We start from the raw sequence: 72,089 nt of genomic DNA, 5'->3' as shown, positions 1-72,089 counted from the left end.
TTGTGAGAATGACAAGTATATTTCTGGGCAATTTCTATTGGGAATAGAACCTGTATTCAAAGACTGCACACCTAACTAGGCTTAGTGGCTGCATTTTCTTAATTCAGAAGAATGCTAATGCAAATGTCTATTTGTACAATAAGGATACAAGTAGTTCCTTATCTGCTTCATCAAGAACCTCAGTAGATTCTTGGCTCAGGATTTCATTGGCTCTAGGTTTCTGTTTATGATCTGCATGTTTGTCCTGTCAGCCACTTTTGTTTGTGAATTCCACTTTCTCTCTACTCTCTCTATCTCTCTTTGTCTCTGTCTGTCTCTCTCACTCTGTCTTTCTATGTTTTGTTTTGGCTTTGGACTAAGACTAATATATATTTCAGTGTACTTGTTCACTATGATAGTAACTTGTTTGATTTACTAGTCACGTGGTTTTATTCTACCTTAAGCTTAAAATCTTTTGTTTGAGCTAACAGTGCAATAAGAAAAATATTTTCAATCCCCTAAGAATGCTTCTGGACAAGAAGAAACAAAACAAGGTCCAAAGCAAGGTCACCAATGATGTCTCAAGAGATACTTCAAAAGCATGTATATGTCTATCTATTTTTATGCTTGTGCTCAACAAATATTAAATATGTATTTGGAACTAAATATTAGAGTCCAGTTTGGATAAAGCTTTCCTTGTATAAACTGCCATAGAGTTCCTTTCTTTTTTTTTCTTCTAGCCATTTTTAAGGTCAAAGCACAGTTACAAAAGCAAGCCCAACAATTATTGGATACCACATGAATATTTTTCAACACACTATAGTGTATTGACAGGCCTAGATTCAAACACTTCAATTGTAGCCTAATAATATAATGACAATGTACATTCTCTGTTTTGTTTCCTGAATCCTGAAAGCTGAAATCCTTATACCTGTTAACTCCTAGAACAAGATTATATTCCTAACTCCCTTTAACACAAAAATCATTAAGGGTACATGTTGTATGGTTCAAAAGCAGTTTCCCTGTGTTACATCAAAGATAATGCATGATCATTTGATACACTGTAAGAGAAAAGATACCATGACTGGTAAAATGTAAGATTGTTTTTTTTTTTCCTGCAATGTGTTTTATGCTAATAAGGGGAAATATAGTTATGTGAATAACCTTCTGTTTTCCTCAAATCAATCATATTGTTCAACAATGTATTGTCCTCCCCAATTCATTTCTGCAACACAGTATTGATAATTCAAGTCATTTGTAATTGAATCTCCAAGTATTTGTTGTTTTGCAGTAATAAAATACACATCATGTGCTTTTTTTTTATTTATTTATTTTGGTCAGGGTCTCTCTCTTGTCACCCAGGCTGGAGTGCAGTGGCATGCTACTACAGCCTCGACCTGCTGGGCTCTGGCAATCCTTCCACCTCAGCCTTCTGAGTAGCTAGAACTACAGGTGCGCACAACCATGCCTGGCTAATTTTGTTGATTTATTGTAGAGATGAGGTCTCATCAAGTTGCCCGGGCTGGTCTCAAATCCTTGGCCCAGACAATCCTCTCACCTCTGCTTCCCAAAGTGCTGGGATTACAGGCATGAGCCACCATGCTCAGCCCCTTATTTGCCCATCCTTGACTGTAAGGTTTGGTATAGTGAAGGCAGAGCAGATTCTTTGATGCCTAATCTGCATGATTTAAACCCTATTTTTTTCTTTGACTTTTCATTGTTTGGAATTTCCATGTATAATAAGAGTTAGAATAAGCCAGGGTCTGTAACCTGTAATAGAAGTAAAAGAATCTCAGGCCAGAAAGCCTTCTTAGTTACATCCCTGATAATGCTGCCTAGGGTAAGAAGACAGGAAGTTACATCTGTGTCATTTGTAGCAATAAATCTAGCTCTTTCCATTCAGTCATTCAGAAGTAGCATTGTGCATGGGTTAGGGGGCACAGGCTCCGCATTCAGATGTCTGTGTTGACATCCTAGGTTAGCAATGCCTTAGATGTGTAACCCTGGGCAAGTTAAATGGGAGCAAGTAGATTACCTATCTCTACGGAGCTTAAGATAGTGTTGACGGGCCCTAACATGCAGCCATGCTGTGGCAACTCCTGGAACATAGGGGATCCATAGTGCTTTCCAAGACTGCAGACAGATTATGAAGCATTCTGCATTTCCTTTCTGTGATTTGTAGTCTGAATTTGAGGTCGTTAGATATATTTCTTAGTTTTGACTCTTTAGCACCCATGACTACCAAACAAACAAAATACTTTGCAACAGCACCACTAATATTAATGAAAGAATGAGATGTCAAAAATCTAATTTTTTAAATTAGATATTTAGAAATATTGTATTAGGTAAGGCAGTAGTTTTATTTCCAATGACAGTACATTTTATACAAATGAATTAAAATAATTACAATTTTTTAAACTTTCCAGAGTGAAGCTCTGAAACTGGCAATATTCAGGCACTAATTTTGATAATGGGCAATTTAAACAACATATGGGAGCATTTACAAAAATGCATGAGTAAATGATCAAAATTAATTCATTAGACTTTTATATTTCTGTCATGTATTTGCATAGGTGTTACCTTATTCTGTAGGGTCAGTAGTTCTTTTGGTGACATATCTTATAGCAGATGGAAATTATTAACTATTATTTTCTATACTTGTCAAAAATGTTTTGTAATCATTACCTTAATTTATATATATATATATATATATATATAAAATGCACATACATATTGTATTAAATTGCAGTAAAGAAAACATTCAAAATAAAGTGAACTATTGGTGTAAAATGAGCTAGACTTTCAAACAAAAATAAATATGAGTTGGCTCTTGAGCTGAGTAGCAATTTTCAATTAAAAGCCACAGAAATAAATGACGTATTTGATTTTGCTTTCTTGAATCTAAACATAGCAATTTCATATATTTTGAGCATCTAAAAATCATAAGCTAGATCTTATGCTTCACGAGTCATTTCTGAGGGCTGGTAACATTTTATCATCAACACAAACTTATTAACTAACCAATAAGAATATTCTTAAGTGTACAGTCTGATTATATCATTGGAGCTAAGTCAGCTGTAAGACTTCCATTTTTAATAGTTGTGTTTAAGATGAAAATAACCTTTGTCACAGTTTCAGGACTTTCAAACTATACGGCTCTTAAAATTTATCCCTGACTGGGTGTGGTGGCTCACCCCTGTAATCTCAGCAGTTTGGGAGGCCGAGGTAGGAGGATCACTTGAGCCCAGGAGTTTGAGACCAGCCTGGGCCACATACTGAGACCTCATTTCTGCAAAAAAAAAAAAAAAAAAAAAGAAGAAGAAGCCGGGCTCAGTGGCTCAGCCTGTAATCCCGCGCTTTGGGAGGCCAAGGTGAGTGGATTGCCTGAGCCCGCGGGTTCGAGACCTGCCTGGGCAACTTGGTGAGACCTCATCTCTACAATAAATAAAAAAATTAGCCGGGCGTGGTAGCGCGCGCCTGTAGTTCCAGCTACTTGGAAGACTGTGGCGGAAGGATCGCCGGAGCCCAGCAGGTAGAGGCTGTGGTGGCCAGGAGCGACCACTGCACTCCAGTCTGGGCGACAGAGTGAGACTACAACAGAAAGAAAGAAAAAGAGAGAGAGAGAGAGAGAGACAGAGAGAGAGAAAGAGAGAAAAGAAAAGAAAAAATTAGCTGCCCATGGTGACACATGCCTGTAGTTCCAGCTACTCAGCTTCTTAGGGGGCTGAGGCAGAAGGATCGCTTGAGCCATGACTGTACCACTGCACTTCAGCCTGGTCAACAGAGTAAGACTACTATATATACATATGTGTATACACTATATATATATATATATATATATATATATTGTGTGTGTGTGTGTGTGTGTGTGTGTGTGTAGGTATTCCCAGCAGAAAGCAGGCCTCCTCCTAAAACTTATGTGGCCATTTTTCTTGGTTCCTCTAGTTTGCAAAGTTGAGGGCAGAACTCAACCAGGAGCAGAAAGCCTGAGACAAAAAGGGATTGTGCTTACCTGTGTCATAGTGGGAAACAGTTCTTCTTGAGTTACTGAGTTTGGTTTTCTCCAGTGGAAGGAAGATGAGCAAAAAGAGAGAGATGGGGCCTGGAAAAGAGAGGATGCAGAGAAGTTTTGATATAAATAGCTGGTGGCATGGATGAGTCAAGGTGCAAAACAGGCAGATGAGGACACTTTGGTGGTGGTGGTGGAGTTTGTTGGCAAACTAGAGCCTATAGGCAAAATCCAGCCCGCCTTCTCATTTGTGTATGACCCAGGAGCACAGACCTGCTTTTAACTTTAAAATGGTTGAGAAATAATTTTTAAGATTAATATTTCATGACTTATGAAAATTACATGAAATTAAAATGTCAGTGGCCATAAATAAAGTTTTACTAGAACATGCCAGACCCATTCATTTACGTATTGTCTCTGGCTGCTGTCCCCCTTGCAGAGTTGAGTGGTTTTACAGAGACCATATGGCTTCCAAAGCCTAGATTATTTACTGTGTGACTCTTTACCCTGCCTCGTGGTATAACTCATGGATTTTGAGAAGAGTAAAACTGAAATTTAACATTTGCCATGTGCTCACTCTTGCCCAGCAGGGTTCGAAGCTCTTCACATGTATTTAATATAATTCTGTGAACAACCCTATAAGGTAGGTACTATTATTATCCTCATTTCACACATAAGAAAGTTGAGACTCCTAGGTAATTTTCTCAGACTGTTAGTCAGTATAAAAGCTGGGACCCAAATATAGGCTGTCTAATTCCAGAGCAATAATATGCAGCATCTAGTTTTATTTTCTTACCTGTTATATGATGTTCTTCCTGCCAGTTATTTCTCAAAATGTCAGTATTGTTGTATAAACCATGACTTCTTGATCTCAGTCTTATTCTGTGGAGAAGGTATTGGCCCATGCCTACACTTGGGGCAAATGTTCAATGGGAAAGAACAGTAGCCTGGAGGAATGGTACTAATTTAATCCTGGTTTTATATTTGATGACATCATAGAATGGAGGAAAACATTGTGTGTGAATGTGTGGTATATATATAGATAATATACATAGATAATGCCAAACTGCAAATAGTATTTGCCCTTAAGGATGGAAATGGATAATGTAAGATTAGAAGATGTCTACATTTTAATCCTCTGTTGTTTGGACTTTTAAGTGAGGTTGTGGTCTCTGTATTGGTATTTTTTAAAACACAAATAATATGGCAAAAATAACTCTCTGGTTTAGTTTTTCCTTTTGTGAGATAAATTAGCTTAACTCTCTTTTGATTGTCTTAGGTATTGAGAAGAGATAGATTGTTTATTAAACCATTTCCCCAGAATGGAATCTAGAGGGAAAGAAAAATGCTACAAAATATTCCCTGCTCCTCTACTTGGGATAACGCCAACTTCATAGAGTATGGAAGACATCCTTTCTTCTTTTCTGAGTTACCCAAAGGCTCTGGGTTTCCTCTTAGCGTGAAGATGTTCACACCCTTGAGGGGATGAAACACTTTACAAACAGCTTATCAGTTCTACTTTCTGCTCTTGGAGATGTTTCTTTCTTTGCTCAAAAGGGTAAGGAAACCGATGTTTCCCCTTTGAAGTGGCGAGAGACATGCCATCTTTGAATCCCATACTCTCAGAAATATTATATTCATTTTCTTTTGCTTTCCTCTCTCAAGACTGAGAACAATTCCAAGGGTTTGGCTACTCAAAGCTGGAAAGGGGTGGCAGGGCCCTCCCACACTCAACCATCTCTTATACCATAGGGCAATCCCAACCCTGAGCTATGGAGGGGGAGTTGGGGCAGGTTTCCTGGGCTCTGCAAGGCATCTGTTTGGTATCTTGGAGGATTGTCTCAAGTTGAGTAAGATAACAGTGACTGTTGCTTCCATTAAGTACCTGAACAAGCTTGACATCTGAGTTCTACTTCTCTTGCAAGTTGAATATGAGACCCCTAATTTAATCAGCATAAAGTTGTCACTTTTTCTTTCTTGGGAAGTACTTTTTTTTTACCTGAGATCATGTTCTTTCTCTTTTGGGGAGAAGAATGTCCTCCCTCTTCTGGAATTAAGAAGCCCTACAATTTGTAAGGAACTGTTCTAGGTCCTAAGGAGTGACAAAGAATGCTATTTCAGGTGGACAGTCAGAGAATGCGTGTTTGACTAGGTCACATGAGGAGATTCCTGAGTGAAGAGAGTGAGCCAAAACCATATCTAAGGTAGAATATCCAGGTAGGTGGACCACACAGGCAAGTCCTGGTGTTAGTGGATGCTTGGCTTACCCTGGGAGCAGGAGGCATGTACATTTGGGGGCACAGAGTGAATGAGGGAAAAAGCGAAATAGCAGTGTGCTGGAGAGAGAGAAAAGAGTCAGATCGTTTAGAGCCTTGAAAGACATGGAAGGAACTTGGGTTAATTATAACGTGATAAGAAGCCATAGAAGGATTCTGAGGAGGGGAGTGAAATAATTGAATCTATATTTTGAAGGATTACTCTGGCAGATGTATGGATTATAGACTGAATATCCGGTGCAGGAGCAGAAGTAGGTGGCCAGTTAGGAACCTACTGCTATAACTTGGCCTGGGAAGAATGCTGGTTTAGACTATGGTGTTAGCAGATCAAGGTGTTGGGAAGGGCTTGGACTAGAGATCATTGGAGAAGGTGGAGCCAAAGGAATTTGTGGTTAAATTGGATATTGGATGTGGGAGAAATAAAGAAAGCAGTTAGGAAAGACTTCCAAGGCTTTGGCTTGAACACACATGTTTTGTGTAAATGCTGGTGCCATTTTCAAAGTTGAATGACATCAGAGAAACAGGTTTGTGTTGGCAGGAGGGAAACACAACTTAGTTTGAGGGCATTTTGATATTTGAGGTGAAATGATGTTGGGCTAGTAAAAAGTAGGTTTTTGTTGTTGTTTTTGAAATAGCCTCAATTGACAAACTGTAATGTGGGTCTCATAACTTTAAATGTTTTAGCATTTCATGTTAAAATTAAATATTTTAAGGCAGTGATTTTGTGCTGCAGAGCATGATTAGGAAATATATTCATGTTTATAAATATATCCTAAAAAAATGTCTAAAATAAATTGGAGCATTTCCAGTTTTAATAAATTAATCTTTCTCCAACCAGTCTGTTGAAGTCAAGTGTTCCTGGTTTTATTATTTCCCTGAAGTATCTACAGTATGGCAGAATCAAAACATTAGTTGAATATTAGATTAATATAATAGTGGTTGGGATCAAATCCTTTCAGTTTCATGCCATTGTCTGTGTGTAAAATTAATATACCTATGATATTATGAGACATCTGTGTCCAGTGCAACACCTCATGAGATGAAAATCAAGAATGTATATAACCAGAACAAAACCCTTTTTCCCTAGCACCATGGGTGATACCAGAATATAATATGTTATACGTACTCAGAGATACTGTTAATATTTAGTAAAGTCATATTGAATGTTGAGTTTTTCATATTATTTGGCTAGTGGGACATTAAAACATTTCTCTGTGAAGCCAGCAGCGACATGGTGAATTTGAGTGTTCCCTGTGGCTCAGAATGCCTGCACGGGCTTCAGAGTTCAGGGTGTGTGTTGCAACAGCTTTTAAAAGGGAGTGAGTCAAAGTCTTCTTCTGTGTTTCTCTGGCAATAGAAGCAAAAAACTAGTTACATTTTTAATAGAAAAAAGAATATATTTTATTTTTTAAAAGAAAAAAGCTAAAAGAAAGAGCTAAAATTAAAATTTCTAGGATTCTGGATATCTTTGAGCGAAACTCACTTCCTAATACTCAATTATTTTGTTTACCAGGTATGTAAGTCTCTATCTTGAAAATGTATGTGACAAAATTGATGTAAAAGCAATAAAACTACACCTTGGGAACAGAAACCACCCTTCATTTATTGCTAATGTATTTGAAACTAAATTGTTCTAGGCGCCATATGGACACCAGTGAGATGAAAAGTATATTCAGGTTGTGCCTGTTTCGGTCACCATTTCAAGTGTCTCTTCCTAAATATACAATTTAATATAAAATAATTTCAAGTGTCTCTTCCTAAATATAAAACTGCGTTAATAGCTATGCATTAGTGAAGTCCCTATGACGTCTTCTAGGTCCTTAATGTTTCTTTCAACTGATTTCTCTTTGTGGATCTATGACATATATTCTCCAAACAGAGCTCAGTGTACTTGTTGAAGAACTTTAGGAAAAAATACAAAGCTTGCTCCATAGAGGCCTCCCAAGAGTGCTTACTTCTGTCCTATTAAATCATATCCAAGTGATGGGAACTGGAAAGGACATTGGGAGCTACCATCCCCAGAGATTCCTGTTCTCCCTCTGCCTCAGCTATCAGTCCTGTTTCTTTTCACAGTCACTAAAGGAGCTTAATAACACAGTGTTACTGACTCAAGCTGACAATGAATCCTGCTGGCATGAGTAAAAATTGGTCTTAGTAGAGTTACATGACTCACACATGGACATACAACACACACAGACATCTGACAATAATGGCTAACATATGTTTAGCATTTACTTTGCTCTGTATATATAACATTTAATCCTAAAAACAGTTCTATGCTGTAAGCGTTACTACTGGCCCCATTTTACAGATGAGGAGATGGTCTTTAGAGATTAAAGTCACTTGTCCGAATTTATCCAGCCATTAAGTAAAGCCGCTAAAAACACTGTCACAGTTCTCCTAGAGGCTTGAGAGTTAGAGATATTTAAAGTTAAGAAAGACCCAGTCAACTGACACCATCCACCACCTGGTAAAATCTGGTCAATGAGCAAAATGAAAGAACAGTAATTGTCTAATAAAACTACCCTTCTTTTTACTAAAAGTTAATTCGAAAAAGGATTGAACTTTTAGTATATAAATAACCTATATTTGAAAGGGATCTCTAGAAGCAAACAGATCAATTCTGGTTTCTTTTTGTTTCAAATAAATTCTTGAACAGGAGTCTTTGTTTTAACATTTTACATATTGTGAAGTTTCATAATAGCAAAATATGGCTGACTTTCAGGTCTTAAGTTTCTCCAGTAGGAAAAGTCTTGTCTTGAAAGCATTTCTAGCTAAAAAACTTCAGCAATCTCTGGCAACAGCTTGGAATTATGAACAACCTTGTTCTTTCTCAAACTGTTCCACTTGAAAGTCATTTCTACTTACTCCTTGCCAAATGTTTGGGCTCCTCTAAACCCTGCTGCCTCCCAGAATCCATCTCCAGTCAAATTTGCCTTGTCACCTCTCCCGATTAATCTCGGTTCTCTACACCTGAGCAGAGGACAGATCCAGAGGTTGGTAATACACTTAGGCAGTATTTTCCCTTTGCACTGCCAGCCTGAGGCAGGCCCAGGTGGGTGGTGATTCAAGCTGAAACTCACTTTGGTTGTGTCCAAGATTTTGGTTTTGATCTGTAGGAAAACTTCTTTGTAATGTGTGCCAGGGAAATGCAATTTCAAAAAAAATAATGATAATATGTGGGGAATTGTTATATGAGTAAGATTGCTTTGTGGTCCCGTAGCTGGGATGTTTCAAATGCTATATTACAAGGGGGGAAATGTAAAGTGGGGGAACATTACAACCACACTTTTGGTATAAACATACCCTTATTAAGAAGATTGAAGTTTTTGTTTTTGTCTTTTTAATTTTAAAGACGTGAGGTGCAATTCAGAGTTAGGTATACAAATGTTCATTATGCAGGTACCCTTGTTGATGAGGTGTGCTCTCCGCCCCCTGCAGTTTCCTACTACTGCCAATCCCTCCTCCCACCTCCCCCACCCCTCAGGCAGTTTCCCACTACTGAATTTAAGCACCACTTTTAAAGGACTTTGAGGCCTTCCTTGGACTTCTTGAGAAGCAAATCAACTTTCCTGCTGCTGTTGCTGCTGCTGCTGCTGCTGTAATTGTTTTTTCTCCAAAGTCATGAGAGTATTGGAAAGCAGTGAATTATAAAATCAAGAAGAGTATCCTCATTGTTGTCTTCATCAAGTGGCTTGAGACTATAAGACTACATCATATTCTTAAAAATTATCTACAAAAATATCTCCTCAATTCCAAGATTGATTTATATTTTAGGTAAACTTTTACTTGGGACAATATAGGCTCAAATTGACTTCAAGATCATTTTATTTGTCTTTTCAACACATATGACCAATTTTTATCTATGGAATGAGGGGATAGTTGTAAAAACCTATTAAACTAGCTATCACTATTTTTTTTAAAGCATGAGTTATTCCTCCAGGTAGATTCCCAGAAGGGGGATTGCTAGGTCATATGGGAGATCAACTTTTAGATCTTTTAGGAATCGCCACACTGTTTTCCACAGAGGTTGTACTGTTTTACACTCCCACCAACAGTGTAGAAGTGTTCCCTTTTCCCCTCATCTTCTCCAGTATCTGTTGTTTTGGGGGTTAGGTAACTGGAATTATGTGGTTTTAATTTGCATTTCTTTGATGATTAGTGAGGCTAAGTGTTTTTTTACTTCAGGACTGCTTCTGTGCCTTTTTTTGAGAAGTGTCTATTCATATCTTTTGCCCACTTTTTAATAGGGTTGCTTTTTTTTTCTTTTTGGTACATTTGAGTTCCTTGTAAATCCTGATGTTAGGCCTTTGTCAGATATACAGTTGGCAAATATTTATTCCCAGTTTGTGGGCTGTCTCCCTGCTTTCTTGATGGGTTTTTTTTTTTTGTTTTTTTGACTTTGCAGAACCTTTTCAGTTTGATAAGGCCCCACTTGCCTATCTTATCTTTTATGGTATTCTACAAAAAAGGTACCTGCACACACATGTTTATTGCAGCACTATTCACAACAGCAAAAATATAGAACCAATAATGTTATCCATTGAAAGTAAACTGGATTAAAACAATGTGGTACATATACATGATGGAATATTATGCAGCTATAAAGAAGGACAAAATTATGAACTTGGCAGCAACTTGGATGGATTTAGAGTCTGTAATATTCAGTGATCTATCACAGAAACAAAGAACTAAGTACCACATATTCTCACTCATAAGCAGACCCTGAACAATTATATTACTCTGAGAAAGGGATTGGCACTAGTGGGAAACTGCCAGGGGAGAGAGTAGGGGGGCATACTTCATCAATAAGTGCACCTGATCTCAAACTAGGTGACATGGGGACTAAAGTGACCCCAACTTTACCTGCATAATGACCATTTGTATACGTAACCCTGAATTGTACCCCACATCTTTAAAATTTTTTTAAAAATGAGTTATTAAAATAACTGTTTCAGGCCAGGTGCAATGACTCACATCTATGATCCCAGCACTTTGGAAGGCTGAGGTGGGAGAACTGCTTGAACCCAGGAGTTTGAGATTAGTCTGGGAAACATGGCAAAACACCATCTCCATAAATAAAATAATTAAGTAATTAAGTTACTGTTCTCTATGTATTACTATAATGCAAACATATCACTTATAGCTCAATCATATATACTCCACTTTTTATTTCTCTGGTTAACTATTTTTTATTAATTTTTTTTTGAGTTGGAGGTTCTCACTCTGTTGCCCAGGCTGGAGTGCAGTGGTATGCTCACAGCTTACTGCATGCAGCCTTGACCTCTGCGCTTGGGTGGTCCTTCTGTCTCAGTCTGCAAATTAGTTGGGACTACAGGTATGTGCCACCACACTCAGCTAATTTTTTTTTGTAGAGACAAGGTCTCATTATGTTGCCCAGTCTGATCTCAAACTCCTGGCCTCAAGCAATCCTCCTGCCTTGGCCTCCCAAAGTTCTAGGATTGCTGGCGTGAGCCACCACACCTGGCCTTATTTTTTATTATTAATATTTTAAGGCATATCTAATACTCATAAATTCTGAGAATATGCATAGTAACAGCTTGAATTTAAAAAGAATATATTGTAATGAATGTGTAAAAATTAAAATTTATTGTTAATGAGTAGAAATAACACATTAGGTAGAATCTAGTTGGTGGGTATAGGGATGTTCCCTGTAAAATTCTTTCTACCTTTCTATCTATACAAACATTTAAATAATAAAAAAAGTTGGAGGAAAAAAACAGACTAGATTTACCTGATAAAGCCTCTCTAACTTTCCCATTAAATTACGCAAGTCCATCATAATTCCCACGATGTCCACTATCCTATCAGTGGGGGTAAGCAAAGGTACATGTTCTGGGATTGTATGTGCTCTGAATTCCAAACTAGAGGAGCAAGAATAACAGCAATAAAAAACAAGGCTTTGACTCACCTCACCTCTGCCCAGAACAAGGAGCAATATTGGCCTAAAACACTGAACAAGGATTCAGCTATCTCCCTTCTGTATCTGACTCTGTTATAAACTGGTCAGTATTTTACTCCTCTCCACTTACCCATCCTGGCTCCATATCTGCTCTTTTGATGTCTATTTAGACTTTAAAACTCCTGCCTCACTGTGGCAGGTAGTGATATGTTTCAATATAAAATGATTTGTATGAAAGAACTGTAGTTCAGGGGAAGAGTCCTGAGAGCAGTTCTATAGGGGTTAGGTATTTACACATCAAAAGAAGGCTCCTGAAGCTTCCTTTCCCACCCCCTTCAAAGGTACTGATTCAGTGTTTTCTGGCCTTCAATGTTTCTAGTGAAATTCGGTCATCATTCTTATCCTTGTTTCCCTGAGCATAGTATGTTCTCCCACCTCTGGATACTTTTGAGATCTGCTCTTTATCTTTGGTTTTTAGCAGTTTGACTCTGACGTGTCTAGAAGGAGTTTTCTTTGTATATTGCTGGAGTCCACTGAGATTCTTGAATCTGTGGATTGATACTATTAACCAGTTTAAGAAATTACTCAGCCATTATTTCTCCAATTTTCCCCATGCTCCACTCTCTCTCTTTTCCTTGTGGAACTCTAATTACATATGCAATGTTAGGCTATTATTGTTACTGTCCCACAAAACTTAAATTCTCTCTCTCTCTTTTTAAATGCCCCTTGCCTCACTCCTGCTTTGTTTAATTTGCATCATGTCAATTGACTTGTCTACAAGCTCACTGACTTTCATTCCCTCTACTATGTCCAGTCTGGTAAGTCCACTGAATGATTCTCACATCTGTTATTGTATTTATAATTTCTAAAAATTTCTTGTGTTTCTTTTTCATCATTTCCAGCTCTCTGTAGATATTGCTCATCTGTTCTATTATGATATTCATTTTTACCCACAGCTCCTTTAACATATTTTTTATCATTAGTTTAAAGTCCCTGTCTGATAAAACCAGTATCTGGGCTATCTCTGGTTTGCTTTTATAGACTGTTTCTTTTTTCAACCATTGGTCACATTTTATTACTTCTTACTTTAAAAGGTAAGAGTTTTATTTAAAAATACCATTCACCGAAGCAGGAATTTGCCAGAAACAATAAAGTTTTTACATCTCAAAAAAATGGAGTGAAGATGAGAAACTAAGTATCCAGTTGCCAGAAGAGAAGTCATTATAGAATAGTTCAAAGACAAAGATTGACATCTAGTGATATCTTTGCCATTCTTTATCTGTGCTAAATTTTTGGATGTTCATAGTGGTTTTAAAATACTGTCTCCCTGTTTTCTTCTAGAGATAGAAGATATCAGAATAGATTATTTCATTTTTTTCCCAGCTGAAGCCTCTCTCATTACAGAGAAGTGAATGAATCACATCCACTCACCCAGAGTTATGAATTTTCAAAGTACAATAGCAAAAAGAAATAACAGTATCACTTTGGGTTATGTTTGTAGAGTTTAGAAAGTATATCTTCTTAATTCAGGGCCTATATGCTGCTGCAAGAATACTACATTCTTGGTTTTGTCCTTCATAGTTATAAAGATGAGCTACAAATTTGTGGCTACATGTCTAAAAAATTTAAGTTTTAATAATTCTAAGAGTAATTTGTGAGACTTAACTCCTCCAAAAAAAAGTAAAGTAAAACTAAAATTATATTCCTACATACATGCACAAAAAGCCCTTGTCAAAACTACTTCCTATAACTGGAACAAGAGTGGTTTTACATTCTCAGAAGGAAAAAAGATCTTGATGTTCTGTATGAACAAAATGACAACAAGTATTCAAATAAGAGGAAGTTAAGGGAACTAAAGCTCTTTTCAAGAACGAATGAATAGCTAAGAGAGTTGGTGAAGAGAGTAAGCATATGTATTCAGGTCATGACATTGCTAATTTGGAACAAGATGTCTCCACATGTTTAAAATAATCATCCTGAAGAAAAGCACATTAAATCACAGTAATATGGTTTAAATTAGAGTAATAGGTGAAATTAGGCAAGAACAAATAAAGACTAATTTTGAAAAATCTGTCCAGGGTGATTAATTATGTTATGAAAATGACTTTTTAGGTAGGAAATGAGTGATTTCCCCAAGGCATTTTTGCAGGGCAGGTAGTTTTTAATTTGAAGAATACCAGCTAAGATATATTTGTTCTGGAAGGATGTCTGCACCTTTTCTGTAGTCTACAAGCTCAGTCACACCAGGTCAGGATCTCCAGTTTTCTTTTGCACTCCTGCCACAGAAAAAGTGAATCAAATCCAGAGTCCTGGAAGGAAAGGAACATAAAATGAGCTTCATATTTTTGTGTACTATAGTGTAAAGAACTCTGAAGAACTAGAAGGCTTGGATCCTAGATGCTTAGAGTTGCAGGCTTTAGAGCAAGACACTTAACCTTTACAAAGTCTTTTTTTAAAATCTGTAAACTAGAAATAAAAATATTTATCTTGTCTACGTCATTGGGTTATTGGAAAGATCAAATAAGTAACGTGTTATGAAAATACAAAGTGAATTATAGAATAATTACTGCTGCATTCTAGAACAACCCTCTGCTTCCTGTTGTACCCTGCTTTCCCAGAGTCTTTGCCCTTGACCCAGCTCTGACCTTGTTGTTGGACTTCTGGGTCTATCACAGAGCCAGTGATAGGATGGCAGCAGTAGTGGCCTGGACGGTGGGAAATAAAGAACCCGAACAAAATGGAACCATGACTCCATTGCCACAGGCTACTAACTATATGCTCTGTTAGATTCATAGCTGGGAAGAACATTTCTCAAAATTACTCTTCAATAAATAGAAATGTTTCTGAGCAATCTTTACACTAGCTCTGAGTTCGCTCCTTCTTGTCTCTGAAATTAAGAGTTAGGGTTGACATGAAAGCAGGCTCTTACTTTGAAACAACCATCTTCTCTATCAGGAAGAGCTCCATCCACACTGTTGAATCATGAAATGAGTTGAGTACAGTGGAATTTGGCTTACTGAGTATTGCTTGAGATAGGCAGGACTGTACAGGTCTTTAAAATTATAACACCGTACAAAATACAATGCATCTTTTAATGGGGTGTGGAAAAGAATGTCTAATAAGAGGTACTCTAGACTTTTCTGGGATAGAACACAAATTTTGCATTGATATGACAGACTCATCGTTAATATGCCTGAACACATAAGCACAGGGTCATCTTGCAAGTGAATTTTCTTTTTTTTTTTTTTCTTATTTATGGTTTCACAGGCTAAGGAGAGAATACTTTTAAGGTTAAGGGATGTTAATAGGCATGTAGGCACTCAACAAAATCGAAACCAAGACTAACCAGCCTAACTTGCCTTACCACTAAAAGTGGGTTTCTCAATAGCAGAGCTATTGACATTTTGAGCTGGATAATTCTTTGTTGTGGTTGTCTGTCCTGTGCGTTGTAGGAGATTCAGCAGTATCCCTGAAATTTAGTCTTTCCTCATTAGATGTCAGTAGCATTTCCCAAGCTACAACAACCAAAAATATCTCCAGACATTGTCAAATAACCCTTGAGAGGAAAAATTTCTCAAGGTTGAAAATCACTGCACTAAAACCATTAATTTGCTTTACAGTACAAAAATACTCTCTGCTTCTTGAAATTTGTTGTTAAGAAGAAATATGCCTTGCAAACAATCAGCCAACAAATTTTAGTTATCACTAATTTTTCTAACAATTATTTTATGGCACTTTAAAATTTATAAAATACTTCTGCACTGGTACAGTGGTTCATGCCTGTAATTCCAGCACTTTGGGAGGGCAAGGCAGAATTGCTTGAGCACAGGAGTTTGAGACCAACCTGGACAACATGGGATGACTTCATCTCTACCAAAAAAAAAAGTTGGATGAGGTAGTGCATGCCTGCAGTCCTAGCTACATGGCAGGCTGAGATGGAAGGATCACTTGAATCCAGAAATTTGAGGCTTTGGTGAGCCGTGGTTGTGTCATTGCACTCCTGCCTGGGCAAGAGTAAGACCCCCCCATCTCAAAAAACAAAACAAAACAAAACAATAACAAAAACTTCCATGTATAATATTGTGGAAGAGAAAGAAGAAAATGACTTAAAATTTACTGAGCATTTGCCAACTGCTAAAGGACTTACCTCAAATACATAATCTTTTATTTAGATGTTGGAGAATCTCTACATAGGAGTTATTTTTTTTCATTTTCTAGAAGAGGCAGAAACCTTAGAGATAAGTAGCTCTCCCAAGGAATACAGGTAATCTTCTGACTTAAAGTTTTATTACTCTTTATGCCACATCACAGTTGCCAGTGAGACACTGATTTTTCACACTTGAAGGTGAAAGTAGTAATTATAGCCTATGTCAGAATTAGCTCTGTTGTAAAGATCAGGTCATTTTTCATAGTGGTTGTCACACTTTTCCATTTTACAGTTTATGGATCTGGCCCCAAATCCAAGTTTCAGGCATGCGTGTATCATCACTAAGTGGAAATTCAAGTCAATGCTCTTCAACAGGCAAGAGCAAATAACCAAATCAACAGAGTCTCTCTGGTCTCTGGCTCAGTAAGATACAGTATCCTTCCATCTGTCTGGTTTGTAGTTAGTAATATTATACAGCAGATAGCTAAGGTAGAGATGTTACTGGGGTTTGGAGCAAAGTAGAAGGTTTTCATTGCAGCTATATAAACAAGTTTGAAATTAAATATTAGATACTCCTTGTCTTAGAAACCCTTTAGCCACTGTATCTTCAGAATGTATTCCCAGTCCACGGGGACATCTTTTTTCCAGGCTCCAGTTTGTCATCACCAGCTTAATTAGTCCTCTCCCTCAAGTGACCCTCTTATTCCCAGATTCCCCAGGTTCCTTTGCCTTTGACTGCCTTCTAAATTAGAATCCATTTATTTACAGGAGCGAGTAATAGGCTCTCCACTCCCTCCTCATGTTGAACTCTGTCTACCTCTGCATATTTGAAGACGTAAATCACTTTGCTAAAGAAAAGGCCACCTGTTCACCCTATGCAGCACTGAAGAACTGACAGAAACTTTGCAATTTCTGTCTTTCTTCTGTAACCACCTCCTCACCCCCATTTAACTTCTCTCAAGCTCTGTAAGTGGAAGAATTCAAAATGACATTGATTTTCTCATCAGTGAGAATTTTCTAATCACCCCCTAGATACTTTGAAAGGAAGCAGTGGTTAGTCTGTTTTTAATTTTTTTTTCATTCGTTGTACTGAAGTATAAAATACATACTGAAAAGTACACAATTCCTAAGTGTACATCTCTATTAGTTTTTATAAACTGAACATACCTGTGTAACCAGCACCTGGAACAAGAATCAGAACATTAGAAGCATTCCAGAAGCCTTTGTTCTCTTTATCAGTCAGAATAATGTTTTCTAATGACAGGGAGTGTGTATATGCCATAATATGCTCTCCAACCAAGAGCTGTGCGATGAGTGCATTAACTTGGTCACATCCAATCAGAAGTTCATACATGAGGAGCAATTGTTTATATTAGTTTGTATACAAGTCATTAAAAATGTAATGACCATGTTAATATTGTGGTTTAAGGGGTCGAGAGGGAGAGTGAAACCACATCAGTCCTTGTCCTGGGATTTCTCAGAGTCTGTCAGTCTTTCTTAGGTGGGGTCCTCTCCTAGTCACCTGAGAACTTCCAATTTTCCTTGGGTTCCATGTATATGCTCTATTATAATAGAAATTACAGCTTTGCCAGCAGAGCTCATACTAACTGCATGTGAAACTTGCTGTTCCCAGAAACACCAACACCACCATTTTACACTATCTCTGAACATACACGACTAAAGTTGTGGCGTTCTCCTCCTCAGTTGTATCTCATCCCTGGCAGCACATTAGAATTACTGAAGAACTGGAAAAAGCAACAAAAAAATCATGCCCTACCCTAACCCAATGACATCAGAGTTTCTTCGAGGGATAGCATCCAGCACTATTCGTTTTAAAGTTCCAGATGTTTCTAAAGTGCAACTAAGGTTGAAAAGCATTGCAACTTCTCAACCTCTCCTTGGAGAATCCTTTCATAAAGTTGTGTTTAAATGTGTAAAGTTGGTGTTTACATATTTTGTCAACTCTGAGAGATAGTTCTTGATTCCATACTTGATTCTCACTGGATAGGCCATTCTTTTATTCCAAACTAAGGAACTATCCTTAAGTTGTTAGAAACACAAAACACTTCCACTTTATCCTAATTTACTTTCAGGAATGATCAGAAGACCTTATATCCCTGTGATGAAGATTTGATCAATATAATCCACTCCCAAGGGAAGCCAAGTCTTCTCTAGTTCTACTGTGCCCTCCTCTGGTCACCTTTGCTAGAAGAAAAGATACATTTTCTGGTAAACCTCCTACCTTTAAGTACTATCTTTGAAACTGATTTCTCATCACCCCTCGAGTGCAACCCCTGGGTAGTAATTGTCACTGATGGCCATCATGACTCATGGCTGTCATAACTGATGAGACCACTAAATTAATGATAGTAACAACAGTCATCATTATTAAGGATTTGTAATTTGCCAGACACTATGTGCGCGCACGCGCGCGCACACACACACACACACACACACACACACACACACACACATTTAATATTATATAATACAATCAACTCCTAAAGGAAGGTATAATTCATTTCATTTTACAAATGAAAAAAACAAGGATTAAAAACTCAAATGGCAGCCGGGCTTGGTGGCTCAGCCTGTAATCCCGCGCCTTTGGGAGGCTGAGGTGAGTGGATTGCCTGAGCCTGCGGGTTCAAGACCCGCCTGGGCAGCAAGACCCATCTCTACAATAAATCAAAAATTAGCCGGGCGTGGTAGCGCGCGCCTGTAGCTCCAGCTACTTGGAAGGCTGAGGCGGAAGGATCACTGGAGCCCAGCAGGTCGAGGCTGCGGTGGCCGGGAGTGGCCATGGCACTCCAGTCTGGGCGACAGAGTGAGACTCCAACTCAAAAAAAAACCCAAAAAAACTCAAATGGCTTGCCTCAGATCTCACAATGACCAAATAGTCTGTCTGATTAGTCCCGGCTGTCTTTAATAAACGAAGTTGGTGTTTTATGTCTCCCTTCTAAGGCAAAGGTGTTGACCTTCCCAGGTACCTGGTACTCTTATGTGAAGCCCAGATCACCAGTCTCCCCCAGTTACAACTGTGCTCAGGCCTGTTCTCCTTCTTCAAAGTTTCTCATGAAGAGGGTTATTTAATGCTTTCCACCTAGGGTCCAGTCTTCTTTTAGGAGACAACTACCCAAAGTAATAGCAGTTCTGTACTCTGGGCAAAATATGATGAATTTACCTTTGGTTCTTCTTGGATAATACCTTCACTTTATGACAGCTTTCCAAAAGCAAGTTCTTCACCATGATTGACTCAGATGCCAGGGATTTGAGGCTCCTTGAAGGGAGAGATATGGGGAGCTTTTAAAGATTTTCTAAATGTGCCAATCAGGTCTCTTGGGTTGGCAAGTAAAGGGAGTCTTACATAAGGAAAAGAGGGTATACTAGCAAAACACTAGAAGTGTAGGGGAGGGAAACCACCTTCTCTACTTTCCTAGGTTCCTAGGTGGGACCTGTGAACTAAACTGATAAAAGACAGATTAACAAGAGGAAAACAGAGTTTATTAACATGTGCCATGTATAAATACATAAGAGAAACTCATGAGGAGTAACTCAAAAGAGTGGCTAGAACCTGGGCTTAAACAGCATTGAACAAAGAACAATACATTTGTAGAGAAGACAAAGGAAAAGATTTTAGGTTTCAAGAGCTGAACTACGGGAATGTAAATATACAGGGGAAACCAATGGAACAGGATTTGTTTGTGAAGGTCCATTTTGGCACCAACTTTCCTCTTTCTTTTCTTACTTTTTGTTTTGTTTTGTTTTGAATAACAAGAGACTTTATTGATGGTACATAGCAAGATGGGTCTCCCTAGCCCACCCTCCATTCTTCAGGGGAGTCTGGTGTGGAAACTGTAAGGAGGGAAGATTGTCAGGGTGGTGGGGACTCAGTGTGGTAGCGACTCACCAGCAGCAAAGGGCTTCTCTCTTCCTCTCATACTCTCACTGAGGTTGGTGTTCCAGGGGGCTTTTACTCCCTGTAGGCCATGTGGACCATTAGGTGCCCCACCCTGTAGATTTAGCCAGTCATTGCCATAAGAGGAAATGAGCTTAACAAAGTGGCCATTGAGAGCAATGCCAGCCCCAGCATCCAAGATGAAAGAGTGAGTGTCACTGTTGAAGTTGGAGGAGACAACCTGGTGCTCAGTATAGCCCAGGATGCCCTGGAGGGGGCCTTTGGATGCTTACTTCACCACTTCCTTGATGTCATCATATTTGGCAGGTTTGGTTTCTCTAGACACCAGGTCAGGTCCATAATTGACATGTTAGCAGTGGGCACTTGGAAGGCTATGCCTGTGAGCTCCCTCATCAGCTCAGGGATGACCCTGCCCATAGTTCTAGCAGCACCAGTAGAGGCAGGGAGGATGTTTTGGAGAGCCCCACAGTCATCACATCAGTTTCCCAAAGGGACTATCCATGGTCCTCTGAGTGGCAATGTTGGCATAAACTGTGGTCATGAGTCCCTCTATCATGCCAAAGTTGTCATGAATGACCTTGGCCAGGGGGACTAAGAAGTTGATGGTGCAGGAGGCACTGCTGATGATTGTGAGATTGTTTTTGTCATTCTCATAGTTCACACCCATCACAAACATGGGGTGTGTAGCAAAGGGGGTGGTGATGATGACCTTTCTGGCTTTCCCTCTAAGCGAGTCCCAGTCTTCTCCAAGGTAGTGCAGATGCCACTGGACTCCACAATGTAATCGGTGCCAACATCCCCCCATTTGATTTTGGGGGAATCTGGCTTCTAAAAGATGGTGATGGGATTTCCATTGATGACAAGCTACCTGTTCTCATCTTTGATGGTGCCATGGAACTTGTGGAATCATACTGGGACATGCAGACCATAGAGTTGAGGTCAATGATGGGGTCATTGATGGCAACAATGTGCACTTTGCCAGAGTTAAAAGCAGCCCTGGTGACCAGGTGCCCAACATGGCCAAATCCCTTACTTCAGCTTTCACTTTCATCACGGTGTCTCAGGTGTGACTGGTGCTGCGCAAGAAGATGTGGCTATCTGTCAAATGGGAGGAGCAGAGAGCCTCCATCTTCATGGCCATAAATCTTCTTCAGGAAAGGGGATTTGTGGCAATCATTTCTCAGAAGCTTTTGCTTTAGTCAGATAAGGGAAGCTCTGGGAAGGACTCTTTGTACATCTGTTGAATCTCAAATGCCTTTAGCTCAAAATAGTTCTTCTGCCAAAGTGGCATATTTTGATCCCCTAGAGAATCATCGGGGTGGGGGCGGGATGGATGAACACAGCTTCATGGAACATAGAATACAGCACTTTAAATGAATTACAGCTGTCTCTCAGCATAGTTAGATCCCCAAAACATAACATTGGATGAAAAAGGCAAGTTGCAGAAGTATCTATATAATTTGATAAAATTATGAAGTTTAAGATTCTGTAAAAAAAGACGTAAGTATACAAAAATAGGTAGTAAAAATATAGCATTATGTACGGGCATGCTAACTACTGAATTTATCATGATAATTATGTTTGAGTAAGAGGAAAAGAATCAGGCCAGGGAGGAGCATGTGGGTGCCTCAAACCTGTCTTTAATGTTTAATGCTTGTACTGAAACAACTAATGTATGATGCTTAACACACTTGGTAAAACTGGATATGCATCATAATATTCTCTACTCAGATGTGTGTGTTTAAAATAGTTCATAATTTCCTTGTAAAGGACTCATGTATATTGGCTCACATCACAGAAAGATCTATGAGTATCTAATTGTGAGTCTGGCTCAATCCAGAGGATCAAATGGTGTTGTCAGGCACTGTCTCCCTCCAGCCCTTGGCTCTACTTTCTTCTCTCTGGATTCTATTTTTTTTCTTTTTCCTTTAAAAAAAAATTTAAGAGTATTCTTTACTATACAGATGAGTTCTCACTATTTTGCCCAGGTTGAATTCTCCAACCTTCCTTCCCAAAGTGCTGAGATTACAAGCATGCACCACCATGCTCAGTCTCTCTGGGTTCTTTATCTGGCTAGCTGGAGGGCTTCTAGTACCTCCAGGGTCCTGTGTTAACTTTTTGGCATTTCTTTGCAAAAGGGACTTCTCTCTTCTGACAGTTTTAGCAGGAGCCTTAGAATTCTAGGCCATTGAATCACATGCCCACCTATGAATTATATCACTCTGATTAGGGGAGTGAGTTGGTTAGTGGGACCTCAGTTATGAGCACTCCCCAGAATTGATGAGATAGGAGATCGACTTCTCTCAAATGACATTAAGGGAGAGGTTTCCCAAGGAAAACAGGAGTGCTAACTGAAGAAGGGGAAATAAATTTGGAGTAATTAGAAACAATGAATATCTACTCTTCTATAAAGAATTGCCTCTATGTGACATCAGTGCTTATCTTGGAGCAATGCCTGCTGTGCTGCCCCATCTCTAAGTGATAGTGACTTACAAGAAAATTGGACTCACTTCAGTATGTTACATATTACATGCAAACTCATATTACATGCAAACTCATAAAATGCCAGAAAATAGAATTGAACAATATATAAAGGAATAATTTACCAAGATGAATCATGAAAATCTTAGGATAGAATAACATAAGATTCATTATAAAATCCAACATAATACATCGCATTAATAAATTATGAGAAATAACAAGCCACAGGTGAAATTCTACAGACATTCCCATTAAAATAAGAAACAAGAAAAAAAAATGATGCTTGTTATTGTCACCATTGTATAATTTTTTCCCCAGAATGCTAGTCAATGCATTAAGAAAAAAGACAGATACAAAAAGTGTCATAAACAGAAGGTGAAAGAATTGTTCTACCAACAAAAGGCCAAAACTAACAGAGATAGATAAATTCAATCCAGTTTGATAGCAAGGAGAACCTGATTTAAAAGACAGGCTTGCTTTGGAATGCAAACAATATGAGTGTTAGATACAAAGCCAGGTGTTCTAAGAATTATCAAATCTAGAGAAAAAGGACAGGACACAGCCCGCAGGCAATGGGACTGGCAGGAATGAAGTTGGAAAGAGGTCCACCTTGCTGGCTTAATCCACAGAGCCATGAAACCCTGACACCATGAGCAGAAAAGCCCTGAGTTTCCCAAGGTTCTAGGTAGAAGAGTCAGGTGGGGGTCCAGACTCTCCATGGTGCATGTTTGCCAACACCTCCTGGTGCACTGGTGCTATGGCATGCTTGCCATAAGTACCCATATGTGAGGGCAGCAGGGCAAGAGATTTTGATATGGTGCTGGGTTGGCTCATCAGGCCAGGGAGAGGGCAGGCAGCCTATTCCTAAATGGATAATCCTTTAGCAATATAACTGGGCTGATGGATTGAAAATATTATGGGACAGACCCTGCCACTATCCGCTACGTGTATCAAGGATTGTGAACGACATATACATTATGATGTTTTAGATACATTAATCAGAGACAATCTGCTCAAGTTTGGGCTTTTGACATGGTAGATTATTTTTGTTATTCAGTAGATCTAGCCCTGGACTGGAGAGCCAGAAATTCCAAACCTGAAAACTGGTAAAAGGGCCCAGTTTAGGATAAGATGGAATAAATACACTCCACTCCGTCTCTCTCACTGAATGAAGCTATAAAACCTGGAAAGAATGTAAGGTGTCCTACTTGAGGAATCTGAAAAGTAAATAGTAGCATATGGCTTGGGAAAGAAAACCACAATTTGAATATGAAATTGAGTTTTCCTTTCTTCTCCTTTCTCCGATGTCTCCCAGCTTAGGCTAAGAGCCGTAGAGCACAGAGAGAGCTCAAGAAGTTCTCCGGTTGTAACTTGAGGAGAGGGAAAGGCAACCCCTACGTCCATAAGAGTGTGGGAATCTAGTTCTCTTTCATTTATTCTCTTTGTTTTCCTGAGCCCCAACTCCCAAGCAATCCCATGACAGCAACAGTAGCCAGTGGCAGCAGGAGCCTGCAGCAGGCAAAACTCTTAGGGAGAAAAACCATCCTCTCTGCTCAGTGGAGTTGTGGTTTTAAGATATTGTAGCCAATACCCATGGGATTTCCGTTGATGACAAGCTACCACCTGTTCTCATCCTTGATGGTGCCATACAATTTGCTATGGATAGAATCACACTGAAACATGCAGATTGTGGAGTTGAAGTCAATGAAGGGGTCATTGATGGTAAAGACACAGGTGCCCAATATAGCCAAATCCCTTATTCCAGCCTTTACCTTCACCATGCTGTCTCAGGTGTGGCTGACTGTCAAATGGGAGAAGCAGAGAAGCCTCCATCTTCATGGTCATAAATCTTCTACAGGAAAGGGGATGTGTGGCAGTCATTTCTCAGACATTTCTGCTTTTGGTCAGAGAAGGGAAATTTTGGTAAGGATTCTTTGTACATATGTTGCATCTCAAATGCCTTTAGTTCAAAATAGTCCTTATACCAAAGCAGCATATTTTAGGTGGCATATTTTGATCCCCTCAAGAAACAACAGAGAGAGAAGGAATGGATGAATACATAGCTTTATGGAACATAGAATACAGAACTTTAAACAAACTATTGCCCTCTGGCACTTTTTTTCTCTTGACCCTCCCACCGTCTCACATGGGTTCAGTTATCAAAGTTCATGGCATAGTAGGGGTAACTAAAGTCCTCGCTTTCTGGCTCGAGGACTGGAATGAGGATCTATGAGGAGTCAGAAAGTACTAAGCAGATTAGGAGAGGCAGGAACTCCAAAGAGAGACTCTATACAGTTATGAGCTCACATGATTGGGTCTGATCCCATTCAGCATACCAAAGACTACTTCTTTTATACCAAATTGGCCACTGGGTGATTCATACACTGGATAGATCCAATAGCCCTGTAAAGGCTCTGAAAGCTGAACTGACATTGGAACCACAGCTGACAGAGGTAGGTGAAACTGGTTTACTGGCCCAAAACAGGTAGGCTCCTTGCTTAAACAAAGTATCAACATTCTTCATAAAATTTTTAAAAGACTCAAAGTTTCCTAACATAGTATGTGAACTGTTCAGAATATAATCCAAAATTACTCAATTTACAAAGAATCGGGAAAATTTTAACACAAAGAGATAACAGATTCCAATGCTGAGATGATACAGCTTTTTGTAATGTTAAGAAGCAAAATTACAACTAATTTAGTTTAAAGATCTCAATTGGCTTTTCGAATGGGACAAAACTTCATTCCATAAACAATAAGTGTTCTTGGCAACTCCCTCAGGTCCCCTCCCATTGTGGTAGCTTTTCTGTCCTCTTAATAAATCCTGCTTTAAAAACAAAACAATAAGTGTTCTGATGAACTGAGCAGAAAAGTATGACTGTATGGAAAGAAGAGCTGAAGAAAGTAGAAGCGGAGATCACACTAGTCATTTCAGAGCTACTTTTTAGGAAGGCTGGGACAGGGAAATGGAACAATAGAGAAACAACTGATTAGTTAACATCAGGTTACTTCAGGCTACTTCTTTTTTGATTTTGAAAAGCTCTTACATAATATTTGTACATATTTATGGGCACATGTGATATTTTGTTACATACATAGAATCTGTAATAATCAAGTCAGGATGTTTGGGATATCTACCACCTCTAGTATTTATCATTTCTATGTGTTGGGAACATTTCAAGTTCTCTCTTCTAGCTCTTTTGAAATATGTAATACATTGTTCTTAACTATAGTCACTCCACTGTTCTATGGAACATGAGAGCTTATTCCTTCTATCTAATGGTATATTTTTATCCAGTAACTAACCTCTCTTCACACCCCTCCAAACGCACCCTTCCCTCTACTGTCAGGTATCTATTAGTTTACTCTCCACCTCAAGGAGATCACCTTTTTTGGGGGGGTTCCACATGTGAGTGAGACATGCAATATTTGTTTTTCTGTGCCTGATTTACAACATAATGACCTCCAGTTCCAACCATGTTCCTGCAAATGACATGATTTCATTCTTTTATATGGCTGTATAGTATACTATTGTGTCTACATATCACATTTTCTTTTTCCAGTTGTCCACGATGGACACTTAGGTTGATTCCACATCTTGGCTATTGTGAATAGTGCAGAAATAAACATGGGGGGCGCAGGCATCCCATAGATATATGCATTTTTTTTCTTTGGATAAGTACCTAGTAGGAAGATTACTGAATTGTATGGTAGTTCTATTTTTAGTTTTTTTTTTTTTGTAACAAAATCTCTTAGATCTGATAAATAAATCCAGTAAAGTTACAGGATACAAAATCATCACAAAAAATCAGTAGCAGTTCACTAGCTGAGGAAGAAATTAAGAAGACAATCCTTTTCACAATACAATACACACAAAACAATAGAACACCTAGGAATAAATTTAACCAAGGGAGTGAAAGACCTCTACAAGGCAAACTACAAAACACCAAGGAAAGAACATGAAGAGGATACAAACAAATGGAAAGACATCCCATACTCATAGATTGGAAGAATTAATATTGTTAAAATAACCATATTGTCAAAAGCAATGTAATCTCTATTATAATGCCAGTATCATTTTTACAGAAAGAGAAAAATTTGTATGGAACCAAAAAAAAAAAAAAGCCAGAATAGTCAACACAATTCTGAGCAAACTCCCCCCCAAAAACCAAAGCTGGAGGCATCAGGCATCACACTGCCTGATTCCAATATATATATATTTGTTTGTTTGTTTGTTTGTTTTGTTTTGTTTTGTTTTGTTTTGAGTTGGAGTCTCACTCTGTTGCCCCGACTGGAGTGCAGTGGCACGCTCCCGGCCACCGCAGCCTCAACCTGCTGGGCTCCGGAGATCCTTCCACCTCAGCCTTCCAAGTAGCTAGAACTACGGGCGTGTGCTACCACACCCGGCTAATTTTTTAATTTACTGTAGAGATGAAGTCTTGCCAAGTTGTCCAGGCGGGTCTCGAACCCCCTAGCTCGGGCAATCCACTCACCTCAGCCGCCCAAAGCGTGGGATTACAGGCTGAGGCACCGAGCCCAGCTTCCAAAATATATTACAAGTCTATAATATAAATATATTACTAGGCTGTAATAACCAAATCAGCATGGTATTGGTATAAAAACAGAAACACAGACCAATGGAACAGAATAGGGAACCCAGGAATAAATCCACATATTTATAGCCAATTGATTTTCTGCAAAAGCACCAAGAACATGCATTAGAGAACGGACACCCTTTTCAATAAATAGTGCTGGGAATTATACATCCATATGCAGAAGAATGAAACTGGACCTTTATTTCTCACCATACACAGAAATCAACTCAGAATGGGTGAAAGACTTAAATATAACACATGAAACTTTAAAACTACTATCAAAACCTGAGCAGGTTCTTATGCCCACTGCACAGAAAGCCAATTCAGTCTTTGCAGTAAAGCAAGAGTTTAATTTTCATAGGGCAGTCAAGTGGGAGACAGGAGATATGTCTAAAATTCGCCTCCTTTAGAATTTTTAGGCTTGGATTTTTAAGGATAGTTTGGCAGGCAGGGGGCTAGAGAATGGGTGCTGCTGATTGGCTGGGGATGAAGTAATGGGGTGTCTTTGTGTACCAAACCTTGGAGGTTTGGACTGGCTGAGTTAACTCCTTAGCATGCATCATGGATCCAGGTGGGACCAGCTGGTCTGCCAAAATGCAAAATCTGAAAAATATTCCAAATACCAATCTTAGGTTTTACCATAGCAATTAGGGAAATTATAAGTCTTAGGACCACCAGTGGCCTTATTCCCAGGCAATAAGCCATCATAGCTGCCTATAGCTTTACAGAAAGGAATGCAGCAGACTGATGAAACTCCTCCATACCATCAGGGAGGTCTACAGGACCTAAGGCTCATTGTTTAAGAGAAAATAAGTTTATCAATCTCATGGGCAGCTTTCCCCCAGGAGTCAAGACATGAAGATAATCAATTATTAGTGACTGTTGTCTATTGAAGTAACTCTGTGCAAGAAAATATGCAAGAAAGAAGACAAGCTTAGAAAAAAACTTAGAAACAATAGATTTGTTTTTTCAAATTTTATTTTATTTTACTTTAGAGTTGTGGAATGCATGTGAAGATTCGCTACATAAGTAAACTGCAGTGCTACTAGTGAGTCCTCTCTCTCCTGGTAGTGGACGTCGTACCCAGTGAGTGGTTGTGTGCCCCTTGTTCCCTCTCTCTTCCTCCCCCCATTATCAATGCCAGTGTCACTTGTTCCTATCTTTGTGCTCACATGCCTAATGTTTAGGACCCACTTATAAGTGAGAACATGCGGAATTCAGTTTTAGAAACAATGGATTTGTTAACTTTTAACTTACGCCTCCAGTCTTTTCCACAGTTTCTACCCTGTGACCCTACATATGTTTTATATAGGTGATTTCACCTATATAAAACATAGGGGAAAAACATAGGAATGTTAAATTAGGTTTAACCCAAAGTTGCCTCCTTGCATATTTTGAGTCTGCCTAGAAATGTCTCTGTAACCTCTCACATGGTGAACTGTAACCTACTTGGATGTACAAACAGACTGTATGTAGCCTTCTCTTGTGTCAATTATCTAGTTTTGACCAATCAGGGGCAGACAACTATTCAAGCCAGGCTTAAGTAAGGCAAAGCTGACCTGTAACCAATTCAGTTGTTTCTGTACCTCACTTCCTTTTTCTGTACATTGCTTTCCTTTTCTGTCCATAAATCTTCTTCCACCATGTGGCTCCCTGAGCCTACTGTTGTTCAGGAGGCTGCCTGATTTGCAAATTGGTCTTTGCTCAATTAAACTCTGTTTAATTTGTCTGAAATCTTTGTTTATTAACATTTTAAGACATTGGTCTAGGCAAATATTTTATGACTAAGACCTCAAAAGCACAGGCAGCAAAAACTGCACCTTCTTTCAAGTCCTGCTTCCTTTGTGAAGTCTTTTCTGGTTGCCCTAAGCTTCAATGATCAAATACTCTTTGTCTGAATTTCTTGAGCACCTATTGTATATATCCCTCATTTTGCATATAAAATATTGTCTTTCCTTATCTGTGCATGAATGCTTTCTTTCTAGCAGTATGATAATGGATATGCACTATAAGTAACTGTTTTTTGGGGGGTTTTTTTTTGGTTTTTTTTTAGACCTAACACTCAAGATAGAGATTCAAGAGACATCTCAAACCTATATAAACAACAAATAAACAAGCAGTCTATATTTGTTCTAAATACCTGAGGATGATGACCTGGGGTTTTTGTTTTTTTAAATTTTTTTCTTTTTTCTTTTTCCAATTAACTTTTCTTTTGGAATGACTTGGGTTTTTCTATCAACAAATATTTTTTAAGCAACTACTCTAGGGTAGGTATTGTTCTAGATGTTGGCGACAAAACAATGAGCGGGACATTAATCAATTCTGCTCTCAGGAAGCACACATTCTGGTAGGGGAACAGACAATTAAGCATACAGTTATAATGCTGTGGGATAAGGGTCCTTCATGGGGTGCAGGCGCCGGAATCGCCAGGGACTGCGAAGCTAATCATAATACTGTGGGATATATACCACAGTGGAAACATAGGACAATAGGAGAATACTTCAGACGAGCACGTGATGCTGGCCTGGGAAGACAGGAAAGTCATCCCAGAGAACGGGATTCAAATCTGGAATACGAATATAAAGGATGAGTAGGAGCTGTCCAAGCAAAAGTATGGGTGCTTGTGTATGCTCAGAAAATGGGAGACAGGAAGAGTACTTCAGGCAGATGGAACAACATGTACAGGGTCCTGGAGACAAGCGAAAAATAGCTCACTGAAAATAGGAAAGGATTTTGGTTTGGCTTGAACACAGTTGCAAAGCATGAAACAGCAAGAGATGAGGTTGGAGGCATAATCAGGTCTTACGAAAAGAGAACAAACACTTGTAAAAGCACTAAGTAGCCTATTGGTGCTTTTAAGAAGGCAGGTGACTCAGATTTGCATTTTAGAAATACTATTTTAGCTGCAGTATAGAAGATAGTGTGAGAGGAGAGGAAAGCGGAGGCAGAAAGGCCAATTGGGCAGCTGATATGGTAATTCACAAACAGATGATGCTGAAGACCTGACTGTAATCATGAGGAAGAGGTGAAAATAGTGAATAAGTTTTAGACATGCTTAAGGTTAGAACTGTGAGGACTAGAAGGATGTGGGAAGTGAGGGAGAGGAAGCTAAGTGGGTATTAATGTCATTCACTAAGAAGGAAATCAGAAGAAAAAGCTAGTGTAGATGAAAAGATAGTGAGCTCAGTGTCAGGCACGTTTATCTCAGCATACCCCAACTTGGCATGCCCACATGGAGATGTCTTGGCAGCTGTGTATGATGGCCTGAACCTCAGTAGAGAAATCTCAGCCAGAGACAGAAGCTGGAACTCGTCAAAGTGAATGGTGATGAAGAAGCCATGTAAGTCTAAGAAGACAATCAGAGGACAGTGTAGGTAGAGCAGGAAAACAAAACCAGGCAAAACCCAAAGGACAAAAATGTTTAAAAGATGAACAAGAAGATCACACAAAAACTGAGAAATGGTCAAGAGATAGAAGGAATCCAAGAGAACACGGTATTGCCCATGGCTGTCAACACTGTTACTTTTTGCGTAGTCCTGGGCTTATTGATAAGGAGTTTTTAGTTTTTGTATTTATCTTGGTATGAATAGCACCATTCAGTAGTTCTCAAACTTTATGGTTATACAAATTATTGTATACTCTTACAAATAAATGAGGACTCAAAAGAGCTTTTGATTATGAGGTTTTTCTTTTTTTTTTTTTTTTTTGAGTTGGAGTCTCACTCTGTCACTCAGACTGGAGTGCAGTGGCCGCTCCCAGCCACTGCAGCCTCCATCTGCTGGGCTCCGGCGATCCTTCCGCCTCAGCTTTCCAAGTGGCTGGAAGTTCAGGCGTGTGCTACCACGCCCGGCTAATTTTTGATTTATTGTAGAGATGAGGTCTCGCCAAGTTGCCCAGGCGGATCTCGAACCCGCGGGCTCAGGCAATCCACTCACCTCAGCCTCCCAAAGCGCAGGATTACAGGCTGAGCCACTGAGCCTGACTGTGAGGTTATATCTGTTGACTTTTCCCCTACAAGAAATTAAAACTGAGGTCTGGGAGTGGTGGCTTCTGATTTCCTTCTGAGCCAGGAGTTTGAGACCAGCCTAGGCAATATGGTGAGATCTCATCTCTACAAAAAACAAAGAAGTAAAAATAGTGCTGGGTGTGGTGATGTTTGCCATAGTCCCAGCTACTTGGGAGGTTGAGGTGGAAGGATGTCTGAGCCCAAGAGGTTGAGGCTGTGGTGAGTTGTGATTGTGCCACTGCACTCCAGTCTAAGAGACAAGTAAGTCGCTGATGCAAATAAAAAATAAATTAAATTAAAACTGAGAAAATGTAAACATATGTGTTAATTAACTTAATAATAATCAGCTCATTACTAATAGAAATGCTTATAAAAATAACTACCTTAGCACACCAAAAAATGGGAAGAATGACAATGTTTTACATTTTAGGAACTCTGTTTAATATTTGGTTTAAAAGAAAACAGCTGAATTCTCCTTTTTAAAATATATATTTTATTTTAAAATTCAGGATTAGGTATATAAGTGGGCATCGTACAAGTAAAATTTGGGCCTGTCTTTGATCCCAACTTTGCCTGATTTGAGATCAGGTATGCTTTTGATGTTTTGTGTCCCCTCCCGCTCTGGCAATATACCACTACTGCCAATCCCTTTCTTATAGTATTATGGCAAATGTTCAGGGTCCACTGGAACTCAGCACTTGGTACTCAGTTGTTTCTGTGATAGATCACTGAGTATGATAGACTCCAAATCCATCCAAGTTGCTGCGAAGTCCATGTGTTTGTCCTTTACAGCTACATAATATCCCATTGTGTATATGTACCACATTTTTTTTATCCAGTGTGGTTATGATGGCCAGCACGGTTGGTTCTGTGTTTTTGCTACAGTGAATAATGCTGCAGTAAACATGCGTGTGCAGGTATCTTTTTGGTAGAATCATTTGAGTTCCTCTAGGTATATTCCCAATAGGGGGATTGCTGGGTCATATGGAAGGTCAATTTCTAGTTCTTACAGAAATTGCCACACTGTTTTCCATAGAGGTTGAACTAGTTTGCATTCCGACCAGCAGTGTAGAAGTCTTCCCTTTTCTCCACATCCTCTCCAGTATCTGTTGTTGTTTGTTTTATTAATGATGGCCATTCTTACTGGGGTTAGGTGGTATCTCAATATAGTTTTGATTTACATTTCTCTGATGATTAGTGAGGCTGAGCACTTTTTCATGTATCTGTTGGCTGCCCATATATCTTCTTTAAAGCAGTGTCTATTCATGCCTTTTGCCCACTTTTTAATGGGGCTGTTTGTTTTTTTCCTTTTGTCATAATTAAGTTCCTTGTAGATCCTGGATGTTAGGCCTTTGTCAGATATATAGTTGGCAATTTTTTTCCCCTCAAAACAGCTGGATTTTCCTGTCTGGTTTTTCCTTCAATCTGGTTTGCTATCACATTATGTAGCCTCTAGAAAACTCATGAGAGAATAATCTCGTGAGAGAATAAGCATGAAAATAGTTTGGTCTTACAAACACCCTGAAAGATTTTCAGGGATCTTTAGGCATCCGGGGACCACACTTTTAGAATTACTGCCCCAGAGTGGGAGTGTTTGACAATACTGTGAATCTCACAAACAAAGTCTTGATGCCATCACAAAAAGTAAGCTAGATAGACGTGATGGGAGTTTCAAGCGCTATTTTATAAAAGGATTGACATCATTGACATCATTCTCTAAGGTTAGGAATGGAGTCTGAACCAGTCACTCAATTTATTCATCAGATATTTATTTAGCACATATGTATCAGAAAGTACTCTAGACACTGAGGACATGACAGTAAACAAAACAGGTCAAAAAATCCTTGCCCTCATGAGATGTCTTTTTCGTGAACAAATAAAGTAGTAAAATGTATAGGAAATTCGGGAGTGGTAAGTGCTATACACAAAAACAGTGCAAAGATGTCTAGGCAATACCAGAGGGATGGCCAGGTTTCAGTAACATGCACAGGGAAGGCCTCGTTCAGGAGGCAACGTCTGAGCAAACACCTAAAAGTGAGGGAGCCATTTGGATATCTGGTGGAAGAGCTTCTCCAGGTATTTAACAAATTATTAACTTATTGTAAACTTTGTTTATATGTATTCTTTAATGAAATGCCTACGGTCTATGACATTAGCTGCAAATGTAAGGAAGAGAACTTATTGAGCCATGGACCAGGCACTTTGCTAGGTTCTATGCGAGGCTTAGTCCCTTCACTGACGGTGAACAAGGTGTATACCACAGTGGCGGCAACAAGGTGTATACCACAGCTCCTGCAGTCGGGGTACAGCAATTCTTATGGAGAGGTGCAGGTGCCCCTGACCACCTGCACCTCCCCTTCGAGAGGAACTGCCACGCCAAGGGTGCTCTTCGGGCGTAAGGCGGGTAGTCTTCATAGCGAGTCTAAGAAGCAGAGAGAACTGCAGGAAGTGTCACCGCGACGGGGCGCGGGCCTGGAGGTACAACAAGGCCACACGGTACAGCTGGGCCTACTTTTAAGATGCCATGCTTCGCGCAGAGTGCTTTCCCACGGCAGTGCAGCTGTTACGAGCCGCTGTTGAAATAAGACAGCTTTACACTCCCACGCCTCAGTCCTCCCCCACCTACAAAGTGAAAGGAGGGTTCGGGAAAGCCAGGGGGAGGAGCTCACGCCACGCAGAAGCTTACACCGCCCATACGGCGCTCCCCTTCTGCGCTTGCGCAGGGCAAGAGCCCGCTACCGGAAGGACGCCTGGGACTGGGTGTAAGCCGACGCGGAGCTACCTCGAGGCGGAACTGGGGCGTACCGGGATTCGGCCACCCCAACACCCGGTGCGGAAGGAAGGTGGCAGCCGCTGGGCGGGGCGCATGCGCGGAAGCTTCCCGTCCAAAGGCTTGAGAGGCAGACCCGAACGGCCAGCTGGGCTCGGAGCGGAGGGGGGGTCAGGATGGACGAGGACGTGCTGACCACCTTGAAGATCCTCATCATCGGCGAGAGTGGAGTGGGCAAGTCCAGGTGAGGCGGACCCTTTCTGCCTCTGCCGTCTTCTGGGCCGCGACGGGAACGGCAGCGGCCGGGCTGGGCCCAGCTGGGCCGGGTTCGGGGCTCCGCCGCCTCCTGGGCCCCGCGCCCCGCCCGCCCGCCGGGTCACCGCCCCTTCCAGGCCCAAGTTCTTCGAACCGCTTCCCCTCCTGTAGCACAAAGAAAACAACCCCGAGGGCCGTCGCCCGGCCGGGCGTATGCTGCGGGGTGGTGCCGCACCCGAGCCCCCGGTCCTGGCCACTTGTCCCTTCACCCGAGCTCCTGGCCCAGGCCGCCTGCTCCTTCGCCCGAGCCCGGGTGCAGGCCGCCAGTACGCCTGTCTTAAGCCCTGAGTCCAGGCCACCTGTCTCCCCCGCCCAAGCCAGGTCCAGGCCTCCTGTCACCCTTGCCCGAGTCCCTGGCCCAGGTTGCCTGTCACCCCCGCCTGAGCCCCGCTTCAGGCCGCCTGTCATACCCACCTTCTCAGCCCCGGGTTCAGGTCTCCTGTCACCTATCCCCTGAATCCTCGTTTTAGGACACCGGTGCCCCCTGCCTAAGCTCCGGAGCTTGGAGCTATAACTTTGTCACCCTGGGGTTTCTGAGGCGCTTTCTCTAAAGACGTCACATTCTACACAGGAAATTTTGTGACGCCTTGGATCACATTCCTCGCCTATTTTGGCGCAGCTTATTGTCGCTTTTTTCTTTTTTCGTTTGTTTTGTTTTATTAGCTGTGAAAGAACTGCCTGGTCTTGTGACTGAAAAATTCACTTAGTGTAAAAATGTGAGACGACCTATGAAAATAAAATGTAATTGTTACTTTTTTTTTTTAGTTGAAGTCTTAGTCCCTCAGGCTGGAGTGCAGTGAAACGATCACAACTCACCGCAGCCTTGACCTTCTGTGCCGAGGCTATCCTTCCTTTCTCCTCAGCCTTCTGAGTACTGGGACTACAGGCATGTGCCCCACGCCCGGCAAATTTTTAAATTTTTTGTAGAGATGAGGTCTCCAGTGTTGCTTAGGGCTGGTCTTGAACTCCTGGGCTCAAAGTGCTGGGATAACAGGAGGTAGCCACTATGCTCCGCCAATTTTTACTTATTATTTTGCCACATCATATGGAGATCAAAGGACAAGTTAGTATTGTGTCTTCGTTTCTTACTTTTTCATTGGTGAAAATTATACTGACAGCAGTTAGAGTTGAATGTTAGGTAAGGTATGGATCTAGGTAGATGTTGCTAGAAAATTGTGATTTCATCCAGATCTTGGAACAGAGTTCTTTAAGTGAAGTCATTCTTGCCATCTGATTATGAGTAGGTTATATTCTAGGCAGTGTCCATATTTAAACACCATTAAAACTCCAGAGACTGTAATCAGCTTCATATTTCAGCAATACCTCCTGATATACATCTTTCCCGATAACTTTTTAATCACTTCATAAAATCTGACTTTTTTAACTACTTAAGGATTTGAAAGCTTATTATGTAATATATTCTGAAATTTTATGTATCTTTAAAGTTTGACAATACGTTTTCACAGGATTTATCATTTAGTGTACTCTGAATATACTGGAGTGAGGGATTTGCACATACCACAGAATGAGACACTCATTTAGCAAAATAGTGTGATGTGTGTGTGTGTGTGTGTGTGTGTTAAAAAGCTAAATAAGATTCTTTTTTTCATCACCACCCGCTATTACACAGATATATTTGAGGGATAAAAATTGGTTAATATAGTTAACGTTGTAATAGGAATTCCATGCCCTTATGATCTTGATATCCTTTTTTCCTTGAGATATGGTCCTCACATATGAAATTGTTGGTTTTGAAAGCAAGAATAGTTGGTTGTCGTTTCATGTGTTTCAACTCAATATATGGTTGGCAATTTATCTGAATATGTTGCATGGGTGACAAGTTAAGATGTGTTAACATTTTAGTTAATTGGAGTACATAAATAAGGTTCTCCTTGTAGAATGAGTTCTGTTAAGTGAATTTATTGGTCTCCCTAGTTTGTTCTCCCTAAACAAACTTATTTGGGCCTAATCTACTTTAAACTTTTTCCTCAATATGTAATGGTAAATTATCAACTACTCGCTGCAAAATTTTAATGCTTTGCCTCTTTTAAGAAGGGAGCAGTTAGGGAGAAAACTGTCTTTTCTAGGTGGGTAAGCACTGACCTATGTGATATGCTATGGAAAACAATCTTGAACACCTTACCTTTCTGGATGATAGTAAATAACTCCATTAAAATAGAAGTCTGTGCCTTTTAAGTGAGTTGGACATTTGTCATGAATATGATCTTAAAAGGTTTTAACCAATGGTTTCTTTGTGTTTCTTTACAGAACTGAATCCTAGTGGAAGTGAGATAGCAGTTGTGTTGTTGAAGCATTATTGACAATGAAGGATATCTTAACTAATCAGAATCAGTGGATTATTTTCCAGTTTATTTCATAGAGTTGGAGTGTAAAGGGTTTGTGGCAGTAGTCAGGAGATCAAAATTGTGAACTGAGGCTGCCAATTGTGTGACCTTGTGTGTGACAATTGAATGCTGCAGGTCTTCATTTGAAAAGTGAGGGGTTTGGAATAGAAACTTCTCAAACCCTATTTAATGTTAAACGTTTAAGATGATTCTGTGGCTAGGCCTGGTGAAGTAAAGATGTAGTGAAGTGTGTCAGCAACTAGAAGGGATTATAGAGTCCTTCTGTTATCTAAATTGCTGTCCTACACTTCCTGCTATCCTTTTTTGGTGAATTTAATTTGTAACTAAAGAAATGCAGATTAGTTATAATCACACTGTGTTTACTATAAATTTGGTCTTATCTAAAAGTGACTTTCTTCCTTCCATCTTTAGCTCTGCATGGAGAGTATTTTGCTCCTTTAACTTCAAAAATATGAAGATGTAACTGTACAATACTGTATGAATGGTGCTTCTTAATAATTTTGGGATTGTGGATTCCTTTCAAAGTCTAATAGACTCTGTCTATTTGACTCTCTGCCTAGAAAAATGGATACATAGAATGTAGAATATATTTTGGGCTACCAGTGTACTTCTGGCTAAGATATGATTTATACTCTGAGCCCATATTAAAATTTGTTGCTTCAAACCATACCACCAGTTCCCTGCCTTTCCTGACCAAGTACCATTAATGACAAGGGCTGTTTTAAGAAGTAGTAATTATGAAAGAAAAACCTCTGGCTTAGTGTCTTATGTTTAATAAATAATAGCCAATATTAGTATTGTTATTATTGTATGGTATTGTTCTTATTACTGCTACTCTACAAATTTATGTTACCTTATTTTCTAAATAATATTTTATGTGGTGACCAAGTATAGATACCAGGGTGCCAAAAAAAAACAGTATATACATTTTAAGGGCTGTTGTCTATGTATTGCTTTTAGTTCACTGTAATCAAAAGTGTCTGGACGCTGATGATAACCACTTTGAGCACCTCTTGTAATTTCAGAGGTCAAAAGTGACTTGTATTCATCTTTTTTTTGTTTGTTTGTTTGTTTTTGTTTTTTTGAGTTGGAGTCTCACTCTGTCGCCCAGACTGGAGTGCAGTGGCTGCTCCCGGCCACCACAGCCTTGACCCTCTGGGCTCCGGCAATCCTTCCGCCTCAGCCTTCCGAGTAGCTGGAATTACAGACATGCGCTACCACGCCCGGCTAATTTTTTTATTTTATTGTAGAGATGAGGTCTTGCCTGTCCAGGCGGGTCTCGAACCCGCGGGCTCGGGCAATCCACTCACCTCAGCCTCCCAAAGGTGCGGGATTACAGGCTGAGCCACCAAGCCCGGCTAATCTTTTGTTATCAGTATAGAATAGAGTATTAGAATTTTAATTCAATTTTTTCCTTAAAATGCATATTTTTTTGCATCCTCTGTATATATTTTTTCTATTCTTAAATTATGGGTAACTGAGTATGTTAGGGAACAGGGAAATTTTTATAAGTAATCTTTAAGAATCTTATTTGTGCTCTCACCTAACTTTTGTTGGAAGTAAGTAAATATAGTCAAGATGATAAATAGGAAACCTGGAATTTGACTCTTCTGTTTTGATTCTGTGGTGATAGTTTTACAGTAAACACTAGAAAACAAAACCAAGAAAGGAAGAGTTAATCCTTCAAATATAATTAATGACACTTGATTTGGAAACTACCAGGAGATTATTAGGTTTTGCAGAATACTATCTGGACCAAAAATGTCTCTAGTGGCAATAATCACAACCTATGGGAATATTCCTAGAATTTTTCTGTAATTTAGACATCCAGCAGTTGTTTCTTTGATTTTATTAATGTAAGCAGGTCAGTAGAACAGGAGTTAAAATGAGAGAAGACTGATTAATTTTAAAATCTAGACTTTAGCAAAAGCTTAGATTTTATTTTTGAAGAGCTTCTACTAACTGATACTTCTGCCTCATATTAAGTAAAATTAATTCTGGGAGACATAAGATCTTAGAGTACCCTTTTAATTTAGTGTCTTTTGCTTTTATCCCTTTCTTTCTGGTTTCTTTACCATTTCCTAGGTAATCCTTTGTTCTCTCAGCATAATCATGGCAGTTTCTTTCATTGATCCTCTTCCATTCTTTTTGTTAACATCCACTTTTCAGTACCTGCAGCAATTTTTGTCATTCCTTTCTTTAAGAGCCTTCACTAGCTCCCAGTTACCTGCTTAATTTTATACACCCTATGTACCACTTGATCAGAGTGATCTTTCTACCCTCTCTTTTAACTATGTTTTCCTCTTCTCATGTAAATTGTGGCCATACTCTTGTTGCAAAATGCTAGGCACCTTTCTGTGTGTGCTTAAATTCAGAGTGGATTACACATCAGATTTTTTTTTTAAGGTCAGTCAATTGCATTCCAAGACTCTTTTTTCCCCTTTTGCCTATGTCAATTAAAACATGACATGTTGCTAATATCAGAAGGACATATCAGTACAGTTTAAGAAAAATCAGCTTTCACATTTGGGGAATTGTGTAGGGGAACATGGGGAATATATTTCCTAGTAAACTACTTTACTCTTGGAATTTTTAAATTGCATTTAACTCCTCTGTATATACCTGCTCTGAGGTAGTAGTCCTGGGAGCAGACCTATATCAATTTTTCCTTTTTTTTTTTTTTTTTGAGTTGGAGTCTCATGCTGTCATCCAGGCTAGAATACAGGCATGATCATGGCTCACTGCTAGCCTCCATCTCCTAGGCTCAGGCAATCCTTCCACCGCAGGCTCCCAAGTACTACAGGTGTGCACTAACAAGCCTGGCTAATTTTTTTGTTGTTAGAGATGAAGTGTCTTGCTTTGTTGCCCAGGCTGGTCTGGAACTCCTGGCCTCAAGCAGTCCTCCTACTTCAGCCTCCCAAAGTGCTAGGATTATAGGTGAAAGCCACCATGCTTGGCCCTAAATCAGTTATTATTGTCTGCATCTAATTGTGACAAAATGTAATAATTATGAACACATTTGCCATATGATTAGAAAGAAAAGTCAAATTCCTAACCTGTTACTTTAACCTTTCTTTTAGCCTGCTCTTGAGGTTCACAGATGATACTTTTGATCCAGAACTTGCAGCAACAATAGGTAAGCCTATTTAAAAATCAGTAGAAATGTTCAGTAGTTTCTTGCCTTTGGGCTGTTTTACCCCACTGCTTCCATGATGGTTGAAATCTTATTTGTCCATCAAGACTTAACTTCGTGTCATTAAATCTCTGAAGTCTTTCTGGATCTTACCAAGCAAAAATAACTTTCTTATCAGTTGTCTCATGGCACTTTGTTAAAACTGCTAATATTATTATTATCTGTATGCAACATTTCTTTCCTGTACTGTGGATTGTCATTTATTTTGCAATATCAATGATCATTTAAATATTTATTATGTGCCGGGTACTGTACGAAGAGGTGGGGTTATAAATGATGAATAATGCAAACCTGGTCTTTATCATCATAGACCTAACTGTAGCGTGTGTTAATTTTGTCTTTTCAGCATTTGCTGTAGTATTTGACATGTATTCTGATCTTCACGTATTTATTGACAGTAGTTATTAAGAATTGTTAGGAACAATAATATGTAGATGCCTTTTAGAATAAAATTTAGATTGTCTGAAAGTCATTTATCACACTAACATTAAAATATATCAGAAGATAGAGGCAAAACTTTTGGTATCACATGTTTAGGGAGCAGACAACAATATAAAGATATGAAGGAAGTTTGCAATAGTTGAAAGTCTGCTGAGCTAAGTCAAAACTGGATGCTTGTTATGGCTCTTGAATTAGGTGTGATCTTACACAAGTCATTTGACTTCATTGTCTTCATCCATAAATTGGGAGGTTTTGGAGAGAGATAACCTTTTTTTCCAGCTCTAAAATTTTATGATCTGATTAGAATACAGTAAATATGATCCTAGCAGTATTGTTAGGGAAAACAGTTTTTCTTAACTGCCTTTGTTTTTATTTATTGTGTCTTTTTTCTTTTTATTGTGAAATAGTTTCAAACTTAGAGATAAGTTGTAAAAATAGCACAAATGCTTCTTGTATATGCTACTAAAATTCCTCAAATGTTAATATTCATCACATCTGCTTTATCATTATCTTTCTACATACACACACAGTACTCTTGTTTTAAAATGAATTGTTTAAGAGTGAAGTTTAGACTTGATGTCTTTAATGTCTACACACTATGCTGTGTATTTTCTAAATAAACATGGGTACAGTTCTGCTGTCTACAGACAGAGTTAATTAGTTGTCCTACTAATGTCCTGCACAGCAAAAGAAAAAGAATTGTTTCTAGTCCAGGATCACACATTGAATTTAGTTATCCTTTTTCTTCGGTCTCTTTTCTTTATTTATTGTTTTCGTAGAGATGTGTCTCACTGTGTTGCCTAGGTTGGTCTTTAATTCCTGGGCTCAGAGTATCCTTTCTTCCAAAGTGCTGGAATTACAGGCATCTGTTTGTTTTGCTCACAACATGTCTGAGCATGTGCTGGTAAAAGTAGTAGAGGAGTAGTAACTGACAGGAAAATATGTACTTAGTTAAGAGTTAAAATTTTAATATACACACACACATATAATATAAAACTATCTACAATTCAAACCGTATCAAAAGTCAGATGGAATCTGGGACTTTTAACATAACAGGTCGTGAGTTGTCCTTATTACTAAACAGGTATGTCTTCTGCAGAGACAAATACTAAGATTACAGCATGCTTATAAGAATATATATAATCTGTCCCCGAAATAGGCCATGGGTCTTGAATATGTTTAAATGAGTATCTTTTATGTTTAAGCATCAGATTACTTTCTGGCTTAGGTTATGACCAATACACGTGTACATATGTGAGTTTTAAAAACAAAAACAGCTATTAATGGTCTTGTGAAAATTAGTGTTTTGTGGAAAGTTAACATTTTACTCCACAGTAAAAAAAGTAATAGAAAAGCATATCTTTATCTTTCAGAAATATAAAATTTCTGTCTAGTATAAAATACTCTTAAGATATTTATTGGATTTGGGGTTTGAAGATGGTACTATAAAGTTGGCATTTTCTTTTGTTTTCTGGTAATTCGCTAAAAACAAAGAGAGGGGAGAACTAAAACATAAACCCAATATTCCACTAAATTAGAAGACAAGTCAAAGTCCCAAACCACAACATAGGTAAAATTGCTGCCAAGAGCAGTAGAGATTAAGCAGGCTGCATGTGAGAAGAATGGAGAGAGGATGTCACAAGTGTGGAGCTCAGAGCTGACAAGAAACATTTCATGAAACTGCAAGACAAAGATATACCTGCACCCCCCCCCCAGTACAACACCTAAATCCCTTGTTGACAAAAGCTGAAGGAATTTCTTCAGCTAATGGCAAGAGCTTTTCTACAACCGGTTTGATTCTAAGAGGTTGAGGAAATGAAGCCAAACAAGGAGTTACACAAACTGCCATTTTACAGGGAGTAGTATGTTTATCTCTGTAGCTTGAGGGAGAAGGTGATTTTGCATTGTGAACTTAGGACTGTGCATCTGCATTGTCTGTTGAGAAGTAAAACACTGAGCTATCATTTATGTAAAAACCTGAATCAAGAAACAGTTTTGGCCAGGCGTGGTGGCTCATGCCTATAATCTCACCACTTTGGGAAGCCAAGGTGGGAGGATTATTTGAGTCCAGGACTTCAAGACCAGCCTAGGCAACATTGTATCAAGACCTTATCGCTACAATAAATAAAAAAATAAACTGACACACCCCTTTAGTCCCAGCTACTCAGGAGGCTGAAGTGGAAGGATCACCTGAACCCAGGAGGTCGAGGCTGAGGTGAGCTGTGATGATACCTTGGCATTGCAATCTTGGTGACATAGTGAGACCCCTGACCTGAAAGGAAGGAAGAAAGATGGGAGGGAGGAATCGGGAGAAGGAGAACTGGAACACAAAGGACAAATGAAGAACACTCACCTTAAAGGCACTGCTATAAAGAAGGTGAACATCTTGACCAAACGTTTTGCCATGAATCTAAAAAGCTTTATGAAGTATTTACCACTGACAACACAGAGCAGTTAATTAAGAGGCTAGGGAAGAAATAGTGTGACTGCATGAGAAAATGCATCATAAGCTGATTGAGTGGGGAAAAAATGAAATTAAAAACTAAAATCATCACTGAAGTGATGGTAGAATTGAAAGGATCACAAGGACAGTAGAGAACTGTGGAAAATACAATGAGAGGCATAGAAGGTAGAGATGGAAAGAGCAGGTATATATTACCAAAATTAACAAAAATGTTGAAACAAAGTGTGAAAATGATAGACATGGAAATCAGAGAAGGAAATCCAACACATGCATGTTTGAGTCTGAAAGAAGAAAATATGATGAGACAACAAATTCTTAAAGATACAATTTAAGGTAACATTTCTAACAAAAATAAAACTTATACACACAAAATTACAAGAATATCTGGCCAAACTTTTTTGTTAGTTTGTTGCATGGGAGTGTTTGAAACAGGAATGTATTAGGTTTCCTTTTCTGCTATGGCAAGGACATATGGTGATCCTTAACCAGGTGTTTATCTGAGGTAACTAGTGGCATAGATGGATTGGTGAGCATGGATCCTATAGAAATGAATTCCACTGACTTTATATTACATAGACAAAATTTGCTTCATATTCAGGTTTTATTTTTTTATTTACTCTTTTTAGGTAATCTTTGAATGTGAAAAAGTACTTTTAAGTACAAGTTTTTTCAAATAAAAAACTAGAAAATGTAAAACTAGTTCTCTACTTAAGACAGACTTAAAACCTGTTTCTTTTCTTTTCCTTTCCTTCTTTCTTGCTTTCTTTTTTGTGTGTGTGTGTGTTGTTGCCTAGTCTGCATTGCAGTAGCACCATCACAGCTCGCCACAGCTTCAACTTTCTGGGCTTAGGTGATCCTTCCACCTCAGTTTCCCAAATAGTTGATGCACACTCCCATGCTCAGGTAATTTTTAAATTTTTTTTGTAGAGACAAGGTCTTGCTTTGCTGCCCAAGGCTGACTTTTTTTTTTTTTTTTTTTTTTTGAGTCAGAGAATCACTCTGTTGCCCAGGTTGGAGTGCAGTGGCAAGTTCATGGCCACTCCAGCATTGACCTGCTGGGCTCCGGTGATCCTTCCTCCCCAGCCTTCCAAGTAGCTGGAACTACAGGTGCTTGCTACCGCACCTGGCTAATTTTTTATTTATTTATTGTAGAGACGAGGTCTCTCCAACTTGCCCAGGCTGGTCTTAAGCCCGCGAGTTTACACAGTCCATTCACCTCGGCCTCCCACAGTGCTGGGATTACAGGCTGAGCCACCAAGCCTGGCCCCCAAGGCTGATTTTGAAGCAGTCCTGGGCTCAAGCAATTCTTCCACCTCAGACTCCCAAAATACTAGGATTACAGATGTGAGCCACCGTGCCTGGCCTTACAACTTATTTTTTAATCCATTTGTAAGACTTAACATTGTTAAAACATGTGAAAATGTTTTTCCAGGGTTGATACATTTCAACTAGGACAAATTGTAGTTGTTTTTAGTTGACTTAGATCAGTGATTCTTATGACTTCCTTGCTGAGCTTTTAAAAACTACCTATGACTTTGTCCTGGTCACAGACCACTTGTTACCCATGTTTGACTTCTATAAAGGCAGAGACAAAATCTATTCCCACAAGTTGCCTTATGGTTCAGCTTAACAAAAGGATAATTTAAATAAAACAGAAAGTGGTGAGTGTTTAAGTCTTACTTAATACTATTTAAGTAGTCCACACAAAGTCCTGCCTTCCCAGGTTATTCTTCATTCCCCAGGCTGTGTATATCTCCTTTTCTGACTTTCTTTTTCTTTTTCTTTTTCTTTCTTTCTTTCTTTCTTTCTTTCTTTCTTTCTTTCTTTCTTTCTTTCTTTCTTTCTTTCTTTCTTTCTTTCTTTCTTTCTTTCTCTTTCTCTTTCTCTCTTTCTCTCTTTCTCCCTTTCTCTCTCTCTCTCTCTCTCTCTCTCTCTCTCTCTCTCTCTCTCTCTCTCCCCCCCCTTCCTTCCCTATATTCATCTATCAAATTTATTTATTTAGAGTTGTAATCTCACTCTGTCGCCTAGGCTGGAGTGCCATGGCACGCTTATAGCCACCCTGGCGTCAACCTGCTGGACTTAGGTGATTCTTTCTCCTCAACTTCCAGGTAGCCGGAACTACAGGCTTGCGCTACCATGCTCAGCTAATTTTTGACTTATTGTAGTGACGAGGTCTCGCCAAGTTGCCTGGGCTGGTCTTGAACCCGCGGGTTCAGGCAATCCACTTGCCTTGGTCTCCCGAAGTGTTGGGATTACAGGCTGAACCACTGTGCCCGACCTAACCCTACTTCTTATTCCTTCTCAGCTCTGGACACCTATTCACTCTGTCCTGTGGAATAGCACAACACTTGCCACATTTTATTGTTAGTACTTTTAAAATTGTAAACTCGGATTTGGCTGTCTAGGTCCTCATGTTCTTGTTCTCCATTGGATTCTTAGAGCTTTTAAATTACTTCTCTTGATGTCTCCCCAACCTTGGAAGAAAAAAAAAAAACCTATACTGCAGTAAAGCAGGATTTTTATATTCTTGATGAGAAGGAAATTGATATAAGCTCTTCCCTAGCTAGACCTTAGTAAAAGAGCTGAGACTAAGCCCAACCTTGCAACTTCTAATTTGGAATTCTTGTAATTACATCACAGTACATCAACCACAGATTTGAACAGAATGACAAAGAATGCTAAATATAAGCAAGAGAGAAGCAGCAGAATTAAGTGTATCAATTAATTAAATGTCTGTGGGTCTACTTCTAATAATTCAGGTGACCAGATAGAATTGAAGAAGTACTGAAATAAGGAAAGGTTGTAAATACAGGGATGGAATGGGCAAATGTAATACAATCAACAATTTTTTTTTTTTTAAAAGAAAGTGTTACTTTAAAGACCCATAGAACAATTTAATAGAATCAATTCTAGACTTGGCAACAACAAAGTAATATGTAAATTGGAAAGTAGAGACTTTACAGCATGCATTCTCTGATAATTTATTCTTTCAGAAAATATTTTTGATGTAAGTTGATAGCAGTATTTTTTAAAAATTATACATTAAAGTTGACTTTGTATATACATTTCTTTGAGTTTTAACATAGGTGTTATAACAAATATATATGGTCATAATCACCACACAGGATACTAGTCAGCTCCATCAACTTTCTAGTCTATCTGAGTCTCCCTGCTGCTGAATCTTGGCAGCCACTAATCTACTCTCTAGCTTAGTCTTTTTGAAAATGTCATATAAATGGAATAATTTATTGTGTAACCTTTTGAGACTGACTTTTTTCACTTAGATTACTGCCTTTGAGCTTCATCTAAGTTGTGGTGAATCTTTTTCCCCTTTTTTGTTTCTTTATATTCCATAGTATGGATATACTACAGCTTTCTTTGTTTTTTTCCATTTACCCATCATAGGATGTTTGGATTGTTTACAATTTTTGGTGATTAGGAATAGTCCTATTATAAACATTCAGGTACAAGATTTTGTATGAATGCTGATTTTTATTTCTCTAGAATACATGCCCAGTAATGGAATTGCTGGGCCATGTGGTAAATATATATTTAACTTTGGGAAACAGTTTGACTATATTTTTGTAAAATGGTTGTTCATTTTTACATTCCTACTAACAGCATATGAGAATTCCTATTCTTCTACATCCTTCACCTGTTATTTTGATCAGCCTTTTAAATTTTAACCATTCAGATAGATGTATGTTGGTATATCATTGTGGTTTAATTTGCATTTCTCTAATGACTAACAATGTTCAGCATCTTTTGAAGTTCTTATTTACTATCTGTAGGTATGCTTTGTGAAGTGTCTGTTCAAGTATTCTGTTAATTTTTTTTGAGTTGGAGTCTCACTCTGTCCTCCAGGCTGAAGTGCAGTGGCACGTTCATGGCTACCCCAGCGTCAACTTGCTGGGCTCAGGTGATCCTTCTGCCTCAGCCTTCCAAGTAACCGGAATCCTTCTGCCTCAGCCTTCCAAGTAGCTACCTCACCTGGCTAATTTTTCATTTATTGTAGAGATGAGGTCTCACCAGGTTGCCCAAGCTTTTCTCCAACTCCGTGGGCTTAGCCAATCCCCTCACCTCGGCCTCTGAAAGTGCTGGGATTATAGGCTTGAGTCACTGCGCCCAGCCTCTGTTAATTTTTTAAGTGGGTTTTTTTGTTTTCTTCTTGTTGAGTTTTGAGAGTTCTTTCTATATTCTGCATACAAGTCTCTTCTTAGCTGATTTGTACTTTGCAAATATTTTCCTCTCTGGCTTGTATTTTCATTCCTGTTAAAGTGCATTTCTAGGAGCATAAGTTTTTTTTTTATTTTTATGAAATGCAATTTATCAGTTTTTCCATTTATGAATTATGATTTTAGTAGTGTATTTTTTACCTGACAGAACCTCACGATGATTTTCCCCTATGTTTTCTTGCAGAAGTTTTATAGTTTTAGTTGTTGCATTAAGCATAATTTTTGAATTAAATTCTTTTTTGTTTTTTTGTTTTTTGGTTTTGTTTTGTTTTGTTTTTTGAGTTGGAGTCTCACTCTGTCACCCAGACTGGAGTGTAGTGGCAGCCTCGACCTGCTGGGCTCCGGCGATCCTTCCGCCTCAGCCTTCCGAGTAGCCGGAATTACAGGCATGCGCTACCACGCCCGGCTGATTTTTTTGTTGTTGTTGTTGTAGAGATGAGGTCTCGCTGCCCAGGCAGGTCTCAAACCCGCAGGCTCAGGCAATCCATTCACTTCAGCCTCCCAAAGGCACGGGATTACAGGCTGAGCCACCGAGCCTGGCTGAATTAATTTTTGAATGCAGTGTGAGGTATGAATTTAAGTCCCCTTTTTAAAAATTTTTGCATATGGATATACAATTGTTTCAACATTATCGGTTGCAAAGACTGTCCTTTTTACTCTGAATAGCTTTTTTGCACCTTTGAAAAAATATCAATTATTCTTATATGTGTGGATTTATTTCTGGAACTCTTTTTATTTTTATTGTTCTATTCCATTCACCTATTTGTTTGTCTTTTGTATTTGTTTGTTTGTTTGGTTAGGGACAGGGTCTCGCTTGTCACCCAGGCCAGGGTGCGGTGACCAGATCATAACTCACTGCAACATCAAACTCCTGGGCTCAAGTGATCCTCCTGCCACACCTTTCCACGTAGCTGGGACTACAGGTGCACCACCATTCTTAACTAATATTTTTCTTTGGTGGAGATGAGGTCTTGCTATCTTGTTGAGAGGCTTCTCTTGAACTCCTGCCCTCGAAGCAGTCCTCCTGCCTTGGCATCCCAAAGTGCTGGGATTGTAGGTGTGTACCACTGTGCCCGGCCTTATGTTTCTCTTTATGTCAGTACTTCACTGTCTTGATTTTTGTAGCTTTATAATAAATCTGGAAATCAATGTTGTTAATTTGTCAATTTTGTTCTTTTTCAAAGTTGTTTTGGCTATTCTGGTTCCTTTGAGTTTCTCAATGAATTTTAGAATCAGCTTTTTTTTTTTTTTTTTTTTTTAATAAAGATTACATTGAGTCTGCAGATCATTTGGGGGAAAATTGACCTCTTAACAATATTAAATCATATGATAATTATACAATTTATATCTTTTCATGTAGGTCTTTACATTTTTTTCCCAGAGTGTTTTGTAATTTTCACTGTACAGGTCTTCAACAACTTTTGTCAGATTTAGCCCTGCATTCCATAGATTTTTATTTTAAATGGTATTTAACTTGTTTTCATTTTCCCTGTGTTCATTACTGACATACAGAAATACAATTAATTTTAAAATGTAGATTTTATATCCCCCTACATGATAGCCTTATTTTATTTCTGATCTTAAGGGGAAAGCATTCTATCTTTTACCAGTAAGTATGATGTTAGTTGTATGTTTTACAGAGATGCCATTTATTAGATTGCAGAAGTTGCTTTCTATTCCTGGTTTACTGAGAAGTGTTATCAGGAATGACATGTTGAATTTTGTCAGAAACATTTTCTGCATCTACAGAGATAACTATATATGATATTTCTTTTAAAATTTAAAGTAGTGAAATACATACATATTTTTGCTGTTTCTTTTTTTTTTTTTTTAATGTTAAACCAAATTTCTGTTTCTGGAATAAACCCTATGTCCTCATGATGCATTGTTCTTTTATATGTTTTTGGATTAATTATATAAAATTTTGTATAGAAGTCCTGTCTATGTTCATGAAGATATTGGTCTGTAGTTTAATTATGATGTCTTTGTCTGGTATTGGTATCAGAAGGACTAAGGAAGGGTTCACTCTAAAGTTTCCTTAGAGAGTTTGTTTAGAATGGATTATTATTTAAATGTTTAGTAGAATTCACTTAGGCTTGGAACTTTTTCATAGGTAGGTTTTTAACCACAGGTTTAATTCCTTTAATAGATATTGGACTTTCCAGGTTTATTTATTTAAAGGAATGTAGTAAATTTGTAAAACATAAAATTTACCCCTTTAACCCTTTTAAGTGTTCAATTCAGTGTGTAGCTGTCACCAATATTCACTTCCAGAACTTTTTCATCACCTCAGACAGAAACTCTGAACCAATTAAACAATAATTCCCCACTTCGCTTTCCACTCAGCTTCTGGTAGCTTTATTCTTCTTCCATCTCAGTGAAATTTTCCTATTCTCGGTATCTCATATCAGTGGAACCATACAGTATTTGTCATTTTGTGTCTGCCTTACTTCACTTAGCATAATGTTTTCAGGGTTTATCCATGTTGTAGCATGAATCAGAATTTCATTCCAATTTATCGTTTAACTAGGACTATAGGTGGCACATGGTAGCATGAGTCTGTAATCCTAGCTAGTCAAGAGGCTGAGGCAGGAAGATCAGTTAGGCAGCTTATAGTTGGATTTTTAAAAGATATTCTTTTGATCGGAGAGTTTATTGAATTTCATATAATTACCAGTAAGGAAAGGCTCCTACCATCTTACTACTTGTTTTTTTAAAGAATTTTTGTTCTTATTTCCTCCATTACTGCCTTCTTTTATGTTTAGCCGATTTTTTGTAAAGACGTGCTTTGATTCCCTTTACATTTTCTTTTGTGTATAGTCTATAGATATTTTCTTTGATCTATTTCTTTCTGAGCAATTCTAGTAGTCTTTAGTCTTTCAAAGAAATTGTTCATTTTATATATTGTCAAATTTATTGTCATAAACTTGTTCATGACATTCCCTCATTATCCTTTTATTTAACCTCTGTGCAGTCTATAAATAATGTGATTTTTATCATTCTTTTTTTTTTTTTTTTGAGTTGAAGACTCACTCTGTCACCCAGACTGGAGTGCAGTGGCATGCTTCCGGCCACCACAGCCTCGACCTGCTGGGCTCTGGCGATCCTTCTGCTCAGCCTTCCAAGTAGCTGGAACTACAGGAGTGCACTACCACACCCGGCTAATTTTTTGATTTATTGTAGAGAGGAGGTCTTGCCAAGTTGCCCAGGCAGGTCTCGAACCCGCGGGCTCAGGCAGTCCACTCACCTCGGCCTCCCAAAGTGCGGGATTACAGGCTGAGCCACCAAGCCTGGCCCTACCATTCTTAATGATAATTTTTGTCTTCTCTCTTTTCCCGATCAGTTTGGCTAAAAGTTTTATTGATGTTCTTTATAGACTGGCTTTTAGTTCCATTGAATTTTTTTTAAAGTTGTTTTTTCCATTTTTGACTTCTGATTTGAACTTTATTTCCTTTCTTATGTTTGCTTTGGATTTTATGCTTTTTCTATTGTCTTAGCTTAGAACCTTGGATCATTGATTTGAGATCATTTTTCTTTTCTGATATGGGCATCTTGTACTACAAGTTTTCCCAAAATTATTGCTCTAGTGGTATTCTACAAATTTTTATGTTGTGGTTGTTTTTTTTTTTCCCACCCAAAATATTTAGTTCAGGCTAGGCACAGTTTCTCAGATTTATAATCCCAGAACTTCAGGAGGTTGAGGAGGGGGGATCATTTCAGCCAACCTGGGCAGCATAGCAAGACTCCGTCTCTACCAAAAAAAAAAAAAAAAAAAGACTAACTGGTTGTGTAGTACACACCTGTAGTCCCAGCTACACTTGGGAGGCTGAGGGAAGAGAATTGCTTGAGGCTAGGAGTTCAAGGCTACTGTGAGCTATGATTACGCCCCTGTACTCCAGTCTGGGTAGCAGAGCAACAACCCAGTCCCTACCCCTCCAAAAAAGGTTTTTAGTGCAGAATTCTTAATTTTTCTTTGAGCAATTTGATTATGATGTCCCTTGGTTTAGTTTTCTCCATGCATCTGTGTTTGGGGTTCATTGAGCTTCTTTGGTCTGTGGGTTTATATTTTTCATCACATTTGAAAAATTTTTAGTCATTATTTCTTTAGATTTTTTTTGTTTCCCCTTTTCTTTTTCAATTCAAATTGCTTGTATATTAGACTATTTTAAACTGTCCTACAGATCACTGATGCTCTCTCATTTTCTTTGACTCTCTTCTCCTGTTTCCTTTTGAGTAGTTTTTATTGCTGTTTTCACATTCACTTATGTTTTCTTCTGCAATGTCTAATCTGCTATTGATCTCATCTAGTATATTTTTTATTTCAGACGTTGCCATTTTTATCTCTAAAAATTCAACTCGGATCTTCTTTATAGCACACATGTCTACTTAAGTTTTTGAACATATGATATACGGTTATAATTGTTTTTTATGTCCTTGTTTGCTAATCTTAACATCTGAGTCTGTTCTGAGTCAGTTTCTATTGGTTGATTTTTCTCCTCTTTGACACAGCAAATGCTTCCTTCCATTTATATGTTTTAGGCTCCCATTCACAAATATCTATTGTTGTGTTCATATTTTCTTTGGTAAATGTTTATGTTCCACTAACTGCTTCAAAACCTTTCTTAATTATATTTTCTTATAACGAAACTGATTTAAAAATTATACTAAAAATGCAAGCACAAATAAGAAAAATGCTAATATGGCAGTTCTTTTACTTCTGCTATGAAATCCTTGTCACCCACATGAAGAGGTTGAAAAGATGGTTTAATCAACTCTGGTAAAAAGTTGACAAAATCAAATTTAGCAAAGAGACTCCCACTGCTGCCACCAATTAAGACAGATTATCTGCCCCCTTTTATAAAAGAGAAGAACCAGGCATGGTGAAGAAGCAGCTTTAGCATGTGAGAGCTCAAGAGTTCAATTGCTGCATGTGAGATTCACCAGAGGAACTAAGGGAAGATGAATATGGGAACTTCAGGGATCTATATAGATTCAGGTGAGGTCCTCTTTCAGGCCACTCCTGTCTGTTGGCTTTGATGGTAGGACTTGAGTGAACTGTGTCTCCTCTGGGCATTATTGGTAAGTTCCAGATATAATATGTCAAAAGAAAACTTGGAGGCATTGTTAGTTATCCACATGCAAATTATTCTTATATTAGAGACAGTCAACAAACATATGCAAAAAGGAGAAGGAGGAGATGGGGGGGCAAGGAGGAAACCACAAATGTTTTGGAATCAGTGAGTTTCTTTTCTTAGATAAACTAATTAGCTTATAGCTCGGAAAGAGGCCAGACTGCCCTTTAACATGCATCTGGGGCTATTGAGGAAGAAAATTAGTTCTTTGTATACTCCCTGAAAAACCTTTGGAGTTTAATTGCAGAGTATACGTGACAGGCTATCTCTATGTACTGTCTACCAATGGCCCTAATTTAATACTGGTACCAAGTCAGTACCATTTCCTCTGAATTTCCTCAGATTTTGTGAGGTTTTTTTAAAGAGCAATAAGAAGATAATGTAAATAATTTTATATTGTTTATATAGATGGTTCCACTTTTAAAATAGCATAATATCTCTTTATGTAGACCTGGTGAATACAAGATTATTTAGTATGTGGGATTTTTAGTTTAGCTGCAAATAAATTTTATACTTAGGTTTTTCCTTGAACAGTGTAATCAGCACTGTCCTTTCACCAAGATTGTTCGTCATTCTAGGTGTGGCTTTATCAACTTCTTTATCATCCTAGCCCAAAGCACCACACTTAAAAAAAAATACCTTTGACATACAGAAAGACCTAGCATAATGCACATTTTGAATGTTTTTATTGTCTAATTTGTGTATGTAATGAAATCACCAGAAGTCATCCAAGAATTACTGATAGATTTCCATATTGGTGACAGGTGTTCTATGAAGGCTTTAGTACAAGATGGTGCTGTTCATCTTAGGTAGGCCTGTTCTGAATTAATTATGACTACTAATAAGATATTTTGAAAGTTTCTTTCCAAGCTTCTTGAGTTAATGCTTTCCCTCTGGCCAGTGTGGTAGACTGAATATTGTTGATACTCTTTAAAGACATGTTGGCAGGTACTATTCATTTAAACCAGATGTCATGTGTCAACTCCTTTTTCTAGATAGAGAGAAGTTTCTTTTTTGGCTGCTGTAATAAAGGCTTTATGACTTCTTATGAAACTCTTCTTTTCTTTACTTAAACTAGTACTTGTAGAAACTTTTCATAGAACTTTGGGCATCCCTCTTCCACTTATGAAGATTCCTAGAGGCTTGAGTGTAAGTGTCCATGTGTAAATTTTTTTTTTTTTTTTTTATTTCTTAAAACTAGTACTGTTTTGGGGATAAAAACAAACAGAATTCATAAGAAAAGGAATGAGTGGACCCCATATTTTTACTAGTCTGCAATGCTGCTTACAGTGAAGGAAGATCTGAGTTAGTGACTGACTGGTGGTAGATATCTCTCCTGACAGTAGTGTGTTGGGGTTCAGGGAGCTCCTGAAAACTGCCATGACCTGTAGTCACCCATGCAGTCTTCTCTATATTAGCACTGTGATTCTAGCTCTTTACTTTTAACATGCATAGTCAGTCATCACCTGAAATTGAGTATTATTTTTCCTTTTTGGAAGAATGACAGCTAGGTGAGTGTTTGTATTCTACAAGCATTTGATTTTCATTTATTCTGATTAAATCCTAAGCTGCTGAATTTTAGTAACACTTTTTCTTTACATACAGAATTCTAAGAATTTGAGGTGTGAGTTGGGGCTTTTGACAAAGTGACTTTTCTGTTTCCTAGTTTTCTTGGTAAGGGGTTTTAAAAGTATATTTTACTTGAGAGACTTATCAAAATTTTCATTTTTTCAAGGTGTTGACTTTAAAGTGAAAACAATTTCTGTGGATGGAAATAAGGCTAAACTTGCAATTTGGGTAAGAGCTTTTTAAATGTACTTTTTATAAATGTTAAACTCGTACTTTTTGGGATGTAGAAATTGATTTGTGTAGTGTTCTAGAGGTGAATGAACAATTTGTATTAAATAACTTCTGGGAGATTTGATGTTGATTAAAGGATAAACAATAAAGAGTTCTATCTTATAACTGGGTAATTAGAGATTTGCTTTACTTAAATTTTTAAAATGTATAATTCTTTATGACTATTCCAAAACAGAAGAGAATATTAAAAAGTCATCTGCCAGAGAGAATCATTGTAATTGAATATGTTTCTTTAAAGTTTTAAAAAGACCATCTAGACTGAACTAACTCTAAAGGCAGTTGTTGAAGGGATGAGGAGTGAAATGATTCTTGGAAAAAAATATTTTTTCTGTTTTTTTAGTATAGATGTTTCTAATATTTGAGTTTGCCAACTTTAGGTTTATTTTTTAATACTTCCTTTTTCCTTACTGGCTTCTTTTCATTTTCCTGTGAATCCAACGAATCTGATCCACATCGTTCTGCTATCTAGACCTCTTCATGCTAGTGCAGAATAAGGTAGCATTAACTGTCAAAAATACCCAAGATGCTCAGTGCCTAGGTCTGTCTCTTTTTCTTCCATCTGTCTGCCTACTTACCTACCTACCTACTTATCTATATCTTTCTCCCAATTAAGTATGGTTGGTCATATATAAATATTTACTACATATACCAATTTTAAAACATACTCATATAATTTTAATACTCTAATTTTCCTGTGTACTGTGATAATTAAATATATATAATGTTTATAACATATGATAAATAATATTAGAACTATCAGCAGTCATCAAATTGAGACATTCATACTTCCAAATGGTAGTTAAATGGTAAATGCTGTTTCACAGATTGAAACATCAAGTGTTCATGCATTGCATGTCATTTATCTTCTTGGTTTTCTCTGAATGACACAGTATTTCTAACGTACATTTTATCTTCAAATAATGAGTAACTGTATAAATTTGTTTAATATTTTTGTCAGTTTTTAAGTTACAGTACTTTAAATGACTTTTACCCTATTTTTCATACTTCCCCAAATATTCTTTATATCAATTGGAACAATAATGTCTAACAAAACAGTCTGGGAAATGTTGGACTGGATTATGGTAAAATATATTGAATAATGTAATAATGCTAGCTTTTTCTGTACTAATTTCCACATGCTTTTCATGGTTGATTTATCACCCCTTTCTGTCCTTGCTACTGCTTTGTGAAATATATAGATTAGAGCAGGATCTGAGGCTTGCTGATTGCAGTGAGATTTTTCTTTCATACAGGAGGTTTTGTTTTGTTTTAAATGTACTTTCTCATTCCTGCCTAATAAAAAGACTGGCAGGTATTCCTGAAGAGACATCTTTACTATAGGCCTATAAATATTTTTTTAAAAAACAAAGATTCCCCCAATTATAAGAATAATATAAGCTCATTCTAAGAAAGATAATTGAGACAATAAGAAATTAATAGAAGAAAGTTCATCTTTAACCAGTGTATACTAAGTTTCTTATAGTTTGAGATTTTACATTTAGGTCTTTGATCCATTTAGATTTGATTTTTTTTTTTTGTATGGTAATAGGTAGGGGTCTTGTTTTAATCTTCTGCATGTGGTCAGCCAGTTTTCCCAACACCATTTGGTTCCCCTGTCTCCAGTGGTTGGTGGTGGAGCCTTTGTCAAAGATGAGTTGGTTGAGAAATTGAGGGGTAGAGGGGCGGTGGGATTGGCAGTAGTGGGAATATGTCGGGGGATGGGAGGTACACCTCATCAACAAGGGTACCTGCATAATGAATATTTGTATACCGAATCCCGAATTGGACCCCACATCTTTAAAACTAAAAGAGGGAAAAAAAAGCCAGCATATACATTTAAAATATCTAGGCAAATATATATATATGCTGCTACACATACATGTATAAGCAATTTTCCAAAAGAAGGAGATTGTATCTGATGTTTTTATAAATGGCCTTCTCTTCACCCCACACACAATATGTTTATTTGTTACATCAGTTTATATGGCCACCAGGTATTTTATTTCATAGCTGTACTTTAATTTAGTCAACCTTCAGTGGAAGATATTTAAAGTTTCACCAGTTTTTCACAAAGATATACAGTGCTCTGATGAGCATCCTGGTTTCTACATCTGTGTGTACTTATCTAGTTATTTTAGGATGTATACCTAGAAGTAGAAATACTGTTTTAAGGTGTGAAGATGTAACATTGATATACACCAAAAAGTCTTATTTTTCAGTTTATACTCCCGCTAATTATATTTTCATATTCACTCTTCTACACCTTAATCTGTACTAAGTGTTGCCAATCTTATCCTTTCCTCTGAGTAATATGTTTTCACTTATATTTATATTTCTTTTGATTAGTGAGGTTTTTTCCTATCATATGTCTGTTGATCATATTTTTAAATGAGTTTTCTTTTTTTGTGCTTTGCCTGTTTTATATTGCCATTTATTATTTTTATGATTCACGACTTTATATAGTACAAATATTAGCTTTGTTGTATGCTACAATTTTCCACTCTGTTTTTTGTCTTTAAAATCATTTCAGATGAATACATTTGTGTTACTATGTGTGTGTATAATACTATCTGTCGTCATATGTTGCAAAGCTTTTTTTTCCCGTTTGTTATTTACTGTCAAATCTTACTAAGGATGAATGGAAGGTGTGAGAGGTGAGGGATGTTCTTGCCATACCAAGGTTTTAATATTTCTATGATCAGGTTATTTTCTTCATGGCATTTGAATATCATGTATTTAGGAAAGCCTTTCACTGAATATTAAAAATATATGAATCCATAGTTTCCTCTAATTTTTCTTTGGTTTTAATTGTGTAAGTAAAATGAGTCCCCTCCTACTTTAAAAGTTTCTTTTAGAATCAAATAGCATAATTAAGCACAGCCCTGCAGCCTCCTGAAAGTGCATACTCATCATGACCTAAACAGCATTTGAGAGCTTTTCTTCTGTTGCCGTCTTCTGTGTCCTTGCCTCACTTCCACTGCCATTCCCTACATTTTATTATTTAGCCTTTCTAGGTCTTATTTATATCTATCTTCAAATTAATTTCTTCTCCATTTTCCCCATCAGAAAATAAAACCACGAGATAGAGATGAAAAGCTCTGCTTCTTTTATCTTACAAAGATGTCATTATACCTACCACATATTCCTGTTTTAAAGACAAATACAAGCAAAAAAATCTAACTTCTGACTCCTTAAGCATGTACATTTTATAGTTGCAATAAATCCTGATCCAGTGCTGTGGCACAGGGTTGTTCCCCCTCATTTATCATACCTATTGAAACATTTTTATAAGTGAATCCAAAAATGTCAGGAATTTAAACATCTGGCCTAATTAAATATTCATCACATGTAAGGTCAAAGTCACGTGAGAAATTTTAATATAAAATATCTTTTGCTCTGGTCTTTACTTTTAAAACTATGGGCTTTGTCGATATTTTAACTGGAATTGCAGTTCTGATTTCTATGTTGTGTTTCATCAAGGCAGAATGGTGATCTCAATGAAGACAGAATGAAATTCGTACTCACTTGCTTTCTGCCAGCTCTGGAAGTTATGGCTACACTTTCCTTATGCAAATAGAATGACTTTCTTCCTGTCATAACAAAAAGTCTTGGGACTAAAATATTTCATACTTGGTCCTTGCTCCAAACTATTTGTTATGAGAATGGAAGTGTTCCATGTATGGAAAAATAGCTGCTTCTTAAATTTCCAAATTCTCTGTTCCAAAACAGTGTCTTGTTTGTTAAATAATGGCTTTTCCTGCCTTTCTTTTCTCTCACAAAAAGATAGTCTGTAGTACTAAAAGTTAAATGCTTAGCATGATGGAATTCTAAAAATTATGTCTGCACACTGAGTAATTTGAATGTTGCTAATTTGTCATTTTTTTTGCATATAAGTGAATAGCTAGGATATGTTTTTCATAAGTTTGTCTTTTAAAAATATACATTTTTATTTTATTTTATATGAATCAGGTTTTCTGAAATAGGCACTAGCCCAAGGCTATGAGCATGTCTAGTTCATGTGTATATATACATATACACGTACATGTACATTTTTCATGTACATATTGCTTTCTAAAAGCGTTGGTATAGTTTTACATAGAAATTATATCCTCATGGCTTCCAGTTGATTACTGGTTTTTTCCTGCAAACTTGATCATATTGATCAAAAAATAACATTGGGTATCTATGTGGCATTTTATTAATGATTATTAAGTTATAGTGTTGACCTATGTCATGTTATCAGAGTATAATCTCTTATAGATAGCATATCCACTTTATTTTATGCAGCTTTTAATTTATATCGTTGTTATTGAAAAGTTGAGTAAGTATGCAAATTGAATAATTTTAAATATCAGAGGCATGTTTGTAAGAAACCTTGAGACAGAGTTAGTTTTTGTAAAGAGAAATCATATTTTATCTCATACATTTATCTGTTTAGAATGCTTGCTTTTAAATTAAGCATTTCTTCACTCAAACTTGGCAGGGTAGGGGCTAGTTTCTATAGTGGTGAGAATCTGGGAACAAGGACATTCTGCATTTATATAAGTGTATCTGTGAAAGAGTGGTGAATGTTCCAAGTGGTTTCCAGTAAAAAGTTATTTTCCTCTTAATTTTCTCTTCTGAGGCTAGAAAGGACCACAGATACTCTATATTGTCTTAAAGCATTCTCTACTTTGGCCAGACAAAGAAACTGGGTACTACTGTAGTCCTTCATTGCTGGTTGAAAATTCCTGTCCAGTCCTCAAACCTCTTAGAGGTTGTTAACACTTTTCATATCAAAAGGAGCTTCTGCTTGTTCCATAGCAAGTCATTCATTTACAACAGTGGAACTGGTAGCCCAGTTGAGGTTTGATATATGTCTCTACTTTTCTTCATTTACTTTACGTTAGAAGATTGCAAACTTTTTCTTAAAAGGCCAGATAGTAAATAGTTCAACTCTAAAACAGGCCATATGGCAATAAGGTAGCAAATGGTCATGCTGTGTTTCAATAAAACTTTATTTAATAAATCTGTATATAATAAAACAGGTGGAGGGCTGAGGAGGCAAGTTTGCCAACTGCTATTTTCTTTAAGTTTCTTGAAGCCAGAATCCAAGGATGGTAGAAAGACCACAGAGAGAAATAACCAGGCTGGGAGAATTTGCTGGGAAAAAGCCCCAGCAAATTCTGAGCAACCATCTTAATTTCAAGAATTGCACTAGGCATAGTGGTTAAACCGGTAATTAACCAGATGTGTCCCTGCCTTAGTGAAATTTACATTTCTTACATAGTGTACATCTTTTGTTTATTAACCCTAACATGGGTCAGAAATAACATGCAATAAGGAGTAGCTTGGTTTTATGCATTTTCCAGAAAAAAGATACATAGAAAGCACTTAAAAGAGCCCAACCTAAATTCTTTACCTAATATAAGATACCCCTGTAATTCTCAAAATCAGTGATTCTCAGCTTTGACTCTCCAATACAAACACCTGGGAGGAAATTAAGCTTCTTTTCATTACCCTAAACCAGTTAAATCGGAGTCTTTGGGGGTTGGGTCCAAAGAGTCCCAGAAAATGTCATTGTGCAGCTGGAGTTGCAAATGGTGACTTTCAATGAAATTGATTTCATGTGTGATAAAAAACCTTAAATCCAAAATGGTAGAAAATCTTAGTTGTGTTCCTCTAGAAATGAGTATTTATTTATTGAGTTTATTTTCTGTAACACTTGTCAGTCAGAGAACACATATTATTTAAATTTCAGGTTTTGAATGAGCTTGTGCGTTAATATTATTTTTAATAATGCTCTTTGACTTTCTACTCTTAAGTTAGTGTATTGAAGGTCTGTTATCCTTTTTTCACTTAATTGTTCTTTTTAGGATACTGCTGGTCAAGAGAGATTTAGAACATTAACTCCTAGCTATTACAGAGGTGCACAAGGTGTTATATTAGGTAAGTGCTTACTTTAATCTACTGTTTAAAAGTATTGTTTCTTGGAATTTCTGATTTTCCTAGTCTGTGAAGGTCAGTAAGTTTTTGTTTAATTTTCTTTAGGGCTATGTTTATGTAAATTGAAGTTGTATTAACTTCATTTAATATTAATGAGTATTAAAACTTTTAAATTTGTTTTCAGCTCTTTATCTAGCAATTAAACTAAAGACAAGGTCTGAGCACTTTGGGAGGCCGAGGTGAGGGACTTGCCTGAGCCCACGGGTTTGAGAACAGCCTGGGCAACTTGGTGAGACCACTTGTTTACAATAAGTCAAAAAATTCACCGGGCGTGGTGGTGTGCACCTGTAGTTCCAGCTACTTGGAAAGCTGAAGAGAAAGGATTGCCCGTGCCCAGCAGGTTGAAGCTGTGGTGGGCAGCAGAGTGAGACTCCAACTAAAAAAAAAAAAAGAAAGAAAAGAAAAGAAAATGCTTTAAATTAATAAGCTCTTTGTTATAATACAGGATGATATAAGCTGAAAGTGATAACAGAGGAAGAGAATCAGGACTCACTGACTGTACTGTAATTTTTCAAAGTTGCAAATTCTGGTTCTTAAAAGAAATAAGTTAACAGGGTCATTGATATTTACATTCATGTGAAATTTTGTTATATTTTGCTACAAATTTGATTTTAAATACTCTGATTTTTGAACAGACCTCTTTCATCATTATGAATGGGAACAGCTGTTGTTTTGCTTTAATTAGTTTTGATTTATTACACAGATTATAATTTCATTTCTGTCACAGTGTATGTTAATAAGATTGAAATGTGTGTGTATGTATGTTTTTTGTTTTTTCCTTTAAAAAAAAATCACTTGTTTCTTCCATCTGAATCAGTAGATACTCATTGTTAAGCAATGAAGGCTTAACAAAGAACAGACTCCTAATGTTGGCGCCTAGCTACATATTAGGAATATAATGTCAACTGCTTTTCTAAAAATGTAGTATATTATTTATTCTGTCCATTAAAAACTAATATTTCAGAACATTTACAATATTAATTGAACATAAGGGAAGAACGATTTACTTTTTTTTTAACATCCCAGTACTGGGTACTACTAAGAGGTGGTCAAATTTATTATGGTCAAAATTGTTAAGTCAAAAACAAATTAATGCTTGGTTTTAGTATGCCTACATACAATTCAGTTTTTGGCTAAAGTTCTTTGGCTGCATGAAAGAACATTTTGTTTACTTCACTAATAGGAATATCTGGTAATGCTGGAATGGCCTCTTGGCATTTATTCTGCTGTTGATTTTTTACATAGTTATCTGTGATTGTATGAATGGAGTTGAGTAAAGAGGTACTCATCATATTAATTTCAAACAAGAGTACATAATCGATTACAATAGTAATGAGGTACATAGGTAATGTAACTGCCCAATATTTTTGAAGCTAATAGGTTAAGCCTAAGGAGTTTAGCCAAGATTCAGGAATAAAAGCCCACATGAGATAAAGTATGAAGCCAAATTGGGAGCTTACAAAAAGAACAAACCCATAAATCGCTCTTTCTGGCAATGACAACAGTGAATTTTCCACCATTTTCCCCATGGCTTTAGACAATCTTGACCACCTCAGCGCTGAGTTCTCTGTGCAAATGCTGACCAGGGAATCATGGTGGGGTGGGGAGGGGAGAGGAAAAACTGAGGAAAAGGCCCAGGCGCGATGGCACCCCCAGCCCACGTGTAGGTACACGACTGCTTCTTATTTTTAATGCTTATTTAATAAATTACTTTTTCCTTTGATTTCAGTTTATGATGTTACAAGAAGAGACACCTTTGTTAAACTGGATAATTGGTTAAATGAATTGGAAACATACTGTACAAGAAATGATATAGTTAACATGCTAGTTGGAAATAAAATTGATAAGGTAAGAAACAGCAGATACCTGGCATCTTGATTCTCTGTTTTGGTAGCTTTTCTTAATCACTGTATTTATCTTTTAGGAAAATCGTGAAGTTGATAGAAATGAAGGCCTGAAATTTGCACGAAAGCATTCCATGTTATTTATAGGTAGGTGAATGAGTGAATAGCTACCCTTTCATTATTATTTATTTTTTTTAGAAAGCAATATTTATTAGGAGGACAGAAAAGCTTCCATAGTGGGAGGGGGCCCAAGGGGATTGCCCCTCTTTCGTTATTACTGAGGAATTTTTAAAAGGAGTTTTTACTAAATTTATTTCTCTATGAACCATAAAATATTTTTATTCATAGTTTCATCATGCTACAAAATCTAACTATAGAATGAGGTTCTTTATTTTTCTTTCTGTAAAAATAAAGTTGGATCACATTCTGTGAAATCATTTAGCTCACAGTCAAGCCATTCCTCTCATGATGCACTGGCATTCAGTAAACTTGGCACTTCTGAAGTTGTGCCTTGCTGATCCTTATGCTGTAGCATCAGCACCACCTGGGAGCTTGTTGGAACTGCTTCAGCTCAGGCCATACCCCAGATTTTGGGAATTAGAATCTGCATTTTAACCAGATCTTCATATGGTTCATATGCATATTGGTGTTTGAGAAACTTGGTCAAGCAAGGGTTGGCAAACTACAGCTTGGTTCAAATCTGGCTCCACCATTTGTATTGGAACACTGTGATGTCCATGTGTTTACATGTTGTCTGTGGCTGCTTGTGAGTAGCAGCCATATGGCTCTCAAAGCCTTAGGTGTTCACTGTCTGGCCCTTTACCTAAAGCATTGGCCGGTTCCTCATCTAGAAAAGTAGACTAGCTTATCAGAATCACCAGGGGAGCTTTCTAAACTTACAGGTCTTTGTGCCTTATCACAGTTCTGAAAGGCAGTTTATTTAAAAGCACTTTAGTCAATTGTGATGTGAAGCCAATGTAGGAATTACTGATTAGCCATTCCATGGTGTTAGAAGCTAGTAGGAATCTGCAGATGGAATCGGGAGAATGTCCTATGTAGATAGGAGCAGGGTGAGATAAGTGGAAAGTTCAGGGGTTTTCAGAAAGGAATTGAGTACTGCCTTTACTGCTTACTTGTTGCATGTCCCTCATTTCCATTCCTTAGTTTATCCAGCATTTGCTGAACACCAAGGATATAACAATGAACAAAACAAACAAGCTCCCTGACCATGTGGAGCTTACATTCTAGTAGGGGACTCAGATTTGAATAAGAAAGTAATGCTATGCAGGAAATAGAACATTGTAAGAAGAAAGAGAATGACCTGGGTGGGGGTTGATGAGAGATAAGCACATTGACCTGTAGTGTTCAGTGTCTGGAAGTCAAGGGAAAGAAGAGAAAGTGATAAGGAGTGTCAAATGCCAAAGATGTCAAATAAAATTATAGTGTTGGAGTTGACTAGGTAAAGGGTGTTGATGGTCTTGAAAAGAATCATTTGAATGAAGTGGGAACAAAAGCCTAATTAGAATGGTTTGAAGAAAGAAAGTGGAAACAGCTTATATAGATAACTCTTTACAGTTTTCAAGCTGTAGAGAAATGGGTGGCTACAAGAAGAATATGTGGACCAGAGGGTAAGTTTGTTTTTTATTAAAATGGAAAATAATGTGGCAGACCTTTTAGGCTGATTGATTTGATCCAGGAGAGTGTATGATACTTCAGTGAATGAGAAAGAATGAGAATCCAGAGACTAGAGAAGGGATGGTTTAGAGATCTCATCCATTGTAACAGCAGCGAAGGCAGAGTGCAAAGTCATTTAGGCAGGGAGCTTGGTGAATTTTATTGGTGGGATGTTGAGATAGTTCTTGCCAGACTGCTTCTGTTTTTCTCAACGTAATACCAGATCATTAGATAGAGGAGTTTTGAGAGGAAGGAATAAAATAGTCCCCTGAGATAGTGAGAAAAGTAATCACTAAGGAAATGGAGATTTGGGAAGCAGTGCTGGGTGTTCACTGATTTCATGAGCCTAAGTTCATGGTTGTGTGTCATATTATCCAGCACCGATAGCTACCTTTGGCTGCAGGCACAGAATAATTAGGTTAATTGTTTAACTTGGAGCGTAAATTGTCTTATTTTAAAATAGGAGTAATATTTGCTTTGGGGCTAGTTTTTAAGGAAAAAGCCTTGGCATAATGTTGGATAGGGCTTTATTCTATCATATAATCTTGGAATTGTAGACCAGTATTCTTATGGGTAGAATTTAAATAGCTAAATTTTGAGAGTTGGGGGATATTCACTGATATTAAACCTGTGGGGGAGAAATTGCTGATTTGTCTCTTAATATATTGTGGGCTGATATTTATGCTATAATAGTTTCCCAGAAAAACATGGAATGGCCAGGAAGGAATGTACTGTGACATTTTTCCTTGAATTTCAGAGGCAAGTGCAAAAACCTGTGATGGTGTACAATGTGCCTTTGAAGAACTTGTTGAAAAGATCATTCAGACGCCTGGACTGTGGGAAAGTGAGACCCAGAATAAAGGAGTCAAACTGTCACACAGGGAAGAAGGCCATGGAGGAGGAGCCTGTGGCGGCTATTGTTCTGTGTTATAAACTCTGGGAAATTACATCTCTTGCATATTTGATCAGATAGTGACATCTTTCTGTATATAAACTCCTTAACTGCTATTTTAGGGACCTTGCAGTTTGCACATAATTGTTTTGTATCATGGCAGTAAATATTTGCAAGAAATCTCACTCATCAGTTTTCCCAGGTAAAATGTTATGGTAAGCATGCACAGTTTGCAGTCTACAGTTTTTAATGTAACAAAATAGATGTACCTTTATAAGTATCTTTGATTTTATGATTTACATTTATCATGTACTTTTAAAAAAATCCATCTATCTAGTATGTATTGATACAAGGTCTGCTTTTGGTCTTCTTTTTGCTTAAATACTTCTGTCAGTTACTGAATTACTTGGTATATAGAACTCCTAGAACCAGAGAAGAATACAGGTATCATCAATCCTGGCAGATTTCCTTTCAGGAATAACAAAGAGCATGATTCCATAGCTTTTCTAGGATGTTTGAGATTCTCCTTTAGTACTAAGCAAAATTCTCATCCCAGAAAGTGGCCCAGGCCAATTTATAATTAAATATCTGTTGTGATGATACTTCTAAAATAGCATTGATATGTTAGAGAAGTTTAATATTACTTTTTAAAATTTACTTCAATGATTAACTCAGTTGGTTAACTGGAGTTTTAATTTTGCAATATGTACATTGGATCTATAACTCTATGCAGCATTTTAAGTTATGTGGTGTTTGGCAGAATGGCAATAAGGTTTTCCCCCCATTTTGGCTTCGGAAGGACATGAACAGCATATTTATTGTGACTCCAGTACTTACCACTTTTAAAACCAACATCTTTTTTCTAAATGTTGGTAGCATTTGTCCATGTACCTTAATCGTATTATGTAGCTTATGTAATGTTGATGAATATCTGTATCGTAGGACTTCCATTATGGCTAGTGGAGAGTCAGAATCTATTTCTGTGTTTTGAAGGGTGGGATAAAAAAAAAAAAAAACACTAAATGATGATTTGAGAAAGACATATTGCTTCTAGATTCTGATGTGTGTGGGAAAATACCGTCACAACAAAAGTCTTGATAATTTACTGTAACAAGTAACCAATAGTTAATCAGAACCAACTTGTACAGACTAATAAATCTTTTTCACAGTTATTCAGTTTTCTTACCTCTTGCTATTGTACATTGTATATTTTTTCACTCATATGTTATTTAATTTACATTGATCTCTGCTATTTTAAGCTCCTAAATAAGTCATTTTTCCTTTAAGGTGGGTCACTAAATACCCCTCAGTAAAATTTCAATATTATATTTCTGGACAGTTTGCTCTTTACACAGCATTTGTAGTTAAGTGGTGTTTTGAAGGGTGGGATAGCATTTCTGTGGGTGATCTTTGCAGAATATGTGTTAATGAACTTACTTCAAGTTGAGTTTTTTCTGAAATGTACATCTTTACATATGAAAACCTCACATTCTACTTGATTTACACTTTTTAGATTACACTACATATGATTGACGCTTTTATATATTCTGTATGTTTTTGCTAAGTATAAAGCATATACTACTATAAGTTTGGAAAAAGAGCTAACACATGTACTTATGATTTGTTCATGTTACATTAAAAACCTTAGATTTGTGTATTTATGTAGTCTGTACTGACAAGACTTTTCTATGTATTGCTTTTTGCTCCTTGAGCTATATATATAACAATCTTTGTGTATTAGATTGTTTTGATTTGGTCTGAACTTGGATACATATGAATCCCTTGAATATAACTTTTTAAAATTAATTTTGTTTGATAGATTTATATTGTAACCTTTTTATAGTTGAATAAATTTAGCCTGCTTTCCCTAGATTTATTTGTGCAGGAAGTATTCTGCATTTCCCTATTACTCTCATCAACTGAGGAATACTTAATATTCAGATTTTATTGCATGACTTCATTTTCCTATTTTGTTGCAAGCTTAGTGTTTTGTAGTTAAGGTTTTGTAAGTGAGATAATTATAATGTCTAAAAGCAGTCATCTACATTAACAGGATTTTGTTAATTATTTTTGTAATTACTTGAAGTAGTCTCAAAGGGCCTTGGGAAGATAGTACAAATTGGAACAATTAGAATATAGTATTCTGAGTACTAGGAGTACTGAAATAGACCCAAACAAATAAAGAACTATTCCATTTATAAGTAATAGTTAAATTTATTAAAAGCTTTCTTGGTGTTAGGTGCCATTCTTTTTTTTTTTTTTTTTGAGTTGGAGTCTCACTCTGTTGCCCAGGTTGGAGTGCTCTCTCATCGCCACTCCACATCAACCTGCTGGGCTCCAGTGATCCTTCCGCCTCAGCCTTCCAAGTAGCCAGAACTACTGGCTCACACTACCACACCCGACTAATTTTTTTTTTTAATTGCAGAGATGAGGTCTCGCCAAGTTACCCAGGCTTGTCTCTTGAACCTGCAGGCTCAGGTAATCCACTCGTCTCGGCCTCCCAAAGTGCTGGGATTATAGGCTGAGCCACCGAGCCCAGCTGTCAGGTGCCATTCTAAGTGCTGACTTATTTCATTAAACCCCACAGCAACTTTAAGAGTACTCCTGTTACACCCACCTTAAAGATGAAGATAATGAAATTGGTGCATTAGGTAACTCTCAAGGGTTACATAGCTTAGGCAGGATGGAACTGTATTCCAGTTGAGGCATTCCCACTCCCAAGCCCATGCTCTTCACTGTTGCCCCTTTTACTATAACTGGTTACTAACGTTTTGTTTTAACACAATTGAGCTAAAGGAGTTTCCCTGTTTCTCAGTCACTCTCTTTTGTTATGTGTAATAGAAGTACTTCAGATTTATTAGTTATAGAGTAAATCCCATTGATGTAAACCTACCCCACAAGTCATGTGACCTAAAAGCTTCTGTAGTAGAGTAGGTAGTCTCTTAGTTCTGCTTTCTCAGAGTGGAATGAAAATCCCTGACCTAGAAAAGGTATAAAGTTAGGGGACCTTCATTTTCTATTTGGTGTTGGACATGGGAAAAGAAATTAAGTATGGAAACAGTCCTTTGAAATCTAGGTGGAGCTGGGCTCGGTGGCTCAGCCTGTAATCCTGCGCCTTGGGGAGGCTGAGGTGAGTGGACTGCCTGAAACCCGCGGGTTTGAGACCCGCCTGGGCAACTTGGCAAGACCTCATCTCTACAATAAATTAAAAAAATAGCCGGGTGTGGTAGCGTGCACCTGTAGTTCCAGCTACTTGGAGGGCTGAGGCAGAAAGGATCACTGGAGCCCAGCAGGTCGAGGCTGCGGTGGCCAGGAGCAGACACTGCACTCCAGTCTGGGTAACAGAGTGAGACTCCAACTAAAAAAAAAAAAAAAAGAAATCTAGGTGGATGTTTTCATTTCAAGTATTTGGTTTGCCATCTTTAAACCCTTGATTTTGATTCATTGTAGGTGACATACTAAAGAAATATACATGAATCTCTATGAAGTGTGGGACTAGCACCATAGCTGATAAGGGAATCCTTTTTATACCAGTACTTATTCTACCTGTGAGTTGGCACAGACTTACCTCATAGCTACAGTATTTTAAAATACAGTTTAGTGTATTTTTTTCTGTATATCAAATGAACTGGATAACAAGCTTACCTCATATCTACACTATTTTAAAGTACAGTTTAGTGAATATTTTTCTGTATATTTTTTAAATGAACTGGATAACAATCCTTCAGTTATTATAGATTAGAGTTCTTCTCAGCATTCAAGCATTAGGCCTCTATTTCTTGGGGTCCATTTCACCAGTAGAAATTTTTGTCCTTCATGTCTTTCTGTAGTTAGATATAGGGGTAAAAACATTCAGCTTTCAGGAAAGCTGACTCCAACCCTGCCATGTACGCTCAACTGTGGACTTCACCCAAGGTTTTGTCTAAATTACTAAAAGACGAGAATAGATAGATATAGATAGCCTTGTGTGTAGACTTGGGGCTAAGGAATATAGAATTATCCAGAAATCTTTTTTTTTTTCTTTGATGAGAACATAAGGTTGGAGGACAAGAAAAAAGTCAACTTATAGGGGCCTTTAAATTTTACTATTTTGTTGCTAGCTTACTGTTCATCTTTACAAATCAGTGATGTTTCTGATATAAAGTTTGCTTAAGTACCCCTTGGTTAAAGCTGTTTTGTGTGTGTACACACACACACACACACACACACACACACACACACACACACACACACACATTTTGAACAATAGTGTGAGTGCCGTTCTGTCTTGCCCACTCTCATTCAGTCATACACATACAGGTTCTTTCTTTCTTTCTTGTTTTTAACCTGATAAGCAACAAATCATGTCGTTTTATTTGCATTTCTTTGAATACTAGTGAGCTTGAGCACTTTTAATATTTTATTAGCTACTTGTGTGACTGACTTCAATTTCATGTTCGTGTATGTTGTGGTTGCCCATCCAGCATCTACTTGCTTCTCTCGCCTTCTGCCTTCACCACTGCCTCCAGCCCCATCCCCACAAATAATCATACATGTAGTTTGGGTAGTGTGGTCACACCCTTGGCTTTCTAGATTTCCCCAGCTCCCTTTAAACAGTGCCCACTCATCCCCCCAATAGCAAATGGTTCAGGGGAGGCACCTGACACAGATCAGATTATTGAGATAAAGGAGGTGTTTGCTGAGGCTTCCTCAGGAACTATGGAAGAAGAAAGCTTCTTGGAGATAGTGTGCTATGAGGAGTCATGCTCTGAACTTGCAGTAGCTCATTTTTCTAATATAAAGAAACCAGTCTGAGGCAGCACCAAGGAAGTAAGAGGGAGTCTAAATTGGAGCCCTGATGCAGTCTGGAACCTCTGGATCAAATCGGACCTGAAGTGAGATCTGTTCTGGACTTTGGGTCAAAATGTGTATTTCTACGTTTTGATACATTTTGCTGCTAGCTTTCCAACAGTCTGTAACAATTTACATTGCCACTAGCAATATGTGAGTGTATTATTTTCTCTGTGTTCCCCATTAGCCTCAAGAAATGTTCTCATATTTTAATTTTTGCTATTTTGTTATTTGTAAGGTATAATTTTTAAGGAATAACTTATGTAGCTTGCATTTATGCAGAGTATTTTTTCGTGTTTGTACACTATTTAGAGTTGCTCGTTTTTTGAAATGATTATTCATATCCTTTGCCAGTTTTTTGTTTAGTTTTTTGTGTTTTTATTATATGAGCTCTTTGTATACTACAGATATTTATGTGCATGTTATATGCGTTTTTTTCTAAGCTGAGTTTTAGGTTTTTGTTTGTTTTTTTAAATTGTTTATTCTACATTTTCCCTACAAATTTTTTTGTAATATTATCATTTCTGGGCTCACCTTTTCTGAGATTTTTGTTTTTTTCTTCAAAAACCTTTAGTAACTTGGAATTAAGTTGTTTATGGCACAAATGAGGAGCCATCTCATCCTCCTTCATGTGTGTAGCCAGTTGTCCCTGCCCCCTACGCGAGTGAAGCCTACCTTTTATTGAGCTGAAAGGCCACTTTTGCCCCAGATGAAATTCCCATAAGTACTGTCATCTACTTTGGCATTCTGTGTCAAGGGCTCTTAACCTTGGAAAGTAATGTATTTAAGTGTAATTGGTTTTCTTTAATGCTGTGTACTTTATGTTTCAACAAACATTCTTAAAATGGCTCCACAGATTTCATCAGCCAGCCCAAGAACCTGGTAAAGCAAAAGATACAGTGATAGTGGCTTTATGTAATGTTTTGCAATGTGTAAGGCATGTCCTTCCTCACTCTTTCATTTTCTTTTTTTACATATGAATCTTAACAATTACTTTATATTTTGCCAGTTCTTTTTTTCTTTTGATGGGTCCTTTTTTTTCAAAATACATTCATATGAAGGAATTTTTTAATGAAACATGGATACTGCCCTTTTATCATTGGTATGTATTGCTGACATCTTCACCCAGTGACTTGTTTGAAATATTGCATACTTAAAAGTCTTAAAAACCAAAAACTTAATCATTTTAATGAATTTTTAACATTTCTGCAAATTGTAAGAAAACTACTGCTTTTTTTTTTTTTTCTTTTTCTTTTTTGAGTTGGAGTCTCGCTCTGTTGCCCAAGCTGGAGTGCAGTGGCACAATGACAACTTACTGCAGCCTCGACCTCCTAGGCTCAGGCAGTCCTCTTGCCTCAGCCTCCCAAGTAGCTGAGACTTATAGGCATGTGCCACGACTCCTGACTGATTTTTTGACTTTTTTGGTAGAGGTTGCCCAGGCTGATCTTGAACTCAGGCTCAAGCAATCTTCCCGCCTTGGCTACCCAAAGTACTGAGATTATAGGCATGAGCCACTGCACTCAGCCAAAAACTGTTACTTTATTGACAAGACTTGCTGTTAGAATACATGGGTATCTTTCTGTCTTCAGTTTCTGTACTGTTTTTAAATAATTTATCGTTTTCTTCACATACGTCCTGTACCTTCTTTAATAAAATAGGAGCATTTTTTTTTTATCAGTATGAACAGAATATAGGTTTTTCATTTCAGAATGTATGTGTGTAGTTGTCACTAATAAAAGCTGTTGACTTTTCTAGGTCTGTCAAGTTACCTGATCTCTTTAATTTGCTACTTTGGTTTTAACTATTTTTAAGATTTCTATGTAAACTAACAAAAATATAATTTATAATTAAAAAATATGTATGCATTTATATAAAGGAAATTACAGACATTTGTTTTATCTGATATCATTTTGAGTCTTCTCTGACAAGCATTTGGAAGAAGCCTCCCACATCACATCTGCTAGTTAGGCCTGCCCCTGCATGGAGGCCATTCAGGATTACACATCTTTCCAGCTCTGTCCAAGGCGCCAACTCTTGGATTTCCACAGGCCAAGCTATCCTTACCCCTTTCTGGTTTTCTTCATAATATAGTAGGAATGGACTACTCAGTTTCTGTTGTTGCTAATGTCATGTTTGGCAAGATCCGTAAAGTTGGTAAGATTTCTGTCTTCCTATGCTGGAATATGTAATTTAAAAAAATGGGTGTTGCCTGTTTATTGCAAGTTTGCTACAAGTCAGTGTATTGTAAGTATGGCCTTTTGGAATGAGATGGGCTCATGCCCCAGCTCAGTTAATTTACTGCTGTATGATCTTGGGCCAGTTATTTAACTCCTTTTGGCCGTCATCTCATAGGGTTGTTGTGAGCATTAAACAAATTGGAGTAAATAAGTACTTCAATAAGTGTTAACTGTTGTTTCTCTTAGCATACCCTGGTTATTGGTCTTCTCAGTTTTTCTGTTTTCTTAAATCAATTTTTATAATATGCTTAAGGAAAACTGCACTTTTTTTTTCTTTTTAGGTTTAATTTTGGAACAAAATTGGACATGTCATTCATTTAAAAATTCCTTTTCTGAGGTTGTAGTCTTTCATGTTTGGATATGTGTGTGTTTTTCTGTTTTCTTTTGTAAACAGTTTTTGGTCTTTTTTTTTTTTTTTGGGTTGGAGTCTCACTCAGTTGCCCAGACTGGAGCGCTGTGGCCGCTTCCGGCCACCGCAGCCTCAACCTGCTGGGCTCCGGCGATCCTTCCGCCTCAGCC

General features: G+C 37.8%; 1 protein-coding gene and 1 pseudogene across 4 annotated transcripts; one reads left to right on the top strand and one right to left on the bottom strand.

The window, feature by feature from the left end:
• The first annotated feature begins 34,024 nt into the window (after positions 1-34,024).
• RAB18 (RAB18, member RAS oncogene family) lies at positions 34,025-66,373 on the top strand. 4 transcript variants are annotated; one of them, XM_008067250.2, is made up of 7 exons: positions 34,025-34,346; positions 39,864-39,919; positions 53,984-54,045; positions 59,964-60,036; positions 61,823-61,941; positions 62,018-62,084; positions 64,369-66,309. In XM_008067250.2, the coding sequence occupies exons 1-7, from the start codon at positions 34,279-34,281 to the stop codon at positions 64,542-64,544; spliced, it is 621 nt and encodes a 206-aa protein (XP_008065441.1). In that variant the 5' UTR covers positions 34,025-34,278; the 3' UTR covers positions 64,545-66,309. The 4 variants fall into 4 exon arrangements, with proteins under 4 accessions (XP_008065441.1, XP_008065442.1, XP_021572847.1 ...); XM_008067251.1 differs by lacking the exon at positions 62,018-62,084 and having other exon boundaries at positions 34,175-34,346; positions 64,369-66,373; XM_021717172.1 differs by lacking the exon at positions 53,984-54,045 and having other exon boundaries at positions 34,205-34,346; positions 39,864-39,909.
• Positions 61,227-61,613, bottom strand: LOC103269685 (annotated as a pseudogene).
• Positions 66,374-72,089: the final 5,716 nt, after the last annotated feature.

This window comes from Carlito syrichta, unplaced genomic scaffold, assembly GCF_000164805.1.
Source record: "Carlito syrichta isolate Samal-C Ts95f unplaced genomic scaffold, Tarsius_syrichta-2.0.1 Scaffold309446, whole genome shotgun sequence".
In the NCBI taxonomy this organism is placed as follows: domain Eukaryota; kingdom Metazoa; phylum Chordata; class Mammalia; order Primates; family Tarsiidae; genus Carlito; species Carlito syrichta.
This window is presented reverse-complemented; position numbering and strand designations above follow the sequence as displayed.

Excerpts from the sequence above, each read along its gene's own strand:
- RAB18 (XM_008067250.2), top strand. The coding sequence starts at position 34,279 with ATGGACGAGGACGTGCTGACCACCTTGAAGATCCTCATCATCGGCGAG. Across the intron at positions 34,347-39,863 it reads AGTGGAGTGGGCAAGTCCAG|CCTGCTCTTGAGGTTCACAG; the intron begins GTGAGGCGGACC and ends CCTTTCTTTTAG. Across the intron at positions 62,085-64,368 it reads GCATTCCATGTTATTTATAG|AGGCAAGTGCAAAAACCTGT; the intron begins GTAGGTGAATGA and ends CTTGAATTTCAG.